The sequence below is a fragment of the Pholcus phalangioides genome, unplaced genomic scaffold, assembly GCF_987345545.1.
Source record: "Pholcus phalangioides strain wild (caught in Gottingen) unplaced genomic scaffold, Ppha-v1.0 ptg000022l_1, whole genome shotgun sequence".
Taxonomy (NCBI): Eukaryota; Metazoa; Arthropoda; class Arachnida; order Araneae; family Pholcidae; genus Pholcus; species Pholcus phalangioides.
The window spans coordinates 17,658,119-17,730,207 of NW_028301615.1; the positions used below are offsets into that span (position 1 = coordinate 17,658,119).

General features: G+C 39.0%; 2 protein-coding genes across 2 annotated transcripts; both read left to right on the plus strand.

Moving 5' to 3' along the window:
* The first annotated feature begins 19,872 nt into the window (after positions 1–19,872).
* LOC149069555 (paired mesoderm homeobox protein 2A-like) lies at positions 19,873–50,833 on the plus strand. The gene is made up of 2 exons (XM_089250073.1): positions 19,873–20,598; positions 50,613–50,833. The coding sequence occupies exons 1-2, from the start codon at positions 20,205–20,207 to the stop codon at positions 50,831–50,833; spliced, it is 615 nt and encodes a 204-aa protein (XP_089106199.1). The 5' UTR covers positions 19,873–20,204.
* Positions 50,834–68,508: 17,675 nt separating this feature from the next.
* LOC149069556 (E3 SUMO-protein ligase PIAS2-like) lies at positions 68,509–70,377 on the plus strand. The gene has a single exon (XM_089249978.1). It carries the CDS (start codon positions 68,605–68,607, stop codon positions 70,216–70,218), a length of 1,614 nt encoding a protein of 537 aa, XP_089106104.1. The 5' UTR covers positions 68,509–68,604; the 3' UTR covers positions 70,219–70,377.
* Positions 70,378–72,089: the final 1,712 nt, after the last annotated feature.

A 72,089-nucleotide genomic window follows, 5' to 3' on the forward strand; every position in this document is an offset into this window, starting at 1 on the left:
GCGGTTGCCAAATCCGAAAACATTTGCATCGGCAGCTGTGCGAAACGGGATCCGATACTTTCTTACTTCCCGGTCTGATGCAGGTCGTACAAGGACTGCCAGAACGGATGCATACGGTCTCGTCTCCTTCCCCAGGTTACATTTGCGCATGCATGGCATGACCCCCACAAAAAGGGAGGGGGGCTGATAGGGCTTTAGCCCTGAGGCGCGGGACAGTTCTCATGATTTTTTGCTTTTTCACGCTATAAATTAACTACAGAAGAGGCCCGTGAAAAGTCTGACCGGGGGAGGGGGCTGCAAAAGATCCCAGCTGGGGCCCCGCTCGAGGATGTTGGGGCCATGATGCATGGTGTTCTTTTTCTTCCGATAAATTTCAACAGGAATGTCGTTTTAACGAGTTTGCGTTTCATGTTAGACTATGCACTTTGATCACAATTGTTTGTATTGGTGTGTACTATCACCTCCTAAAGTTCCTTCTGAATCACCCTGTATTTAGACGTATTTTTTTTTTATATTTCTATGGAAGGAAAAAAAAACCCATTATTTCATTTGTTACCGACGAAATCATGTTGAAAAACATTTGTCGGACTTATTTGGTAATTCAAGCTGATGATTTTACATGGTCATAAAAGGGAGAAAAAGAAGTGCCACATCTGTATCTTATTGCTGTATGATCAAGAAATTCTATACGGATAAGCCCCCCCCCCCCTCCCCTCGAATTTGATCGTGGGAATCTCACTCGCGTTTGATGTCATCATCCTCGTTGAGGGGAGGCGGGGAGATCCAAATGCGTGTACAGTTATGATGCGAACTACCCCCCCCCCCATACTGTGCACGTGGGAACACCAGTGGCACGTGGCGGCTGATCGTGCCAACTGATACGTCAACTGAACGACGTCGTCTTGGGACAACATGCGCATTATTTTTGTATTCTGAGGATTAGAGCTCATAATGAGTTATGTTATCGTCGGATCATACGGTTATGCCCTCCTTCCTCTTCTGCGTAAGTTGGTATGCACTTGAATGTACAGGGTGCTCCACAAAAGCCTCCCTGACTTTAAAATGAAATAACTCGGAAACGGTGATCGATAGAAGGATGGGAACAAGTGGTATATTTATTTTGAAAGCCTTTAAAAATCTGATGAAAGAGTTTTAAAATTAGTTGTAAATGTTGCCGACAGGCGACGTTACACGCTAAAGCTCCTGTACGGAGTCCAAGAAATAAACTATAAACTGTCTCTCACAAGCAGTCGTTGCAACTTACAATCATATTACAATCGATTCAAAATGCGCACCTTTCGCAGCGCAAACGATCACTACTGAACTGCGTTCGCCAATACACATCTAGATTCGTGATTCGCGCATCAAGATTCAATTTTACTCCTCCGAATTTCGTGAAGGAGTGAAAATACTATTTGAAAGTTTGCGTGATTTTTTTTAAGCAGCGTTATTTCCCTGTTTTTCATAAAAAAATGCCCCTTAATATTTTGGGCAGGAGTAAAATTACTCTTCAAATTACTATTTTTTTTCCGGATAACCCTGCTACTGAAGGGTACGTCACTGAACAATTTGTCGCTTGAGTTGGAGGATCGACGAAGCACTTCGTGGCTCATGCAAGATGGGGTCCCAACCACACCGTAACGCAACGGTTTTTTGCCTCTCTTGAGGGACACTTCGGAAATACAGTCATTGCTTTTTTAACTATTCCACATTTTCCCCAACAGGTATGGATTTACAAGATATACAGAAGACTGGATGTTGTGAAGTTATCTTCACATCATCCAGTCTTCTGTATATCTTGTAATAACAAGTGGAGAGCGACATTCATGTCATAGGTATGGATTTGTCTCCATACTAACCCGATCTCTCCCGCTGCGACAACTTTCTATGGTGTATATCGAAGGACACTGTTTCCCGCATCAATGGGCGAGCTTCAAGATTTTATCTGTCAGGAATTTGCGTCCATTTCCGTTGAGACACTAAAGAGGGTGACTGAGAATTGCATTCTTCGTTTGTGTCATTTCTGCGCTGCGGAAGGTGAGCATTTGTCATGTGAATGCATGTGATTGCAATTGCTCGCGAAGGGCATTTTATAGCCTATTTCTCGGACTGCGTTCTGCGATTTTGGTGTGCGGCGCCGCCTGTCGGCAACATTTGTAACTGCATCCGATTTTTACGGCTTTCAAAATAAACATGCCACTTGTTTTGTTCTTGTATCGATCACCATTTCCGAGTTATTTCATTTTAAAATCATAGGGTGCCGCTTTGTTGAACACCCTGTACTCGTTTACAGCGAAATCCTCTCAGTTACTAGTACTACTTGACCGTACATGCACCTCGTACACATTCCTCTCAGTTACTGCAACCTGGAGCCGACTTTTCTCATGGTCCGACTGTATGAGGGAGGGTCTCGGGTACAGAGAAGACCCCCATGACAATGAAATCTATGGCCATAATTTTCAAGAAAAATACATAAGCAGGCCTAAATATAAATTGGTGGTCTAGCAAAATACTATGTTTCTCAACGTCGGACCAGGAACAAGAAGCGCACATAATTCCCCCCCCCCCCCATAGAGTGCTGGGGGAATAAAATCTATCAAAAATTCGCTTAAAATTATTTTTCTCATAGTGATGTGCACATTTATTTTTTTCAGACGCCATGTCCAAAGTGGCCGTTATTCAGAAATCGTTGTTCAGAGATTACCTGTCTATGGGACGCGTTCGGTTCCGACAAAATGTGGCCGTTGGAGGAGGTTTTACTGCATATAGTTCTGTGGGATTCCCCCAACCCCCGTCCCGACGGGACTCACACGAATGACGGATCAAACGCTTTGACAACGTCTGTACACGTGAATGGAGGCTCCACAAAGTGGAGTTCGAGGCATGAACGGGAACGAGCCGAATCATAATTATGATTCCTTATCGTGATCATGATCTTGGAGGGCACGGCACCAACAGCAAGTGTGAAACGTGCGAGAAGTCTTTTTCCACGGATTCGACGACGTTCGTTCCCACAATATGCTTGGATTTCCCGTCCATTGCTTACATCAACAATTGATTTGAATGCGTAATTTCTGTTAACGTGGTGCCCATTATTAAGTGGTCATGGGCGCGATGGCTCAAGTAACATTAGAAAATAGGTAAAAATAACGCGGATATAAATTTTTATTTATATAATTTTATTACGAAAAATAAGTTTTCAACGCGGTAGGAAACAATGGATTCACAACAGTTGCTTGCAGAAATAATCGATTTACAATAAGGCTCTATCGAAAAAAAAAGAACAGCAACGCGTCAAGGGAAAAATCGATTCAAAAAATATTGCTTTATTAAACAACCTATTTTCAACAATGGAAGATATTTAGCAATTTTCAAACAATGGCTGAGAAAGAGAAATATTCTTAATGGTTTTTGGGCTATTGTAGGAAAGAATTTTTTAATGAGAAAATAATAAATTAGCAATAAAAATAAAAGAATAGATACGAATAAATTTTAAAAAAACTTGAAATTCTGGTGCAAATGAATAAAACACGCGTTCAAACAATGATTTTCAAACAATTCATTTTCATTAATGATCTCCGAAACGATAAATTCTCAGCAACCATGTAGATAAAATGTGATTGTGTTTGATAACAGAACAGCATAAAATCCAAGAATGGCCGCTGAAACAGTGAACTATCAACAATGGTGGTCGAAACGACGAACTTTCAACAATGGTCGTTGAAACGATGGTCCTTCAACAGTGATCACTGATGCAATAGTTTCAACAATGAACCTGTACAAGACAAAAAGATATCAACAATGAACCTGTACAAGACAAAAATATATCAACAATGAACCTGTACAAGACAAAAATATATCAACAATGAACATGTACAAGACAAAAAGATATCAACAATAAACCTGTACAAGACAAAAAGATATCAACAATGAACCTGTACAAGACAAAAAGATATCAACAATGAACCCGTACAAGACAAAAAGATATCAACAATGAACATGTACAAAAAAAAATTAACAATGAACATGAGTTAGACAAAACAACTATCAACAAGGACCATTCAAACAATAAATTATCAGCAGTGATCTCCTAAACAAAGAATTTAAAAACAATTATCATCAAAATAATAAATTTCATAACAATCATCTCCAAAACAATGAATTATCCAACAATTATTTCTTAAACAATAAATTTTTAACAATGATTTATGCGACGATGATTTTTGCAACAACGATCGCTTAAACAATAAATATTTAATAATGATTTATGGGACAATTATTTTTCAACAACGATAGCTGAAGAAGGAAATTTCTACAAATTGACCAACTTTTAAACAATGGTCTAGAAAAAGAATGGTTAGAAAGCCTTGGTAAGCATGAACTGAAATGCTCAAATGATTTTTGTGCGGAACGATTTTTCAGTTACAATGGCCTTTCTGAAAAATTGTTCTTTTCACGCATCATGAATACCAGTAATTAATATTAAAACAATTATAATAATAATTGTAAATAAAAATAACAATTATAATATAATAATTAATAATAATATTAAGTATTTCAAGTAAACATCGTAAAATCATCAGTCGTGTTTCGCTGAGACTGAGTCGGGAAATACCGAAAATACATCTAAGACCGGGATTACACTATAAAAGCTTTATCAAAGAAATTTAATAAAACTTTTATAAACTTAAAAGATGTAACCAATAAGCTAATTGGTTGCGTTTGCTCGAATATAACCGATCAGCTTATTGGTTGTATTATGTATCTGTACACATCCTTTTCCATATGGAGCAAAATATCAGTGAAATGAAAAAGTATGCATTCAAAAATGCTGACGTTTGCCTAAAAAATGAAAAATATGCATAAAAAGAAAAGTATACTCGAAAAATTAAAAAACAAATATGCGTATTAAAAGCACTGAAGAACCCACGAGAAAAGAAAAATATGCATTCTAAGTAAAAAATGAAGAACACGAACTCACTTAGAAATGCAAAAATATGCATTTAAAAATCACGTGATCCAAAAAGCCTCATAATTTGGGGGAAAATCCACCCTCCGGCAACTGTCGATGGTAAGAACTTTGAGCACTTGTTGTGAAACTTAACGTGTACACGTAATGTCCTTGTGCAAAGCATCGCTAAATAAAGAGGTTTTCCACCCATTATTGGTTTGTCATTTTCCTGCATCTTCTTTTACCCCCCAGCTGATCAGGTTAGGGTTTCCGGTCACACATTCCTATGCGATTCTGTATTCCTATGAATTCCTAATTCTGATTCCTATGTGATTCTTTTATTTTTTGTGTTTTTTTACCTCCCCTAAAAGTTTGTACGTTGAGTTTTGAGTCACCCTGTGTAGCCGTACTTTGTGCTGCAATGTCGCTAAAAGATGTGCTTTCTAAAATACCAAAAAAGTGAGAAAAGGAATTAGTGTGATAGGTTTTTTTTCGACCATTTATTTGCCACGTACTGTATATTTGAATGTACGCGGGACCATAGAGGGCCAAGTTTATATTTCAAGAATGTTTTTTTTAATGAAAAGTGCCTTTTTCATTATTTTAATTAATATATTTGTTCATCTTCTCAACAAATTCAGTATAAAGAATTTGCCATTTTTTTAAATAATAAGTCATTGTTCATATACATATATATATACCACGTTGACAACAATGGATATCGAAGCTATAATAATGGAAAATATCCACTAGATTTATTCCGAATGAATTCAATTTATCCGGTCAATTCCATGTAAGAAAATAATGCGATATCCGGAACATTGTTGGAAATTATCCACGATGGACATGCCGTTCCAACCATACATACCATTTGACGTATTGTTTCGATTTACAAGAATCCTTTACATAAAATGGCTATTACGGAATGTATTCCGTCGGAATAAATGGCCTCTCACGATACCATCTAAAATGCCATCTTGGAATTTGCATATTCTCGTTATGGATTTTTTTTTTTTTTTTGAATCCTAACATGCGCTTTTGCCAAGTTCATCACACTTATGGTGGAAATAACAAAAGAGAGTGAACGGTCATTGGGTAAAGAGAGAGAAGGGACAACACTGGGGTGAGCGATGTCGGCCGTCACGTAAATTCGATTGTCCGAAGACGTTTGGCGACAGTTGCACAAACTGTCCTTCTTCTGACAAATCGTCCACTTCCACTGATGGGGGGCCCTCCCTATTTTCTTTATTTAACTTTTATTTCTTCGGTCCTCTTTCTCCTCTCTGTCCGTGGACATGGTGACTGTCCTCCTATAATTTCCCCAACTTTTATCCGAACTTTCTTGTTTTTTTCTCGGTGGACATCAGAGAAAGGACGGCGGCCATTTGACCTTCCATAATCGAGGCTCAACACCCTCTTTTCTCTTCTAGGATCATTCTTTTTTTCTTTTACAGAGGAGAGGGGGGGGGGGAATACTCCATTTTAGGAAATAGCCAATGCCATTAAATGCGAAAACTCGTATGGGTCCTTTTTTCAAAGGGGAAATAAATAAATGGGAAGTAGAAAATATAGTTCCCCTCTCTCTCTCTCTATTTTTCTTATGGGAATAGCTTTTCGCATCCCGAGTAAATCTTCTAGATGTGATGAGATGATGATCATCGTAAGATAGATATGTACAGTCGAACCTTGATTTAAAGAATAGATAAAACCAACATTTTTATTCGTTAAATTGAGGAAAATTGAAATATTTGGGTTAAGATTGACTCAAATACACGCACAGGGACCTCAAAAGTAGAAAAAAATTGTAAACGAAGAATTTATCAATTTTTCGACCAGAGTTTGTTATATCGGGGTCTGACATCCTGTATTACTTAAGGGAGGGTTTTTTTTTTGGCTCCCCCTTTATACCATCGATTCTCAACCTTTTTTGACTCGCGGAGCCCTTTCTGGAAAATAATGTCTATGGCGAAGCCCGTAAACATATTTTTTATTTATTCATCAAAGTCACTGATTTACTTTTATTATTCAAAAACATTTATAATTATTATTTTTTTTTTTCAAATTTACAGTTTTTTATATTTTCCTCGAGTGGCCGCGGAGCTCCAAGGGCTCCGTGGAGCACCGGTTGAGTACCGCTGCTTTAGACCATATTTTTGGCTTGTACCGTTTAAAACCAGGGTTTCCTTTATCCAGGAGCGGGATTAATTCCTTCAGTTTTTTTTTTTGTTCAATTTGGACATCATCACACGTGTTATGCTCAAGAATTTCTTTTGCATAGCGTCAGACACGCGTCGTCGCTCATTCGCATAACGCCGAGGGTTAATTCTAGAATTTACGAAATGACAGAAAATAATCGAAATATCCATTAGTGGAAAATCCCTCTTATAATCCAGCTATTTTCAGCAAGCAGCTCAAATTACTACTCACTACATCGCCAATATCTCATATCATATCATATCATATCATATCATATCATATCATATCATATCATATCATATCATATCATATCATATCATATCATATCATATAGGTTGCAATAGGCTGTACAGGGTGTCCTGTAAGTGCTATCCCGGCCTTTATCTCATCAACCGTCCGTCGTAGAGGTATGATTCCAATTTAAAAAATCCTCAACAGGCGTTCAAAAATTACCCTGTACCAGTTTTGAGAGTGAAAATACAAGGTGTAACAAAATAAGAAATCGAAATTTTCATACGGTTCTCCCTGTGCTCTAACTTATAATTAAAAAGTTGTTGGCCTGCCTCTCCTAATGCCAAAAACAAAAATCCATATTTCTAAGTGCAAAATTCACAGAGATATTCGAATTCGAAAAACGGAGGAAATTCGAGAAAGAACAGCGTTAAATGCGGGTAAAACGGTTTTACCGTTTAGTGTGGCGGTCATATTTTTTTCCCTCACTTGAAAAAGCATCATTTCTTCACATCTATATTTTTTCCACAGCTCTCTGTGTTCTCCCTCCCGAGCTCTGTCATTGCTCCCCTCTTCACTTGATTTTATGCTGTGGCCCTTTTCCATAGAATATCCCAGCACCACAAGGGGAGAGGGGCACATGGCCCACAGGTTGAAAACCACTGACCTGGGGCAATTATGCTACGCCGATATGCGAAATAAAGTTCCCGGTTCCATTTTTTGGGTAGTTGAACATCGGCTGTTTTTTCTTTAAAAAAAATAATACACCCCCCGGATAAGCTGGCTTCATCGCTATTTCCTGAGATATATAAAAGCGCTGCAAAAAAACTTCCATTGAATTCCTCAGCTGATTTTTATTACCAACACGGCTGGATGTTGTTTTTTTTCCACATGAATAGAAATTTCAAAAGCATCTTTCTCACCCCTCACCAACGCAGCTTCTTAAATCATGTGTAGCTCAGCGTTTCTCAACCTTTCTGAACCCAAGGACTAGTAACATGTCTGAAACAATTCGACGGACCGCTCCTGTCCCGTATTATAGGACATTCCGGTATTTTTAATAGTTCCGAATTACTTTATTCACTTGTCCCATTTTTTTCAACGATGCTTTCTTAAATTTGTAATGTTTACTTTAAAATCGTGAGTAAACGGCGTTTCCATAACTTATTATGATAATTTATAGCTGTAAATACAAATATTCATGGAAATAATACATATTATATGTCAGGTTTTACGTTTTTTCCCGCAATTTTTCAGTGATTTCAAGTAAAATAGGGGAATTTGTGGAGTTATGGCAATATTTTTGATGGCAATTAGCGGCATAGCGTATTTTACCGTATTTAAGAAATCAGTTTCCCCTTACATTTTTCAATGAAAAATGGTTATCTAGTCATTTGAATGTTTTTTTTTTCGTCAAATAAATTTTTGTTAACTGCGATTTGTAGCGCGCGCAGCCCTTTATTTCCCCCACTCTTTACACATTTTTGCAGTATCCAACAAACTTGTAAATTGCATCTTTTGACTACAATTAGTAACGTCCTGTGTACGTAGGATCGCAATATCCGGCATTTTCCTTGTGAATGTATGATGAACCTAAGTACGAAGGTACAATTTTTATGAGGACCCATATGGGTATTATTAATATCAATTACAACACATGAATAATTTTTCATTCAGCTAGAATTGAATTATCTAGTCTGTCTGTGTGGACCACCTATGCCATCGTCGCAGACTAGATGTGGTCCGCGGACCATAGGTTGGGAAACGCTGATGTAGTTTCTTCAAGAATTTAGCGATATATTTCGCGGACCATTGTCTTAGATAGTTCACGTAAATTATCTACAAATGTGTTTTTTTTCATTTTCTGTAAAATGATCTGGTAGGCACTTACCGAGCTTTACAACTGGATGACTGATTTCAAGTGCAGTTATTCTAGAATGCAAAATTGTTTCATTTAGGAATTTCAATCTCCAAATTTCGATGATCACAGCGTGATAATGAAATCTTAATGATCTTTCTTGCTTTTTTTTCAACTTGTTTTCTCAGTTTTCAAAATATATATCAATGAAACTTTCCCAATGTATTTTAAACAGCCACGGCTGTGAAATAAACCAAAAACTAAGCATTATTTTTTGAAACTTTTTGATTTACATGATTATGAATTGAAAAAAAAGCAAGAATTTCTAACAAAAAAGAAAATGTGTATTTTTTCACGCATAAAATTATGTCTCAGAAAGTTTTCTCAGTATTTAAAAAAAAATTTAGTTCATATTGCTCAAAACAATGTCACAGCAATAATCTATGTGAAGAACATATTGATGCGAGCAGTTGTTTTTAGTGATCAACGTCTAGCAGAAGTAGGATTACTACTAGTAGGACTATTGAAAATATACTATTTTTACATATGTAATTGGTAATATATAAATTGTTCTTGAAATGACATTTATCTTATTAGTTTTATACCCTATTCGAACCAACGCCGCCTGCGCTTCATTCAAAATTACCTTTTCTTAAAAAAAAAGTACCCCGATAGTGGGATTCGCTTCAAGTATGTATCTTAAAAATGGATTTTTGAAATTTTTGTTCGTAAACTCGAGATTTCACGTAGGTAATTTCGGAGGTACTTGAAGCGTCAACCAATTAAAATACGACTCCGATTCTATCAATCCAATAATTTTTTTTACGTTGATTTCAAGAAATATTATATTTATCATCGGAAAAAGAAATCGTATAACGAGTTATTTTTTCCCCCGTATTCTTTATATGTGCAAAAAAACAATATTATCTAGCTGCGTAAAAATATCTGTAGAAATATTCCCACGAGCGTCACTCGCACGAGTGAGAAGAATGCTCGTACGAATAACAGAGAAGAATATTGATCTCATCCAAATCATTGTTTACTTCAAACATAAAAGAAACAAAGAAGATGCTCGTTTCCCCCAACTCCCAATTGGATTCTGCGGAGCATCGCGAACCTACTTCTCATTGGTCGAGTGATTTCCCTAGACCCCGCCCACCGTCGTCATGGCAACGGGATGCTGCATCTGGTATGCGAATAGATGCTCTGACGTAGGTGAGACATTAAAACAACACGTGAGGAGATTTTTTAAGAGCGAGAGAGCCCCGAAAATCGTTTTGCGCATCATTATCGACATGATTTTATTTCATCATTGTTGTTAAAAATGTGATCGCTTGTTTTTATTTCAACAATATCACGTTAGTTTCGAAAAAGGAAGGTCTACGTATTACGTATTCAGTCATTATTATTAAGATTTTTGAAACTACACTCGATAAGAGCGAAGTCATATCTGTTTAAAGTCGTTTTCTCTTCACTCCAGGTTCTTCAATAGCATTTTAGTATAAAAAATTTTCCTTAAATCGATTTTTTTTTTTAACTTTTGGTCGAAATTTTTGGGTATGATATGAATTTAAACAAAATTTCATTTATCGTTCCAGAGAGGAATTAAAAATGCGGAATACATAATTCAAGGTGAATATCTTTCTCGAGGGCTATAAGGGCTGTTTCATGACGCGCCGTAGTCAGCACCAGCTGACGTCATTGCTCAAACAGAAGAGAGTGCGCGCTATTTGCTCTTAATTGCGAGTTTGCAATCGCTGTAATGACCATTTTGCTGAATTCTTTCGGAAATTATCTTTTCGATTGTCATTAGTAGTTCTATATTTATTTTGGCTTTGCTTCGTTCAACCATTTAAACATTTAAAAGAATAAATTTTGCATTTGCTTATGAGGTAACTTCAAATCCAATCAAATTTATTATCATTACACAAGTACAAAAAAATGAGAAGAATATAGAGAAAAAAAATTTACCAAGTGGTCAAGTGAAAAAAAATGACCCATTCTGGTAAATACTAGTAAAAATATTAGTATGGGAAACAAAATTTTGAGCTTGTAGTACTGGATAAATATATAAGATTCATGGCAAAAACGCGACTAGATGCAGCACGTAAATAAATTCAAAAATGTTATTTAGGAGTTATATGAACAAACAGAAAAACATTAAAAAAAAATTTCTCTATACCATCAAGTGAGAATATGAATTGTTTGACACATTATTTAAAGGATGATAAATTAATATTGTGTGTGATTTCTGGTGGTAATGTATTGTAGAATTTTGGGATAAGATAAGTAAAATGTTTCTTATAGTGTTTTATGAGGTAACGGAAGTGAATACATATTATTTAGTCTATTTGAGGATCGAGATGTATTTAAAGGCGAGGAGAATTGACCTTTGAAAAGTAGGAAAATTGATTTATAGAAATATAACTGACGTAATGTAAGTATACCGAGATGTTGATGAAGTTGTATTGATGGGGTGTAGTAAAATCATTTATGATAATTCTAATTATTCTCTTATGGAGACTGATTATAGGGGAAAGGGTTGAAAGATAGAATCCCTAACAGTTAGACCATATATTACGAGTGAGTGAAACAAGGAGTAATAAAGAGTTAGTAAAAAAGGCTTATTTAAGTAAGGTTTGAGATGATATGAAATTTATTAGTTGGCAAGCCGTAGTCTTTTTTTGCAAATACTTAACATGACTCTTCCATTTAGGATTGTGATCAATGTATATGCCAAGGTATTTAATTGTAGTAACTTGTTCAAGACATGAAAAATTACAATCAGTACTAATAGTAAAATTTGATTATGAAAAATTAAATTAGGGTTAAAATGAATGTTAGTTTGGGAAGAGAAATTTATAAACTTAGTTTTTGATATGTGTTTATCTGCAGGTCGTTAGAAACAAACCACTTTCGAATTCTAATTAAATCAGTATTGATTTAGTTAGTTAGAGATTGGAAATCGTCAGCTGAGTAAAGTAGTACTGTGCCATCGGCGAATGTTATTATATTGTCATATAAAAATGTTTAAGTTGCGTAAATCATTTATGAATATTAAAAATAACAGTGAGAATATTTTTCTCGGATGCATTTCAGTCGAATCACGTAAGTTAGTTCATTTTCATCAGGCTGATTGAAAGCTAACTCGAGTCACATAAACTTCAATTATCTTCTGCACTTTCTAATAACTTTTGATTATCTTGGCTTTTATCCCATTTGAATTAGGTGTAGTTTTTGGAAAACATGGACGTCTTTATTACCAATACAACTGCAATATAACAAAATGGGAAGCAAGTATAAAAAAAAGTCCTAATATAAAATGTTTGAAGTTATTAATCATTTTAAATGCTAACTAATATCAAAAGACATCACTACTTGCCAACTATTTCTTAGATTTAATCCATTTTTTAGCTTACAGATTATAAAAATATTATAAAAATATCCCACGCGCATACGTGAGACAACACCATGAACGAGAGATCGCTCATTTGAAACAATAAAATAAGCGACTAAAATTTAAAGGAAGAACATGTTTCGTATGAGGGTGTAATCTGCTAAAAAAAAAGGTGTTTGAACAAGGGGGGCCTAAAACTAATGAAGGCTTTGACAGATTCGTAAATTATATTTTTTTTATTAATAATGAATTTTCATCAATTCTTGAAATATTCATTTCATTTATTCTGGGATTACTTCTTTCATTAATTCTGAGATTATTTCTTTCGTTATTTCTCTGAGATCTCTTCCATTAATTCTGAATTTTTACACAGGTACAGTAAAACTTCGATTAACCATCACTCGTTTAACCGTCAGTTTCCGTTATCCATCATCGTCTAAAGAAATATACGGAAAAAGTAGCCCCAGGGTTTAAGGTCCAAAAAGATCAGATCACTGCTATGGTCTGTGCAAATGCCACAGACAGTCATAGATTACCCCTGCTTGTAATTGGTAAATCCAAAAAGAAAAACTCTGTGCTTTCAAACAGTTTTAAATATAAACGCATTGCCTGTGAACTATTATTGAGCTTCTAAAATTTCTTCAACTGCTCATATACGTGTGCATTGATATAAACTATTTCCTGTACTCTTTTTACAACTGATAAGCGTTTCAAAAAAATTTATTACATCATAACGTAATGGCGTGATTTCTGTTATTATTAAATTATCTAGATCAGTGTTTCTTAACCTTTTTTTGCCCGTGGCCCCCTTGGAACCATATTTTTTTCTCGTGCCCCCCCCCCCCCGTCTTACCCAGAGTTTACGACCCTCATCTAGAATCAAGATCCTTTATACGTATTAAATTGATTTTTTCAGTGAATTTATACTGAACGAAAATTTTGCAAATAAGATTGGCCTTCAGACCACTGGCCTAGAATTTATTGAGCTCCCCGCTAGTCCGAGTTCTATTCAGGGTTGTCTCAACATCATCGGCTCCCTAGGCAAAGTGATGCTATGGTAGTCTCATAGTTAGCTGGAAATAAGCAGCCTACATATTTCCTACTTATTTTCAAAATTTATTGTACTATATACAAAATATCATAAGGTAGGATCCACTTATGGACATGAGACCTCCGGGCATGACCCCTCACAAGAGTGGGACTGACAGAACTGCAGCCCGGGGCCTGATATGGTTTTCATAATTTTTTGTTTTTCACACTATAATTTAATATAGAGAAGGGGGCTGTGCAAAATGTAGCTGAGGGCCTGCAAAAAAAAACCCCATCCTAGGGATCCTGCTGCAAAATGTAAGCGTGAGGCACAGGTGGGTCCATACCCTAAGACGGCCCTGGGTTTTATGGGTGGTTTTGTTAGATTCTGTAAGTGAACAGTCACCTTAATTTTTCTTCTCAGCTCTCTGCAGCCCTCCAAACCACCTGTCATGGCGCCTTTCTCCATTTTCTTCTGTGGCCCCCCTGAAGTATCCCAGTACCACTGGGGGACATATGGCCACCGGTTGAGAACCACTGATCTAGATAACCACTGATACTTAAAATTATACCCTTATTGTGCATAACATTGAAATTATATCTGTAGTGATATCGGCGAGTGAACTCGGTGTTCAAACGTCAGTAGAAATTTCGTTTGAGCGTAAATTTTTCAAAAATTTCGAAGTGTAAGCTTAAGATTTGAAAGAAAAAAAAATTATCCATAAAATGGAAAAAAATCCAATTCTCGTTGTTTCTCGTGTCATCGTTCTCGAAACCGTATCAACACTTGAAAAAACAATAACATACATAATTCGTGCGAGAATGGACCGAGCGGGAACAAAAAAAACTACTGAATTATTTTATAGAGAATAATTTTGCTCCCTCGTTATTCGTAAGTTCAACTCATACAAATATTGTGCATACGTCTATACTCACCCGTGTTTTAATTGAACGGGGTTATTGTTCAGTATGTGCAACTCGGATCACCGATCTGAGTATTCTCATTGACGAGTGGCTTAGGTTTTCTGAACATTGTTCAGCGGTGGTAAAAAAAGAAAGAAAACGAATAGACAGAATGCTCAGTTTCACATTCTCAAAAATGTCGCTACGCGTTCTCCTAAAACGATCCTTTTCCGGGGATTAGTTCGTCCGGGATTGGAGTATGTCGTCAGGTTTTCGGAGAACGTACTTACTGAGGGACTGGTAGCGGTAGCGCAGGTCGATAAGATGCTCGCATAAAGTACCAAAGGATGTTTAGAGGTGTCGCGAGTTCGATACCCGGTTCTTCCTTGTCAGAAAACTTTCCTGACACACAGGTACAACAAAAAACGGCGGCTTGACAGCAGCAAAAATTGCTACCGCAGGGAGTCCCCCATCGAGAGGTAAGCGCACCAACCTCTCGATGCGTTTAAAAAACAAGCCTGCCGTTCGGAATCAGCAATAAATTGTAGGTCCCGGTCTAATTAGCCCCCCTCGTGTGCAGAAAATGACCGTGGTGTGACAAAAAATGATCAATGACCGTACTTACTGAAGGACATTGACTTGGTCGGGGTAGGGGGTGCTCTTGATGGCACACGAGGTTTAACCTATGAAGAGAGACTTGATCTTTTGAAAATGTTTTCATTGTAAGAGTACAGATGTCGGGGGGATGTGATCGAAGTGTTTAAAATTTTAAATGGGATGGATAAAATGGACCATGAAGTATTAGAGTCAGTTATACATCGTCAGTCACTGTTTCGACCAGGGGACAATAGCATCGATCGGTAATGGACCAGGTTGTGGTGTCACAGGAGTTTTTCCTCTAATAAGGGTTGTGAATAAATGGAATAGCTTACCACCGGGGGGGGGCAATGAATTTTCATACAATTGACACGTTAAAAAAAATATGATAAGCATGTTTGGATAAATCGAGAAGCTATCCAAACTTAGATGAAGCAACTATTATCTCTCATTTATGAGACCATAATCATTTAATGGGCATTATATTTATATCTTATCATAACTATTATAATTATTGGGTCTTAATTGCTTTTATTGGGTTGCTGCATTTTTGATATACATATATATTTGATATCCAAATCTTATGTGGCTTTTTTTTTTCAGCCACCTCGTTGGGCATTTTGTCTGTTGTGCCCTTTGTATTTGCATAATAAGTACGTCCATGTTTTGTGTTTTTTCAATATTCTTATTAGGCATTACAGTAATTCATCTTTCCTAATTTCTTCACTTCTTCGTGTTCAGTAGTTCAACAGCTTTTACTCACACGATATTCAAAATGGCACGGCTATTATATTAAAAAAATATTGGAAATATTGAAAATTGGAATTTCCAATAAGTCGAACAAATGATAATTCGAGGTTTTTTTTTGCCGGTGATTGCACGTCCGGCTTTGACTGCATTTGGGCCATATTTTGGCGTGTGCAACACATGTCCGGCTGTACAGGGTTAAAGAAATTGGAGGGATTTGTGTGAAAGCGCGTATACACACAAACTCGCATGAAAGAGAAAGGTGCGTTTGCGAAGTACAGTCGGACCTCGCTTGCTTGGTGGTCGAGTGGTCATAGTGACGGATTCGCGGGTTCGAACCCCACCGTCTCCACAGCGGTGGTCGGCTGAAGTTGGTTTTTTGTGGCTCCCAACTTTGAGGTGCGAATGCGAGCCGAGAGATTTCCCCGTTAAAATGTCTCACCACAGAGAGCAACAGGCTTACAACGATACAGTTATACAGTTATTCAATCATTACACTTTGGTTACAAAAATTGATGGTAGATCAATATATGACACTATGACAAGTATTACACGGAGACAAACGACGTTAGGTTCACAACACAGACACGCACATTCAACATGTACTAATTCGTTAGAAGTTCCACAGAGGAATATGGACGAGACGCATGTGTGGTTTAGTAGTAGTAGTCAGACCTTAGTATAACGTCACCCTTGAGGACCGGATATAAAACTTTTCTCAAACAAAGCACACATTAGAAACTTAACCATTTATGGTTCAATCCACATAAAAACGTGTATTGAATTGATTTTTTGTTTTCATAAATGGATGCCAGTTGGTTCTATTAGCATATTTTGATTGAAATAATACAGCAATTTGATTAATTGGAGTAGTTTTTTTAATTAGCTAAGTTGAATAACTAAGGATTTGAAATAAATGTACAGTTTGCCTTTATTTTACTACTAGCTATAATACCCGGCGCTACCCAGGCTCTCTTCAATTGCTGGGAGGATTGATAAAATGACAAACCATTATAAAGGCTTGAACTATCATACATAATACCGGTGTCATTAAAGAAGTGACAAACTATTGTAAAGGCATATGCTCGTCTAAAACGTATTGCTAGGGAGTCACGGTAACCAAAGTAAACATTCGGAAAGTGATTGTTGAGGCCCAGATACCATTGTTGCCAGATAGTTTTTCGCCCATTTCGAGCATTTTCCCAGTTCTGAAGAACTTTTAAAGTAGTCTATCTAAAGTAGATTGGTATATATGCAAAATTTTTTGCATATATACCAAAATATATATATATATATATATATATATATATATATATATATATATATATATATATATATATATATATATATATATATATAAATATATATATATATATGCAAAATTTTTTGCATATTTTGGTCACACACAGAAAATAAATTTTATATATATAGATTATCTATAAGCAGATAAAATCTTGCTTAGAAAAGCAGTAAGTTATGAACTTATTAGTGCATTAAATTTATCCTGTAGATAATTATATATATATCAATCATATAATACATCATTACATTTATTACGATCATCATCAACGTTGATAAATCGATTATAATTATTTTCACTATTTTTATCAATTGTAAAATACATCAAAGTTTTATATACAGGGTGCATAGAAAACAAAGGGTACGACATTTTACTGGCGAACCGTTGATCCCAGTTGCATACTTCCAATAAGAAAAAGTTTCGAAACAACGGTACTCCCATAAGTCATTCATGTTTCAAAGGGGTTGCATAGTTATGAAATAAAAAAAAAAAACTTTTCATACAGTCCCCGTGTGCACCAAAACCCAATTAGAAAGTTGTAGCCCTGTCTCTCCTGATGCCAACTAAAAACATTTCTCGTTTATAAGTGCAATATTCACTGAAATATTTAAATTCGAGGAGGAAAATCGGGGAAAAAAAATTTAAAAGAGGGGAAACCAGTAGTTTTTTTTATCTTGTATAGTATTTCCTATTATATATATAATCCAATTTGGTGAGATTTTATAAATCTGTGAAAGCGTAAAATTTCAGCAGCTCTCAAAAAATACCTAAAAGTATTGTGCTTATGTAGCCGTATTTTGTACTGAAATGACAGTAAAAGTTGTACACGGACCAAGGAGTCTAACATGTGCGCGAGTCAGTGGGACTCGATCAAGCCCACGGGCAGAGCGAAGATGAGACTGTGTCGGGATCTCCGCCGGGTTGAACTCGCGGCGGGGCGCACCGACGGCCTGGGTCGCCCATAATTCGTTGGGGACCCGGCGCCAGAGCGTACACGTTGGGACCCGAAAGATGGTGAACTATGCCCGGGCAGGTCGAAGCTAGAGGAAACTCTGGTGGAGGACCGCAGCGGTTCTGACGTGCAAATCGATCGTCGAACCTAGGTATAGGGGCGAAAGACTAATCGAACCATCTAGTAGCTGGTTCCCTCCGAAGTTTCCCCCAGGATAGCTGGCGCTCGGAGGAAACACGCAGTCAGGTCTGTTAAAGCGAATGATTAGAGTAAAAGTTGTACTTTACAAAATACCAATTTCGTTTTAAAATTAAATTTGGCATAATGAGTTTTTCTTCTGACCACATATTTGCAATGTGTATTCAAATACACACGGGACCACCGACGGTTAACTTTAAGAATCGGTCAAAATCAACGAAAAAATTGGAACAATATTACAAATAAGACATATTTCTGACCAGACAAGTCACGAATGGAAAGACATATCCAATGATTAATTATTATATACATATTATCCACATCACCAAAATATCAACAATAGAAGCCGTAACACAAATCCACTCAACACACACACTAAATAAATACGACATACACTTCATTCCAGAGCCTTGATTCGATTTTTACTTTGGAAAATAAAACGAAAAGAAAATCACCGTTTTCTTCATGCAAATAACGTAAAGTGGTTTCAAAGGAGATAGGAAAGGGCTGTGGTTATATTATGTATAGATAGACTAAGACAGGAAAAAAAAAAACCTAGGAACTTCCAGAGAGTTTCCATTTACTCTGGGTTTTCCACGCCAATTACCGATTGAAAAACTCTACACGATTTGCTCGTAAAACGCAGATCAAAGACGGCAAAGGCAAAATAATACGTATATATATATACAAAAAAAAGACAAATAATATATATATTATAATATATATATATATATATATATATATATCAGTCGGTGTCTTCTAGGTGGACGGGGGGTGGGATGCCCAAGAGCGAAAGAGAAGTAACTAAGCACTTGAAAAAGAGCGGATCGTGGCAGTGAAAACAGCATCAGTAGGATACATATATATATAGAGAGATAGGAGTGGATTGGGCAATGTGTTGGGGGGGGGGGGTGCTCTCTCTCTCTCTCGCTCTACCCAGGGCCCCACGAGGAGGTGGGAGTTGCTCTTACTCTCTTCTAGTATGTGCAATGTTCGATATATCCCTACCACACACACGCATACACGCACCATGGTTGCATTCGTCTCTCTCCCTCTCCACCCAAACCATCTTTCCACGGCCCATTAGTCTGCTTACTGGATGCATGCGCGGCAGTCGCGGCGCAGCGCGCGCGCGTGGATAAACTGAGATGCGAAAAGCCTGACATTCCTCTCTTTCTCTCTCTCTCTCGCTCCCCCCCCCCCCCTTACCACCATATATCCTTAATTGAAGAAGGAACGGGACAGAAGAAGAACAAGAATAGATGGAGGATGGGATCGCAGAAAAGAGATGGAGAGAGATCCCGGCACACACACACACACAGGCGAGAAGGATCGTAATTCGATTATCAGACGGGTCCGCTGTTTTGAATGAGCGCGACTCCGTTGGTCCCGATTGACAGCCGCTCTTGCTCCAACAAGTTACTACGGTGCTCCCTACCACAACCACCACCACCACCCGGTGCTCCCTTTTTCAAGGGAAAAAAAAAAAGACTGGAACTGGAAAACAAAACAGGCAAAGAGAGAGACATACACATACACATACAACATTCTCCTAAGAAGAAGAAGAATGGGAAGAAGACCAAGGATAGATTCGTGTTCGAGTCCCTCTTCTCAGAAAGTGTTCCGCATTTACTCAAGTCAGAAGCATATAAGAGGAACTCGTGGTGTGGATTGTTGAACCCCCCAAATACCGTCCTTCGACTGGTGGTTTCGTCCTACCCCCCTAATCCAGTGCTCAAAATCAACCTGATAATCTGTAAGAAATTCCCCCGGAGAGGTCTACCATCCGTCCAGTTGAGCTGACCGCAACTGGTTCGCTTTGTTTTGGATTGGCTCGGCTTAGCCATGTCGAGTTATTCGAGGTTAGGAGAGGACGGTTTGCACATGGATTACACGTATCTCAACCAAGCGTCTTTCGATAGTAACTGTTCGCTCTCGCCGATGGAACTGCAGCCGAGTTGCCAGTTGCCTTGTTCGTACGGTGATCTGGGCCCGTGTTCGGGCCAGATGCCCCAGGCTTATAGGTACGCGGCGTCGTCGCCGATGGCCAGGTCCTTCTCGGCGCCGCCGTCGGCCGCCGCGGCGATATCGGCGGCTGGGTCTTGCGGGATGATGGCGGCCGGTCGGCCTGTACGTCATCCCCTGCATGGTGACCATCACCATTCGGCGTCCGGAATAACGGGCCATCCTGTCTCTCATCATAGTCCTGCCTTCGGAACGGGTCTCCAGAACTTGCAAAGTAAGTCTCTATCTAATTAATTAGGCTAATTAGGCTAATCTAATTAATTGGCTGTTATTAAAGCATGGCATTACATAACCATTATTTACACGGACATTTGTATGATGATGCAATCATATGAACATGACAGAAATTTGTCCAATACATTAGGAATTTTTATAATAATTTGGCAATATGTCCATAGAGCCAATTGCCAGCTTGCGAAACGGCTGACCAGTTTGTGAATTCTCGACTCAGTTCAATGACTGAACGATAGAATAATATAATATTCGAAAAATTTCAGTAATTTTAACAATAATTTTTGCATACATACAATTGTAATTAGTATACTTTTATTGCATATTTTTATAACAATACTCCAATAATATTCTTATGATACGAGAAAATAATTTTCTTAGAATTTAGGGAAAATTTTTGTGACAAATTTGATCTCAAGCAGTAAGTTATGAACTTATTAGTGCATTTTAAATTTACCCTGTAGATAATTATTACATTTACTATAATCATTATCAACGTTGATAAATCGATTATAATTATTTTCGCTATTTTTATCAATTGTAAAATACATCAAAATTTTATATACAGGGTGCTTAACAAACATGACAAGGGGGAATGACAATTTACTGGCGAACCGTTGATCCTAGATACAGTATATTCTTCCAGTTAGAAAAAGTTTCCAAATAACGTGTAGTACTCACATATGTCAATGATGTTTAACAAGGGGTTGTATAGTTATCAAAATAAAATAAAAAATAAACTTTCTATTTATAAAGTCCCCGAGTGCCCCAAAACCCAATTAGAAAGATGTAGCCCTGTCTCTCCTGATGAAAAGTAAAAATATTTCCCGTTTCTAAGTGCAATATTAACTGAGATATTTAAATTCGAGGAGGAAAATCAGGAAATTTTTTTTTTTTTAAAAGAGGGGAAACCGTTCTCTTTTCTTCCAAACTTTCCTCCGTTTTTCGAATTCGGATACCTCAGTAAATATTGCACTTACAAAAATAGAATTTTTTTCCGTTAGCATCAGGCGAGACAGGGCAACAACATTCTAATTGGGTTTTGGGGCACACGGGGACTGTATAAATAGAAAATTATTTTTTTTGTTATTTTGATAACTATACAACCCCTTGAAACATGAATGACATATGCGAGTACTACACGTTATTTGGAAACTTTTTCTAACCGGAAGAATACATCTAGGATCAACGGTTCGCCAGTAAAATGCCATACCCCGGTATACGTGTATAGCTTCATAACATCGAGGACCACGGTTCGTAGAATAGGTATCGAATATAAATTTAAAAGTTGAGTAAAATGATAATTATATATATATTAACTTGATTAATATTATTTTTTTTTATATCTGACTTTTAATGAAATACATTATATTGGAAGGCAATATCGATCCAAGTTATTACACCTCAACTTAATATCGTATAAATCAATGTGACTAATATATTAATTATCATAATTCATTTTTTCTGAGTATACAGATCATTCATATTTTACATTTCATAATTTAAAATTTTTTGGCAGAGTTATTACATATAGGCCCTATTAGTTTTATTCGTTCATAAATTATGATTCAGTAAGAAGTTATAATAGATATATGAAAAAATTAATAGTAATATTTTAATGCTAATAATATGATAACGTTGTAAAAAAAATTTAGGAACGGATAATCAATAGTTTCAAATAATTAAAAATTTGTGGATTGTTGAATTTTTTGGATAATTTCATCATAATGAAATTTAGATCAATTTTTATCTGAAAAATTCTTAATTGAGTAGAAGTCAACTTTTAACAATTTGTATGGTAATTACATCAAAGGTTGATTGGTCTATAATATAATAATAAAATTTCGGTTATCATTAATAATAACTATAATCAAGAACTCATGCATGCGTTATTTGAACGAAATACAACTTTTCTGTTATTAAAATTTCTTTAAATGGATCAAAATTGCCGAAATTTCACGTATTTTGCTGTCGTACCTGTTTCATTCAACTTCATTTTGTGTCATTTTCGCACAGATCCCGGTGTAAAATTATTTCTTAAAGTTTTAAATTTCGGGGAATACCTGAATATGTGAGAGTAGAAATTGTCTTAGCTTTAAGTCTTTTCAAATCGCATATTTTTGGGATTGCATAGAAATTACCAGAAAGAGAAAATTCCAGTTTCAAGAATTATATATATAAATGTCCTCTTTCTCCTTATTAGTTTTCTTCAAAACATTAAAGGTAAAAATAATGTCCATAAAAAACATAAGAAATTAGCTTTGAACAAATTTTGCCACTCGCGGCTCCCTTGCCCATTTTATGGTTCATATGCGGCTCCCTTGCTCAATTCATGGTTCATCTGAAGCTCCCCAGAATAGTTTGATAGATATTTTCCTATATATATATAAGAACCACTTCAAAGCATAAACAGGCTCGCAAATCAATATCTTCAGCTCACTGAGACGCCCCTAGGAGCCGCGACGCACACTTTCACAAACACTGGCTTAGAATAATGATTTAGACAAAGAAGAAAATATTAAAATGAACAGAATTGAAAACATTACTTGATTTTTAAAAAAATAAATTTTCAAATTTTAAACTTTCTCACCGGCACTAACAAGACATCGAGGCTTCTCTTAAAAGCAGACAACTCCAGATATTTTTTTAAAACTGGTTTTTCAATGGAACACATTTTCCTCATCCCTTATATTTTGCCCTACTGAAAATATAGGAAGAAAGCCTGCCTACTTTTCATAAAAAAAAAAGATATGACATTTTACAGGGGGTTTAGTGATTTGAGCATTGCTGGTTGAAAGGTTGCGTTCACCCTAGTTGAATGTTACCTATCTCTCCTATCTTGTATGGAGAAAACAATAACATGATAACAATTTTTTTGTTTTGTTTTTAACAGTACCAATATCTGTAATTTCTTAGGAAAATGAATTTTCCTGTTTTTTTCTTCTTCGTAAGTAAAGCCCAGAAGTTCAAACAAAATGCCATAAATGCCTTTTTCTACCCATTTTCAAACACTTTCGTGAAAATACTTTCTTTGAATTTTTCGGCCGTAAACGCATGTTTCGACATTGTTTTATGTTTATTCGTGAACTTTTTTAGAATCATATTTTATATATAATTTGGATATTTTAGGCATTAAGAACTTCATAATAATTGGTTTTTTTTTAATTTTATAATCCTTATTACTTATTCTTATCAGAAAATCGCACCCCTCGCAGCCTCATTTGAATGCAAATAGGCGTAAGTGCGTAAGAGATAAACATCTGAAATAACTGTGTTGTCAGGCATAGATGTGACAAAGATTTTTAATCTCTGCTGTAAATAGTTTTCAGTTAGTAATCAACATACCATCAAACTCACATCGATATATATATTGTAAGAATTAATTAAAACATAATTACGATTATTCATTATTCTTTTATTTCTGCAAGCATTATTTTACATGCCAACTATTCATAATTACATACTTAGTATCTCTCTTTCTGCATGTGTGTGTGATTAAATAGCTTCCAATATAAGTGCTTGAAAGATCACAAGCCACTTCTTTTGCATAATAGTACAACTTGGCTTCACTAATAATGCAATTACTATAAACTAATATGGAACAAAAAACGGATCAGCCATTTTTTAGACGCTTATTATAGTAGTTTTAGTTTTTTTAAAAATTAATTATGTGTATGCTTTTTTTGGTGCCCATTTTAAGCATATTTATTGCTTTTTACTTGCCTATTTTTACAATTTTTAGCGACTAACTTCTGGCCCCTTTTCATGTGTCTAGGAGAAACCTCGTCTTTATAAAATTTGTCTTCATTCTCCATAACTTGAGCAATAAAATGCTTGTGGTACTTTTTACCCGTGTACTGTATTTGAACAACAGCAACAAAGTTTCTAGCACAGTTAGGCTGGTGTAGTATTGTTCCAACTCAGGAACTTCTGTAAAAATACTCGCTCCAAAACCAAGTAGAACTCTACTAATTTTTCAAAATACGCTATCATCTTCGTTTGAACAGTGGAAGATAAACGTCTATTTTCGCTTACAGCAACAATAGTTCGAATATCACGCGTGATATTCGAACCCCAACGATTGTCAACACCCCAACGACAATGGGGAAAACAGCCGTTCTCGGCATAACTAAAACTGAGCAGAATGTCTAAATTTACTAATTTTTTTTTATACAAAAAATTCACTAAATAAAATTGCGAATATTATATAAATGTATTGGTATACATATAAACAAACATGAAACACCAGGGGAAAACGACGAAATTTCTTTCGGCAGTATTTTGGAGCAAAATTTCAATTTTCTCAACGTCTGATAGTTTTCACGCTTCAGAAAATGCTCTCGCGTACGTTATAAAACTGTGTTATTAACTTCTTAAAAACTTCTAAAATTCCGAAAAGCGAAATATATGCATAATCAGTTTATTCCAACGAAAGAAATGGAAATCATGACGATAATTTCGGTTCAATTAAAAAAGGTCAATTTGAAACACGGTTTGGTTACAGATCGATTCCTTATTTACCATCGTTTGTTAATTTCTCATCATTCCAACTACAGAAATAATCCATTTGCAGTACGATAAAGAAATGCATTAAAAAAAAATGATATTAAAAAACAATAAAATCCTCATCATCATCACCATCAAACATCTTCAATCTACCGCTGGATGAAGGTCTCCTCTAAATTTCTCTATTTTACTCTGTCTGATGCTTTTGCCATCCAGTTGACCCCAGCCTTTGGAGCAAGATGGAACTCATCGATCCATCTTGCGTAGGGACGCCTTCTCGGACGTTTAACACGACGGGGGGCATTAATCCCAGAATACTTGTAGTCCATCTGTTGTCCTGTCTTCTCGCAATATGCCCAGCACATTTCCATTTCAAACGCTTAATTCGTTCCATAATATCATATACCTTTGTGTGGCTTTTTATTCAAGTGATTCGTTTCTCCTTGTGATGCCTAACGTACATCTTTTTCATACATACTCCTTTGTGTTGTCTGTAGCCTTTGTATCATCGTGTTGCTTGTGAGTGTCCATGTTTCAGCTCCATAAATCAGTGCTGGTAGCACGCGCACACTGGTTAAACACTTTTCTTTTCAGGCATAATGGCACGTGCTCTTCAGAATTACACAGTTTTTGCCGAAAGTGCTCCATCCGATCTTTTATTTATTTTATTTATACAATATTGTTTGGCCGAGGCCTATACAAGAGGATGCGGAATTATATATGGCAAAAGTGTCGATTGATGGTACGAGAAAATTCAGAGATCGTAGGGCAATCTACAATATTTGATGGTAGGTTGTTCCAGTCGATAATAGTTCTTGGGAAAAAGCTAAATTTGTGACAATCTAAAGAGGCAAAGATGGGCTGTAATTTTTTGGAATGATTGAGTCTAACAGACAAATGTGAAGGTTGGATTAGAATATTGGATGTGTCAATATTAAAAACTCCATGGAGGAGTTTGTAAACAAAAGTTAAACGAGAGATAAGTCGAAGAGAGGAGAGCGGTTGGATATTGAGTTGTCGCTTGAGTTCCGTTATAACTTGATTCTTCTGATTCTTGATTGTTATTCTTGATTCTTCTGTTGATTTCATTAATGATTCCGTTGTCCATGGTAATTTCTCGTCCCAGGTATACATAGCTTTCTACTCCGTTCATCTTTGCGTTTTTCAGTAGAACCTTCTTCAAAGCAAAGGAGTTGAACGTAACTTTAGTCTTTTGCAGATTCATTTTCAAACCCACCTGAAAACTTTCCTTCGCCAGTTCTTGTATCATTTCTTCCACTTCGTCTGGATTACTGCTGATAATAGTAATGTCGTAGGCAAAACGCAAATAGTTCAGAAATTCTCCATTTATTTTAATTACTTTCGCATCCCGATCCGGGTTTCTGAATACTTCTTCTATAAAAGCGGCAAAGAGTTTTGGTGAGATAGTATCACTCTGTCGGACACTTTTCCCCAATTTTAATCTTTGCTTTTCCATTATTCAAAAGAATGGTTGCAGTTGCTTTGTCATATATTTTCTTAATGATATTGATGTATGTCTTCTCTACCACAGTTACATGAAATACAATAAAATAAACGAACAAAAATTAGGCAATATATATAATATGAATATAAAAATTTAAAAAAATTGAATAAAATTGGCCATAGTATAAATGATAATAAAGTGATAATAATAAAAAAAAACATGATCTAATTTTTTATATTCAAAGTAATTTAGTGAAATTTATATCAAAATTAATTGTGTGAAAAATGGCGTAATGACCATAAAAAATATCAGTATTCGGTGAAAGATTTTCTCTGTCATATCGGCTTCATTGGAGGAAGCAATCTATAGAATTATACCATTCACGTATGATGATAAATAATGTAATCATTTGGGCTCGGATTTTTATGACCTAAAAACCGACAGAATATGCTCCATGAAAAATGTATTTATGCCCTAAAAAAAATTGAAAATATGCCGTGTAAAAATATATTCTTTGATAAATACGCTGACCAGATTTTCTCGAGAAAAATATAGGAAATTAAAGGAAATAGCCAATCATTGTCGAAAATTATGTCAAAGATACACATATAAAATCACCAGTAGTTGCTAATACCACCGAAAAATGGTCAATCATTGCCAAAAGCGATGTCAAAGGTAAGTAAAATTGCCAGTTATTGCCAAACTCTCTAATTGCGTGAGATGAATCTAGAGAAGAGGAAGCTTAAGAAAAAAAAACCTTTTCATTGTTACGTTGAATTATGCTCCAAAATATGAAAATATGCCTTAAAATTACTGAAAATCGTTAAAAACATTTCTATCGCGTAAAAGTAGTGAAATATGTAAAGTGCACAAAAAATATGCAGTCATAGAAATCCTAGTCCTAGTAATCATATACAATAAAAGACCTACATAACGATACTCAAGGAGCCGGACAAACGTATCGTTATAGAGGAGATATCGTTTTCGATGGTATACATTAATACACTATGAAAAGTGCATCAGGGCTAGAGAGCAATATCGTTGTGTATAGGCTATAATTATAATTCTTATAGAGGGCATTGTTACATAGGATTCTTAGTGTATTTTGTAGTTGATTCATAACGTGACTTATGTCTTCATTTCCCTCACTTTTGACTAACATTGCCAATGGAAGAAGAAAAAAAAGAGACCCAAACTTCAAAGATATAGATGTTCCTGGAATGTATCTTTACTGCAATAAAGATATTACAGCAGAGAAGCTGATTATCAAGGTTTCACAGAGGGAGTATTGGAAATGGTATTTCATCATTTGTACTATGTAAATAGGCAATGGTTTGCTGATGTGTTGTTGTTGGCAATGGTTTACGAATTGATTCTTAACATGATTTATGTCATCATTTTCTTTACTTTACCCTAAAATTGCCAGTAGAAAAAAGGGAACCCCAAACATCAAAGATTTAAATGCCTCTGGCATGTAGCTTTGCTGCAATAAACCTATTACTGCAGCGAAGCCCACCATTAGGGTTTTAATGATGTCAGAAAGATAATCTCATGTTCTTATTGCAGTTTATCAATCATAAAAAGAAACCCTTCGACGTCACTCGGCTCTACGGGGTAACATGAATCACCATCATTTTCTAAGTGCATTGAACATATCTCAGCATCAGACAAGGCTCGTCAGACTAGTCTGGTTTGCGATTCAAAAACAGTCTGCAAAAAAAAAAAAAAAAAAAAAAATTAAATGAGTCCCCGGGAGCAAAAATTTGAAGGAATATTGCGGTTGGGTGAAAAAAGAGCACCACTTGGAATTGTCGAAAAAGGCAACCAATAAGAAACCATATAACAGGGTTAACGTTTTGGAGAAATCTCTCAACACCAACCTCCTATACTGCTTCTACTTTTACAACATACCATGTGTGTTTCATTGAGAAATCACCGTTATGACATATCTGCGATGCCGGTAAGAGGGTTAACAATTCCACTCGGATCGTTATTACACCAGGCAATACTTGTAAGATGTTCTCAGCCGAATCCACGATGTCCTATCTCATGTTCTTATTGTAGTTTATCAATCATAGAAAAATGCTTTTCAACGCCACTCGGATCCCCATGCTGACATGAATCACCACTGATTTTTTAAGTACCGTGAATATCTCTCATAGCCAGTGTTTGGACAAGATCTTCAGACCAGTCTGGCTTGTTTGCGATTGAAAACAGTCTGATCCACTTCAATAAAAAAAAAACGAATCCCGGGTGCAAAACTCTGAAGAAATATTGAGGTGGGCGAATAGAGAGCCACTTGGCATTATCCAAAAGCACTTATTCGTGAACCAGCCTTCTCTTCAAGAAATCGGATTAGGATGGCTGTCTGAATGACCGAAGATGATTTCTAACGAGCATAAGTGTATCCTGGCTTTCTTATAAATTCTTTAATTCCGTCAGACCATCAAATATATCTTTCCACCAGTCTTTAAGTATTATTTGATCAAATTTCTCCTTTTTATTGCAACCGGCAATGCCCGTTAGTATGTATTAAATCCAATCCCCATGGTATCCTAAGGACCATCCCACTCTCTCATCGTAGTTTATCAATCATACTCACAGCCACAACACCATAAAAATCGACCCTTCAACATCACTCGGTTCCACGTGGTGACGTGAATCACCACCAATTCTTTAAGTACCGTGAACATCTCTCAGAGTCAGTGTTTGGACAAGGACCTTCAGACCAGTCTGGTTTGTTTGCGATTCGAAAACAGTCTGATCCCACCAGTTAAAAAAAATTGAATCCCGGAGCAAAAAATCGGAAGGAACATCGAGGTTGGGTGAAAAGGGAGCGCCACTTGGAATTATCCAAAAAGGAGACCAACCATATAACTGGGTTAAGGTTTCGGAAAAATCTCTCCACACACACAACCTCCAATACTACAACATACCACATAGACACAAGCCAAGGCAAGTAAAGTCACTCCCTCGACTAACAGAAAATTCTGGAGGCACCTCCCTCTGTCTGTCTCACTCACTCTTTCTATCTCTCTCTCTCTCTCTCTGTAGTTCCCAAAACGTTGGCCCGCTCCAACGAAATTAAATAATTTAATACGGAAAATCTTGATTGTGAATAATCTCATTGTGAGGATGCGGGAGGCACTGCAGAGTCCTGTGTGTGTGTGTGAGAGAGAGAGAGTGTGTGGCAGTGCTCTCTCTCTCTCCCCTAGACCCTCTCACTCCCTCTGAGGTTCCCACAACAGCAGCAAAGCCAGAGGAATGTCTATTTATATCTCCGTTAACCTGATTTTCGAGAAGGTTTTTGCCGCTCGCGCAACTTTCCTCTGGATTCGAGTTTTGGGAGGCAGTAACCTCCTTAAGAAAAGGAGGAAAAAAAAGGAGGGGGAAAAGGAAGAGTAAGGGAAAAAAAAGGGAGAGGAGAGAGAGAGATTCATATTTTGTTGGCCGATATTCATCATTTCTGTTGTTTAGAATCAATTCCGGGCCAGTGGCTAGGATTGGGCTTAACCGAGTTAAGGGCCGGGCACGGACGAATTACGGCGGCGGAGGCTTTGGTATTTTCCCCTCTCTCCTCTCTCCCTCTTTCTCTCTCTCTCTCTCTCTCTTTACCACTACCACGTACAACTAGTGCCGGGGTCCTAAATTTGATCAAGGGGCCCGAACGTAGGATAAATCTCAAGTATTTCTGTTCGAGACCTCACATCGCAGAGAGGCACCAATGCCAAAAGACGACTTCTCTCTCTCTCTCTCTTCTCCGTGTGTTCGTATATTGCGTCTTCTAAAACATCTTTCTGGATATTACTGAGCAGGAATAGGTCACATTACCTGTGCGAGACCAGGGACGAGTGTTTAAACATGTGCTTGCACCATTATGCAAATACGACAACCCCCCTACCTTAGACAATCTCCCAAGGTCTTTTTCAGTGACGGTTCGCAAGGAGAGTCAGATTCCACTCCTGGAAAATCTTCAATATCTGCCGGAGCTTGGATCAGAAATTTTTAAGATTCATAGGGATAGTCAGCATCATTTGTTTGCAAGTGTGTGTGTGTGTGTGTAATGCAGTCTCAGATAACCATGGATGCTACTGTGCGTCAAATTACTCATGGGATACCCATCGCTCAGGTAAGTTTCGCCATTCTGGTGACTAATCTTGCGCAGACAGAAACGCTTTTCCGAGCCCGATTTTTGAACTTCAGTGGACATTTAAGATTTCACTTGCTTATTTCATAGAAATTTTTGTGATAATTCTGAATTATATGATCGTTGTACATGCGCGTGTGTACCATAATGCAAATATGGCGACCCTTCACCATAAAGAGTCTCCCAAGATCATTTTCAGCGACGTTCAACAAGGAAAGTCGGATTTTCTCCTGGAAAATCTTGGATATCCGATAGAAATTGGTTCAGAAATTCTTAAGATCCATAGGGATAGTCAGCATAATTTGTGCGCAAGTGTGTGTGCGTAATGCAGTCGCAGATAACCATTTATGCTATTGTACCTCAGATGACTCATTGGATAACCATAGCTGAGTTAAGATTCGCCATATTGGTGTTAATCTTGGGTTTTGGGCAGACAAGAAACGCCTTTCTGAGTTCGAATCTTTGAACGTCAGTGGACTTTTGGGTGTTTACTTGATTATTATAGAGATTTTTTTGATCTGAACGAGAACATTGCCATTTACGAGCCATTAGTTGATTGCTGTCACCGTCCATCGCACGATACCGTTCTGCATATATACGCTCCAAAGAAGAAATATTCCATCTGCTTCTACAACGTAGTAATAGCGTACTCGTCCGGTATGCAAGAGGGAGTGGGTTCGGGTTTCTCGTAGAAAAAGAGGGTGAATGTTTTTTTTTCCTTTCCAAAAATCAGTATCTCTACATAAACAGCTAGTTTCAATATGACTTACAACGGATATCCCCGCAGTATTTCGAAATACGAAGTTACATATCTTACGTCCCTCTGTAGGTTGTACTAGACGTTTCATTGGACTTGATCAATTGAATAACAACAGGGATTTCCTACCACAAAGTCTTGCCCTAGGCCAGGGGTTTTTTTTCAGCCGCGACCCAAAATATCACCACCAAGATCAGCTTCGCGATCCATGGGAACTGTTTGTTTTTCAAAATGAGTGAGACCAGTAACGCAATAAGTACATTTATAACAGGCTGTAAACGGATTCGAATGACTTATCTAGTTAAGCCCCTGCACATCGGGTTTGAGTCGAGACTTATAATTCAAGAATCCTTTATCCAAAAATGAATTTTCATGACCCATCTCGGAGGCCCTCACAAATCAAGCTTGGGTTGTGAATTAGGCTGTAAGTAGATTTTTACGATGCATTTTTTAATAAAATTTTCGTCGTAATCCATAGCTCAAGAATGCTCGGCTGTAAGCGGGTTTTTACGGCCCATCTCGGATGCCATTGCGAACCTATGTCGAGTCGTGATCCATTGCTCAAGAATCTCTGGCTACAAGAGGGTTTGTACGACCCTTTTTGGAAGCCATTGTGAATCAGTTTTAGTCGTGACCCATAGCTCAAGAATCCCTGTCTTTATAAGGGTTTGTACGGCCCATTTTGGAAGACCCTACGACCCAAGTTTGAGTCGCGACCCATAGGTTAAGAACCCCTGCTCTAGGCTGTTTCTGGCACGTAATAAAAAATCACTTCAAGTAAGACTTTTACCGACAACTGCGTAAAACTAGTAACCACCTCCCATCCTAAGCCAATCATCACCCTGTACCAATGAATAGGTTTTAGCAGGTGGTCGAAGACCTTTGCCATGCTGGAAAATGTGCGTGTTGTGAACCTAACACGAAGTTCGCTTCTGTACAATACTTGTACAGTGCTGCCATCTGCCATCAGTTTTTCAAACTATGAATGAAGTGCAATGCTTGAATAATTGTACCGTTGTAGGCCTGTTGCTTTCTGCGGCGAGACTTTATAACGGTGATATCTGCTCGCGTTCAAGCCCTAAAACTATTACCAGCTATACCATCTAGATGCATATCACATTACATCGAAGCTAGAAACCACCTGATCGTTTAGACTGCACTTGACGATTGACTTTGAATTCTAAATGTCGCTATAAAGCAGCGATTTACAGCAATTGCCATCTCATTCGAGAGTTATTCTGTGCACCGAAGAATTATGATCACATAGGACCATTTCGCGAGCCTCCATTACCTGGATCTGAATTGAAAAGAAAATTCCAATAAAAAAATTTACGTTATAGTAAAATAAAATAAAAAATTAAAATTTTTAAAAAATTTTAACAAATTTTAAAATCATTGATAAGTTAAACAAAAATTCAAGTAGTAGAATGTTATCAATAACAGAATATGATTGAGAGGTGAAGACTTCACGGCCGTTTCTTTGGGTAAAAATGACCGATAACAATGTAAATCTTTTTATGCCAGATTCGTAAGTTAGCGAATTTTTGACTTCCCCGGTGTAGGTCAGCCATCTTGTCATTTCATACTAATACAAAGGCCACAACAGACAAAATGTCCAACGAGGTGGCTGGTGCACGCACGAAGATTTAGATATGCTCTATTTGAAGTCGAATCCAAGAAGTCGTTCATCGCGTTTCACGTTTACTGTAGAATTTCGCGGGAGCACGTTATAATCGCGGTCTAATTCCATAGCGGATGAAAAATATCCCGCGATTTTGTACAGAAAAATTCAAAAACCCTCGGTGGCTGGAGGGTTAATGTACAGATTGGAATTAAAATTCGGCTTGCCGATCTGGCAGTTAAGAAACGGCTGCCATATCGACATTAAACGATGCATTTCAATAGTAGAAATCGGACTGAAATAATACAAAAATGCATTTATACTTTTAAAATTCATATGAAGGGTGGTTATAAATAAACTGACGCTACTCAGGCGTATGTAGTGCCCATTCTGATGGAGGTATTTTGATTAAACTTAGTATATAATATGTATATGGACCATTTCGCGGGACAATTCTGAAACTATTGTCCTTTAATTATCCCGAATAATTTTTTATCCCGAACAAAATCTCCTTTTTTTATGCCGAAATCATTTTTTCCCAGTGACTATGCAATTAGTCTTTTTATTGATTGTGAGATAATTTCTATCAGAAATTACGAAATTATTTTTCTTATAAGCTACTTTATCACTAGTTTTGAAATTATTTGATTCAAAAATTCAAAAATTATTTCTTTCAGTAATTCTGAATTTTCATCAATTTGTTAGGAATTATCTCTTTCATTAATTCTAGTATAATTTTTTTCATTTATTCTAGAATTATCTTTTTCATTTATCCTAGAATTATCTCTTTCATTTATCCTAGAATCATTTCTTTCATTTATCCTTGAATTATTTCTTTCAATCAATTCTAGAGATAATCGTTTTTCAATGTTTTCAAAATTTTTTCGAAATGATCGTCGGGCTACGACAAAAAGCTCCGAGGGCCGAAAGTGGCCCGCGGGTAATGCGTTGAAGACGATGGCATAGGTGGTTCGCAGGCAGACTTGATAGTTTAATTCTAACTGAATGAAAAACTATTCAGTTGCTGTAATTGATATTAATAATATTCACATGAGGTTCGAATAAAAATTATAGGTACCGTCTCACTTGGATTCGTCATACCTCATCTTTTAAAATGCGGGAAATTGGGATCCCTGGTCGGTGGGAGGGAGCGATATCACTAATTGTAGACAATAACTGCAATTAACGGCAAATTTGCTTATTACTGCTAGAATTGCTGTGTTATAATTGAATAGGGTGTGAAATAAAGGACTGTTACACACGGATCGCTGTTAACAAAAATGCATTTCTCAAAAAAAAATCAATAGACCCTGGTGACTATATTTTATTGAGAAAATACAGGACATCGCCAATTATCACTAAAAACGTTGCCATAAGTTGGCGAAATCACCAAGTGTTCTTCAAATTGCTAAAAATACAATGAACCTGACAAACATGTGAGATGAATATTTACATTATGTAGCCCTAATTATTATAATATAATTTATAAGTTATGAAAATGTTGTTCATTCTCATGATTTTATTAAATATTAAAAATAAGCATCATTAAACAAATGCATAAATAAAGTCGGAACAACCAAAAATACAGGAACGTCCCGTAATACGGGACGCAAGTGGCCCGTCGAATTGTTTCAGACATTTTACTGCCCCTTGGGTTCAGAAAAGTTGAGAAACGCTGTGCCGCATAAAGTGCAGTTTGAAATGATTCCTCGTTGCTTATCCGATTTCCCCAAATCGGCAATCCTTCTATTACTTTACTAAGAGATCCCATCTACATTTACAGCAGAAAATGTGCGCGCTTAGTCACAACACAATACGGAATAGTATTATTCAATTCGAAAGCAAGGCATTTTTTGTTGAAATCAAAATGATCCACCAAGCATCATCTCTATTCATCCGCCCATGCTACGATCGAATTCAAGTTTGTCTGGAGCAACAACGCCCTCTCGCTAGGGCTCTCGACCACCCCCATCAATTCTAAGTCATCTGTGACTTTCTGACAGCTCCGTCGACTCCTTGATCGAGTATATCGATAAAATACGTTAATAGTATGGGTCGTAGGACACTTCCTTGCAGGACTCCACTCTGAATGTTCATCCAATCAGAAAATCACCCCCTTTCACCATAACCCACTACGAATTACCCAGTAGCCACGAATACATCCACTTCAACAAACTGCTCTTCTTCCATTCTCATGTACACGCTTCACGAGTCTATTATCCATGATCGAGGATGTCGAGTAATTTTTACAATCGAAGTGGGTAACGTGAACATTTTTGCTCTTACCAACCTTGCCTTATTCATGTAATAGTTGCAGTTTCTCTTCCTAAAACCCATGTTAGTGTTTTTCGGCACTGCATGATTATATACAGCGATACCATTGCTGAATACAGCGTTGTTTGTAGTGAATCTGCTATTGTGTGAAACGTTGTTTGTAGCGATTGATGCTATTGAAAAAAAAGTGTTGTTTGTGATTGCTGTTGTAGAGCCGCTGTGCGGTCGTGTGGGCATCGTCCTTACTCTCATCGTGAGGATTCAGGTTCGAAGTTCGTCAATAAACTATGCTTTATTCAATAGCAGAACCACTACAACGCAATTCCATAGCAGAACCTACTACGCAATTCAATAGCAGAACCTCTACAACGCAATCCAATAGCAGAACCTACAACGCAATGAAATAGCAGAAACTCTACAACGCAATACATAGCAGAAACTCTACAACGCAATCCAATAGCAGAACCTACAACGCCATGCAATAGCAGAAACTCTACAACGCAATCCAACAAACAAAACATTGTCGAATAACGTACCTGTTCTCGACCGGTGCACTTCCCAGGGACTCTGCAGCCGTTAGAGGAAAATGAAATCAATCAGTGAATTTTATAAATAAATTTAAGAAAAAGAAGCCTAAAGGGGTTTCGCCATATATTAATTATGTTCAGCAATAGCATCGGTTTTATTCAGCAATAGCATCGAAATGCTGAATAGAGCATTCATGGACAGAGTTGCTGAATATATAACTAACTCTTCATAGCGCTTCCTTTGGTCGCTGTGCCACGTGGTCGTATGGGCATCGCGCTGGACTCTTATTATGAGAGAGGATTCAGATTCAAATCCCGTTTGTGTCACCGTGGTGGTCGACTGAAGTTGGTTTTTTTTGCGGTTTTCCAACTTCAAGGTGTGGATGCGCGTGAGCCCGTCTCCCATTTGAAAAAGTCTCGCAGCAGAGAGCAGGCAGACCTTCCAGATGATACTTACACGACGTGAAAATTGAAGCATTTGCCATCTTTACTTCAAAATATGAAAACAAGTGGCAGCACCAGCAAGAACCCGAAACAATCACAACTCTGACAACACAAATACGCCATGGTCACGAATATGCACACAAGACGTTCCTGCGTGTACCGATTCGTTAGAAATTCCGCAGGGGAATGTGAACGAGTTGCATGTCAAGTAGTTGTTGTTGAATAATGGGATGTAGGAGAGGGAAAACGAACCATGGCCCGTTTTTATTGACGTCGGGGCCCGGTACGGGACCGCAGTTGAGAAATACTGTTTTAGATGAAAAGTCACTAGCACACCTTTTTCAAGTAAGCAGCACCACGTAGCATCAGAAGAGGAATACTTATAAATGCCCATACTCGAACCTAATGTGAATGCTTGAACGCAACTTTAATGGGGTGCTTCATTTAAGACATTCGTTAGAATCGTTCAAGCACATTAAACGCAAACATCCACCATTATTTAGTGCTTATAAGAGCACCACAGTATTCACGAGTGACCTCTTTTTTTTTGGATATAATTTCACAGACAAATACAAACATAAAAGCCACAACAGACAAATACCCCAACGGGGTGATTGAAAAAAAGATGCTCATAGAAAATATGAATGTCAAATGTAACCAAAATACGACAACCCAATATAAAGCCCCGTTTACAAGTGCAAGATTGGGGGGGGGGGTAGCTTTGGTGATTATTACCGGCATGGAAACTCGTGGGGAGAAAAAAGGTGGGACGGAGATCCATCAAAAGAGTCCCATCTTTGTTGCGGAATAATGGTGGGTGACTTCGACTTCTTCCCCCATAATCGTTTGTGCCGCGAAAATTGCTGTTAGATCCTTCGTCGGCCATCTTGAGTCAACCCACGTGACCAGTGACGACCTCCGAAAAGAAGGTGGGAGGGGGATACCGGCATAACCTAAATTATCTAAATGACATGTAAACCGATTGTAGTGAAAATCCGTCACCGGGAACTTCCCGGGATATTTCATTACACATGTAAACGGGGGCTAAGAGCATTCATCAGAATCAGACATCATCAAGAAAAAAACAACCCCCCCCCCCAGATAATTAATACTATACACTATAATGTGTACCGCCCATTCAAATATTATGGTTGTCTTATCTAAGTACGGATAGCTTCTCAATTTATCCTGCTATGTTTATCATACGTCTTTTTTTTTAAACGTGCCAATTGTATTAGAATTGCCTCCCCCCCCCCCTGGAGGTAAGTTATTCCATTTGAAGGGTCGGGGGGGGGGGAGGAGAAACGGTTTCAGTCCAAAAAAAAATCTAAATTAATATTTTTGCGGTTTTGTACAGCTGAGTATCGTCTCTTTCAACCACGTAAAACATCAGAGGCAAAAATGCTTTCAGTCCGCTGCAATAAAGGAAGGAAGATACGGCATAAGGGGGAGGGGAACAATGACTTTAGTGCGCACATGGAAAAACGCGCCAGCATATGCGCGGGCGCAGAAAGCAATATTTGAGTGTGTGCGTATTTGTTTTGCTTCACTGATGTGTAGTTCGTGCATTGTGCTTACGAATTTGAAGTTAGTTCGTGTATAAAAAAGTATCACTGAGTATAGATTTATGTTGTGTCCTAAACAAACGTCCTATGTCGAGATTCCGGGGGAATGGGTGGAAGTTCTGGTAAAAAAAACCCCCCACTCAGAGTGATTGACTGTAAACCAGAGATTTTTAAAGCTGCCTATCAAAGAATTGGAAGTTTTCTACAAGATAGCAATCTCTCTCTAGTACAATGAAATACAATCTTTAAGAGCTTTCACAACAACTCTTGACGAGGGATGGACGTGAGAGCGATGAGCAGCTCGATGACGTATGCTCGGAATATATATACGACAGTGATGACCAAAGAGATAATAAACTTTTTATTTCTTTCACCGAATATTTTTCTACCCTAAAAACAACCAATAATTTTTTATGTACTTCTTAACTTAATTCCTCTGTGATCAAATATCATAATTATTCAAATTTTAAGAAATAAGTCTGTGTGTGTCGTTATCAGAATCCTGCTCAAACTACATGTTTGGGGGGGGGGGTGGTGAAGCCAAGAAATAATTTTATACAACTATTTTTTTTATTTGCTTTTTAAAACTAGTTTGTTTTTAGGTTTTACATAACATATACCATAATGTAAAATTAAAATAAAGTTTCTAATATTAAAATTAAACAAGATTTTTAAAGATAAACTTTGTTTTTTCGTCGCCTGAAAAATTTTGTTTAAAGGAAAGGAATCATTTTTCCTCCCAACCCTTCATTTATTAACAAACCTATTAGAGAAAACTCCTCCCTGCGGCACTGCAACCTGGAATTGCCCCTTACCAAACGATACTTGTGTCCCCTTGTCGAAGCAGTTCATTGACGGTGTAGTAATAAATCACGGTCCATCCTATCCATCCCGTTGAAAATTTTAAACACTTCGCTCATATCCCCTGACAACTGTGTTCTTCAAATGTAAACATACAAAAATGAAGTCTTTCTTCATAACTCAAGCCCTATGTGCCAACAAGGATAAGCGCAGCTCTTCGCTGCACCCCGTCAACCAAATCTATGCCCCTCTGTAGGTATGGTCTCCAAAACCCTAGGCATACTTCAGTGCAGGACGAACTAAGCCTAAGAAAAGCGGAAGAATGACTTTAGGAGAACGCGAAGATACTTTTTTTAAGAATGAAACCGAGCGTTCTATTCTATTCTATACACCGCTGAACAATGTTCAGAAAACCTAAGCCGCTCGTCAATGAGAATTCCCAAAACAGTGACCTTACTTGCATCTGGGATAGTAATACCATTCAACTTATAAGTGGAACGGGGGTTGTTCGAATCAACACTACAGGTGGTCGTGCTCTATCCCTTAACCCACACTGCAATCATATTCAAGTTCGTCTGGAGCATCTCCCTATACGAAGGTGTCTCGCTCCTGGATGATGGTGGGGGGGGGGGGGGGGGATGAGAAAAATGGTGGGGGTGGCACGAGAAGAAAATAATTATATTTCTAAGAGAGCCATAAGTGAAATAAGGTTAAGAAACACTGGTTTAGAGCAGGGCTTTAATATGCGTGGGGCCCTTCTCAGGGGCCCCTACTGTCAGTTAACGGTCGAATTAGAACGAAGCATTATATTTACGAGACCCTTCCATTTCCTTTAGCTTAATCTTAATGAGCGACGTGTTTCAGTTGCGTAGTCAGATCAATGGCGTAGATAATTCCTTTAATTAAACCAATTGCATTCATTGACTTAATGAAAATCTTTCTTAATAACTCAGAAGAAGTAAGAAAAGATCATCTTAAACTAATGAAATTTCACACTAAACAATATTATTATTTATACAACAAACATTGTTTCTTCTCCAATTATACTGAAATTAATTGTAAATGATGCTCTCTCTCTCTCGCTCTCTTTCTCTTTCTCCTTCACACAGTGTCGTCACCACCATCGTATCAAATGTAACGATATAGATACGGACACATATATCTAACAATAATTAATATTTCGTTTTACTAGTATATGCTCACTATTAATTAATCAATTAGAGGCGATGCTAATCACTGCTGACGCCTCAGCGCGAAACTATTCGGCTGCAATTAATTATCCGCGGCGTGTACCGAGTCGTAGCGAGAATTTTCTCATGATGATTATGATGATGAGGCGCATTCATTAATTTTTCGTTCCGCGCTTGCACGTGATGAGAAACATGCACGACGCATTTGCATTGCATCGCTATACATTCAATCGTAGGAAACGCTAATTAATTTCAATTCGAAACCTCGTATAGCAGCATCGCACGAATATTAAGACGGCAAAATGATTTGACAGCTAAATATTCTCAATTCTTATTTTGAAAATTAAATATTTGGCCATAAAGTGACTTTGATTCTCTATAGTAACTACACTCTACGGAGTTTCTGAAACGTTTGCGTTTGCAGCCCCTTCGAAAACGGGATAAGAATCTCGTATGTCTTGTGGCACACTCTTGTGAAATCTCCAGATATTTTACATGCAATGGAAAGTTTCAGTAATTGCTGTCCTAATTATTACTACTTATTTACATGCCAGGCCATTTTATAAGAGTTTCTAACGCAGAGAGGTGGGTCACTTTTGAAGAAAGGGCATCCAACATTGTGGTGCTGTATCAAGTATTGCTAAGAGATTCTGCTGCTGAATGAATCGTTCAGTTACTCCTTCGTTGGATGAAACATTATTCAGATTTTCATTGCTGAATGAGGTATTGTTTAGACACTCTGTCGTTGAAAGAAGCATTGTTTAGAGATGCCGTTGCTGAAAGAATCTTTGTTTAGAGATGCCAAGTATTGTTTATACATTCCTTCGCTGAAAGAAACATTGCTAAGTAATCCCGTTGCTGAATCAAGCGTCGTTTAGAGATTCCGTTACTGAAAGAAGCATTGCTTAGGAATCCCCGTCGCTGAATGAAACATTGTTTAGAGATGCTATTGCTGAATGAAGTATTGTTTAGAGATGCTATTGCTGAATGAAGTATTGTTTATACACTCCATCACTGAAAGAAACATTTTTTAGGAATCCCGTTGCTGAATGAAGCATAGTTTAAAGATTTCGTTGTTGAATGAAGCGTAGTTTAAAGATTTCGTTGCTGAAAGAAGCATTGCTTAGGGATCCTGTCGCTGAATGAAACATTGTTTAAGAATCCCGTTGCTGAATGAAGCGTAGTTTAAAGATTCCGTTGCTGAAAGAAGCATTGCTTAGGGATCCCGTCGCTGAATGAAACATTGTTTAGAAATACCATTGCTGAATGAAGCATTGTTTAGAGATGCTATTGCTGAATGAAGTATTGTTTATACACTCCGTCGCTGAATGGAACATGTTTAGAGATTCCATTGCTGAATAAAGTATTATTTAGAGATTCCGTTGTTGAAAGAAACATATTTTAGAGATTCCGTTGTTGAAAGAAACATATTTTAGAGATTCCGTTGTTGAAAGAAACATATTTTAGAGACCCCAATGCTGAATAAAGTATTGTTTATAGTTTCCGTCGCTGAAAGAACCCATAGCTTAGGAATTACGTCGCTGAAAGAACCCATAGCTTAGGAATTACGTCGCTGAATGAAACAGTGTTTAGATATTCCATTGCTGTTTTGAAGTATTGTTTAGATATTAAATCGCTGAATGAAGCAGTGTTTAGATATTAAATCGCTGAATGAAGCAGTGTTTAGATATTCCATTGCTGAGTGAAGTATTTCTTATTCAGATTCCAGCAGTGTTTAGATATTCCATTGCTGAGTGAAGTATTTCTTATTCAGATTCCAGCAGTGTTTAGATATTCCATTGCTGAGTGAAGTATTTCTTATTCAGATTCCAGCATTGTTTATAGACTACGTAGCTGAGTAGAGCAGCGTTTTTCAATCGCCTGGCTCTGACCTCAGTCAGACCGGGCCGTCAGTGATTATCAGTCTCATTTCCCCCGCTTACATCCCGTGTGTAGGACAAGGTCGAAAGTAAAGTATCCTGTCCGCGGACTTCGAAAGGTTGACAACCACTAATCTAGAAGGTTATGATAAGTTGGGATGTCATTAAGAATCAAGTACACAGCCACATCAAAGCGATGATATTCAAACTGCGTACCAATACGATTCAAGATGACACGGAACGCGAAAAAAACATCTACTACGAAATATTTTAGGAATAAACAGCGTTCGCCAATACGCATATAGATGCGTGATTAACGCATTCAGTTTCACTCCACATTTCGTTGAGAAGTCGAAATACCCCATTCAAATTATAGATAATTATTTTTCAGATAATAGTTAATGAAGCGCAATTCAGATTAAATTTTAGATAATAGTTATTTCTCACTAATACAAAAAAAAAAATATGCCTTAAAATTTTGGGGAGGAGTGAAATTACTCTTAGGAAATTATATTTTCGAATAATACTGGGATTAAATTGCATTTCAGGTTTTGAATTGGCAGAGTGATTCATAATCGCGGCATTTAAAAACATGCGTGGCACTTGAAAAGACACGATTATGAATTGTGGGGGTGCCGTTAAACTATGCGAAGCAATTAAAAGACAATAATCGTATAACTAAATTATTTTATATATTTTTATTGGGTACGGAAAACGATTTTGTCGCCCTCTAACAATATTTTTGCGTGTTCGTAATAACTCTAGTTACAAGATTTACATTTTGATACATAATATTTATAAACTTATAGAATTTCAAGTTACTGCTTTGACTAAAATGTGTTAAACTAAGATTGAAGTCTTTGTTATACGTAATCTGTAGATTTTTATCTGAATTGTAGCAATATAGAGATGCTTTCTTTCGTTCAAACCAAGCACAACTCAGGTCTATCGCCGTCTATGGGCAATTTACTATCTAGTAAGTTGCGCAGGAAGTGTATGCGTGTACCTAACAGTCAGAGTGCGTATCTAGTGTTGTGACTGATTTTTCAGTATTGCTAGATTGTTTCAGACGAGAGGTGTGAAAGTCACACTTGTATCGTTTGCAGGTCTGTTGCTCTCTGTGGCGAGACAATTTTTAAAGGCGGAGGGGAGGGGGGGGGGGAGAGATCGGCTCGCATTCGCACCTCGAAGTCGGGAACTACAGAAAACCTAGTTCAGCCGACCATCACTGTGGCTTTCGAACGATGCGAAGTGAGTGGTCACAGTCCCTCACTGTGACCAGTCGACCTCCACAACGGCTGTAGCTCGATACTGCTGGACCCTTTGCATCTGCCGAAATGCGGCCCTACAACGAGTACCGTCTTAATTATACACATTGTCCCATCAAGACCGCCCAAACTTTTCACAGCCAGATTCCTCGCTCGGAATACATAAAAAATGCCCAAAGAACTGTACCTGCACGACCCATAGTTTTCGAAAAAAAATGCTGAAGAAAAGCATGACGTCATATCCGGTGCAAGAAAATACGATTCAAACGACGGCTTGACGTCATTCCACGGTACGCGCATGCATGCCTCGATATGCGCGGTAGATATTTTGAACATGTTTCCAATAAAGCTTTTTTTTCCTTTTTTTTTGAAAACTCTATGGTGCAGAGTTTGGGCGGTCTTGATGGGACACCCCGTATAATTTCATGGCTCTAGTGGAGCAACATCGTACCAATCAATCTATATCTATACATATAAAATTGATTTTCTGTGTGTGTTCTCTATACAAATCTACAATTTTAGATCGATAGTCGCCAAATTTTTATATACCAAACAGGGCCCGGATTGAACTATAAGCTGCTTTAAAGGTTCGTCAGAGCAGGGCAAATGCCCGAAACGGGCAAAAAACTGTCGGGTAGCAATGGTTCCTGGCCCTCAACAATCACTTTCGGAAGTTTAGTGTTCCCTAACAATTCGTTTCCGACGTACCTATGTACCCTCGTAGTTTAGTAATTGACAAAAAGCCAAGCAGTGCCAAGTATTATAACTAGTCTATATATATATAAAATTGATTTTCTGTGTGTGTGTGGAAGAGAGATTAAATAGGGCTCGACTTGAACAATACGTTACTTCAAAAGTTCGTCACAGCAGGACAAATGCCCGAAATCGGCAAACAACGGCCGGGAAACAATGGTTAATAGGCCCTCAACAATGGCTTTTAGAATGTTTACTTTAGTTATCGAGGTTTTTTTTAACAATGCGTCTCAGACATATTTATTCCTTTACAATGGTTTGTCACTACCTCGATTCTCCCATTACAGAGAAACCCCGGGCAGCGCAGGGAATTACAGCTAGTCTCCTGCAAAACAAATCGTGATAGCCCAACAAAAAAAAAACACTACAAAACATTATCTTCGGAAACTGAAAAAAATCGAATCAAAAACGAAAAAAATCGAATCAAAAACGAAAAAAATCACTGAAAAGTATAGAAAAATTTTCGTACAAACAGAAAAGAAAAGCATATTTTTATAGGATTATCATTAAAATGATTTCTCACGGGATTTCCAAGTAAAATTCGAGTCTTTCTTGCATTTTAATACGTTTAAGACGTTCTATCATCTCTGCTCGCATCCAATTATAAAATATATAACGCTCGTAAAAAAAAGAACAACTTCAATAATAGCTCATGAAATTTGAAGAGAATTCGAGATTATTTCCATCAAAAAAAAAAAATTTAGAATTTCTCTTTATTCTCCGCCAAATGATTATTACACAATGGCTGATAATAATAACAACGTATGATCTCTCACGAAATGATTTTAATAGTCGCGATAATGTCTTCATGAATATATAATTAGATTATCGACAACTTTTTGCGAGAGAAATCGACGTTCATCTTTTCTTTTTTTTTTCTGTCGTAATGGATTCAAATGTTTCCCCGACAGTTCCTGCTGTCGACGGCGATGTTCCTCGAACGACCCACGGCGAAACCCACGGATTCCCACCGTGAATAACCGCTGGTTTCCATGGGCGACGATGAGTACGAAATCGCCCTTCTCTCTCACTCCCGTGAGTCGGATCCATGGCTCGCGGTGCCGCCGTCGTGGTACGGGGTCTTCACGGCTGACCGAAAACACGTTTCCCAAGGAGGGATACTGCACTAAATCGAATATATAAAATGTACATTGATTATCCGATTCCAATGGTCCCCCCTAAACTGTGGATCGAGATCCCCACGGGGAGGGTTGGGCCCGCGTAAAGGAGCTGGTCGCGAAAGATTTTTTTTTTTTCAAAATTTAAATTTCTGGAAATAAATTTCGTTTATTCTTTCGCAACGTAAATAAATATATGTCAAATTTAAAACACACGTTAACTCTTAGCTGTGCTATTTGTTATCCATGTACTCACTCACTAGTTAAAGGTAAAGGACACAAAACACTAATAAATTAAAAACTACAGGGTGTCTGGGAAAGAAAACTCGGCCATTTAAATTGAAAACCTTGAAAATATTATAAATGAAAACCATTCTTATTTTTGTGTTCGTGCAAACAACCCTGCATATAACGGTAGAAATCTTCAATCATTACACTTCGAAAAATAGATGGCAACACTGTAACAAGCATTATACTGAAAAACCAACTTCACGCCAGGTTCCCAACACGTACGCTTCCACACATTCCAATATGTACCAATTCGTTAGAAATTCCGCGGAGGAATTTGCGCGAGGTGCATATGCGGTTTAGTAGTGGTAGTAGAGAGCGCTGTAAAATTTTAATTGAAATGTTTGACGGAATCAATTTCTATTTTGATGATACAATACAATTGATAAATACAATTTCAGATTGAAAGAAAAAGTTTTTGAGTTGAAAGTTTATTAAAAGTTCATTATGCACATGCGAATAATATCCGTGCAGCACCATCTATCGATTAAATTTTGACTGAAACTTGAAAAAAAGTGGGGGGGGGGGTCGCTGACAAAATTCTTGTCGGAAGGAGGGTCGCGCTTCAAAAAGTTTGTGAATCACTGTCCTATATACTGTCATATTATTCATCGTAATTTCCAAAAAAAAAAAAATGGAATGATTGAACATTTTGTAACCAATTACAGTACCAATTACTAGTTTAAAAACAATATTACATTAATGAATTGCAGTATTAACTTTTCGCATTTGTGTAATCATTTATTTTTAGTTTATAATCAATCGAATTTTTCGTCATTTTTTCGCGTGTTTTTCCTTTCTTACAAAGTCCCGTCAGTTTCGAAATATAGAGGTTTGACTGTATAAAGTTTGTGTTGAAATGTGTGCAGTGTTTTTATTCTTGAACTTTTTTCTGTGGTAAATTTTTAAAACGGAACAGTGTGTTAAGAGGTGCATAGCAAGCATTTATTAAGTACTCGCCTGTACTTAATAAATGCAGAAAATATGGAAATAAGAGCTGGTTTAGATATAAAAAAAAAGAATGTTAGATGGTATGGGTATGGGTAGCCGCTATTATGATCCCTATCCGTGTAGCGCTGCTTTTGCGATTTCTTTCCTACAGTGAAGGTGTGTTTAAGGCGGAGGGTTCTCAGCCTTTTTTAGCCACGACCCAAAATAAACAAGATCAGCTTCGCGACCCATGGAACTGGTTTTTGTGTGTGTGTGTGTTAGAGAAACGAGTGACGCAATCAGTGCATTTATAATATTACTGTAAGGGGATCGGGACGACCCATCTAGGAGGCCCTTGCGATTCAAGTTTGGGGTGTGACCCACAGCTCGATAAACCCTGGCTATAACTGTATATGTAAGATCCTTCTCGGAAGCTCCTTCTAATCAAGTTTTGGTCGTGACCTATAGCTAAAAAAATCTCTAGCTGTAAAAGAATTTGCACTACCCATCTCGGAAGTCCTGCGAGTGAATGAAGCTTGGGTCGTGACCCATAGCTCAAGAATCCCTAGCTGTAAGAGGATTTGTACGACCCATCTCAGACGCCCTCACGAATCAAGTTGGGTTGGGATCCATAACTCAAGAGCCCTGGCCGTTAATGGACTTGGACGACCATTTCGGAAGTTCTGTGACCCAATTTTGTGTCGCGACCTATAGCTTAGAACCCCTGGTATAAGGTAAAGGGGGAAAAAAGACCTTTATTTCAGTTTATGGTAAGATTCTTTTAACCGACCGCATTCCCCATTTTTCGGCTAGAAGTGTTTCACGAGGATCTAAGGAACGTATATCAAAAAAAAGTATCGCAATTCTCTCGTAATACACATCAGACAGTTTTTTTACAACTCCTTATAATTTTTGATTTATAAAAGGGATTTTTAGCTTAAATGGGTAAAAACCTGTTTTAGAACAATTGAAAGAAAAATTCATGATTTAACATTTTGAAGCCTGTAATGTGTGGAAAGCAAAACAAAGTTGTCCCGGTCCACCAAACAGGACATATGGTCATCGTACTTACAACCGGGACATTTTTCTGATATAGTTATCAATCGATTAATTGATATCACGAACCCAAAGTCCCGGTGTGATCACACAAAGCGGCGTGGGTGGTTCAACGATCGAACCACCTTGGAAATACGGCTTCACTGTAACAACAGTCTTACTGCAGTAGAACTCACGCATGTTCGTGCATTCATCAAACGAAAAAGGGTCACATTTTGCACATGTAACCTGTCAATGTGCAAATTTTTTTCTTTTTGTTTCTCTGAATATATTCCCTCTTTCAATTTATTTATGTGTACAGTAAAAACTGTGGACGCCGCAACAACAAACGCGGTTTATTGCGAACCAAATTTTCGGTCTCTTGAAGTTCGTTATAATGGGATATGATGTAAGTAGCCATAGTAGAGTAAGTGAAATGTACACTCGTGTGCAAAATAAAGAGAATTAACACATTATGTCGAATTTCTGGAAAAACTAATGGACAGATTTTAATGAAATTTGGTACCATACAAAAGTCATAGTACGCACGCATGACTGTCAGTAAATCTCATCGTTGCAGGAATGTCCAAAATCCACGTTGCGAGATCGAACCGAAAATGAGTCTAATATGGGGTATGGTCCCCTCTCACAGTCAGACAGGTCGCACGGCGCGACAGCATACTGGACACCAGGCAGTTGAGGAGTCCCCGAGACATTCGGTCCCACTCCTGCAGCAACGCAGTTTTAAGTTCCGGGGTGGTCCCTCAGGGGAAGGATGACGAGATGCAATTGCCCTCCCAAGAGCTTCCCAGACATGTTTTATACGATTAGGGTCAGGAGATCTGGCTGGGCAGTCAATACGCTAAATATTCTTAATTTCCAGATAATAGTTGACCAGGCGAGACTGATGTGGACGAGCGTTGTCGTCCATGAACAGGAACCGAGAGCCAACTGTGTCCCTGACAAGTCGAACATAGGGCTCCAAGATCTCCTCTCTATACCTCCTAGCAGTCAGGGACCCTCTGCCAAGCACATGGAGAGATGTGCGGCCGTCCAACATGATGCCTCAAATAGACACAATGTGCAAATTCTCTTAATTTTTCACACGAATGTATTAAATGAAAATGCTTCATGTAATATAAATACAGTATTACGAAAAAAATCTGTAATTATGGGGGATTTTTCGGATTAACCGGATTTTTCCCTTAGATAATTTAATTTTGCGCATTAACGTGGTAGCAGTTGTGTCGGATAACTGAGCTTCAGATAATCGAAGGTCTCATTATATTTGTACGTATTTCTAACGAACGGTGGAATGTTTTATGCATTCCTGTACATTTATAAAATTAAGTATGATTTTAAAACGAAATTTTGTTAACATTTCTTGCAAGCAAATGTCTCCAAAACAATGGTTTTTTTGCGCAATGGCCCTCAAAAATGAGTCCTCGATTTCATTTCTGGTAATAATTTTAACAATTTCAAGTAATTATTTTCAACCATGCACTTTAAAAACGCTTTCAAACAATGCATAAGGAAACAACAACATAACGTGCCGAATTTCGCAACAAATTTAAATAATCAAGGAAGCATTTTATTTTCTGGATATTATGCTGAGATGAACTCGGAAAGAAAAGTCACCTTGTCTCCGCCGGAACTCGAACCCAGGCCCTCTTGCATACCAGGCAAGCATGCTACCATCTACACCACTGGAGAAACGACCCTGCCGTCCTTATTTCACGTACTGTGGCGTGAAGTCGAGACATTAGTAGCCTCTCTTAACTTGGAAATATTTTATTTTCCGGGTACTATCCAGAAAATAAAATGTTTCCTTGATATCTTGGGCTGAGAAAAAGCCATCTATTCTAAATTTAAATAATGCTTTCCAGTGGTAGATTTTTATATTTGTGAATAATGCTTTTAAATGCAATGAATTTCTATTATGCTTTTGAATGATACATTTTAATAATGTTTTTAACAATGCATTTTAATAATGTTTTTAACAATGCATTTTAATAATGTTTTTAACAATGCATTTTAATAATGTTTTTAACAATGCATTTTAATAATGTTTTTAACAATGCATTTTAATAATGTTTTTAACAATGCATTTTAATAATGTTTTTAACAATGCATTTTAATAATGTTTTTAACAATGCATTTTAATAATGTTTTTAACAATGCATTTTAATAATGTTTTTAACAATGCATTTTAATAATGTTTTTCAACAATGGATTTGAATGTTTCCTTCAACAATGCAGTTCAATATAATAATTTTTTCTACAATTAATTTTGATAAGGACTTCCAACGAAAATTTTTATTAATGCATTTCAACACAATATATATTAATTATGTGTTCCACAATGCATTTCAACGACGATTTCCAACAATGCATTTCAATAGTACCTTTCAATAATGCATTTCAATAGTACCTTTCAATACTGCATTTCAATAGTACCTTTCAATAATGCATTTAAATAGTACCTTTCAATAATGCATTTCAATAATACCTTTCAATAATGCATTTCAATAGTACCTTTCAATAATGCATTTAAATAGTACCTTTCAATAATGCATTTCAATAGTACCTTTCAATAATGCATTTCAATAGTACCTTTGAACAATGCATTTTAATGATGTTCTTCGATAATGCATTTTAATGATGTTCTTCGACAATGCATTTTAATGATGTTCTTCGACAATGCATTTTAATGATGTTCTTCGACAATGCATTTAAATTTTTTAAACAATACACTTAAATAATGCTTTTCGGATCATTTTTTTAAGTAAGATCATTTTTTAAGGGAAAAACGATTCTGACTAATGCTTCAGTGAACAAAAGATTTTTACTCTTTAAGCCGCACAGTAGAAATCACTAAACCCCCCCCCCCCCCACTCAAAATGCCATACCTTTTTGAAGTAGGCTTTCTTCCGATTTTCAGCCAGTGCAAAGTAGGGGGGGGGGATGGATAGGGAGAAATATTTGCACTTTACAAGATATCGGGGCTTGCCAATGCTAAAATAAGAGACTTTCAAGGAGGCGAGATATCTCGTCAATGCCGCTGAAAGGGTTAAATAACGCTTAAGAAAAAAGTATTTTTTCGTTACGTCGCTTATATATAGGAAACTTATTTATTTTTCATTTTTTTTCTACAGTGCACATCAACTAGAAAATCACTAAAACGTACCGGATAGAAATGAAATTCTGGTGAATTAGAATCCCCTAAAAAAGATGCGAAGGATGCCGTTAGCATATGTATCTGTTCCGACTAATTTCTGAACCAAATAAATAGCTTAATCCTCGGATTTTTCCTTCCAGTGGCATCATAAGTCGTTCGCTGAATCTGTTATACAACGGTGGCGATAGATTTTCCCGCATTGTAATAATAATTAGTACATGATATTTGTTTTGTGCATTATTTTGTGCAGCGGGAATCCCGTACAAGGTGTATCCCGGCCACGAGGGTGTGTTGACGGAGAAGAGGAAACAGCGTCGCATCAGGACGACGTTCACGAGCGCCCAACTCAAGGAACTCGAGAGAGCTTTCCAAGAAACACATTATCCAGACATCTACACCAGGGAAGAGATCGCCATGAAGACTGATCTCACCGAGGCCAGGGTTCAGGCGAGTCTCTGTTTTTACTCTTAAAAATTCATTGTACACACACTTATTATCATCAATTTTGTTTATTACTTTAGGTGCTGAATATATATATTCGCGAAGTTTCTTTTAATTTCTCTCACTCGAGTATAATGAAGGCAATGTAGTACCTACAACAAGTTTTCGTTATGGTCATCACTCAATACGTTTCTCACCCACTTTTGAATTTAGGATGTACCGCTTGGTACTAATTGAAATGTACCTATTCAAAGCCATTAGGAGTCAGCGGACAAAATACCGCAAAAATTAATGCAAATTAGAAAATGGGAAAATTAATTTCTTTTGTGAAAAGTTTCAATAATAACATCTAGGGGCAAATATGGTGCTGCAAAAGCGACGAAACAGTACATGAAAACTATAATGAAACAAATGTGACTAATGTAATCTATTTTCGGGGGGGGGGGGGTCCTCAACGTTCTTATAGTCACGACCACCATATGTGCCGCTTATCAGAAAAAAAGATCATCCTAGTTTTAATTCTTACATATCCTTTAACTAAATTCAGCCTAATGTTCATTTTAAAGGGAAAGGGATTGAAAAAGGATCTCTCATCAACCTTCTTCTAGCCGCGAGCCCCACGAACCCTGAGCTTGGGCACGGATCCTGCAGTTGGGTGATCATCTCTCCCGAGAGCCGACTCATAAGGGGAAAAACAGGTCTGTGTAAAATACGGGACGATCCAACACAATAAATCGACTCTCCCGACACATCACCCTGGCATGGATCCACGCCTGCCCTGGGCTAGAGTTCGGTGAGCTTTTTCTCATGGGGACTTTAAACATGGCTGTCTCAACAACATGGGACCCTAGGCAAAGTGATGTTCTTCTGTCAAAGGTGGTCGCCTCAAGCTCGTTAGAGGAAAATATCGCATCTATGTTTTCCCGGGGACAGTGATAGTAACCTTCACGGTGGTAGACGAGCATCCTGCCACCACACCGCTCGGGCACTCCATACTTAACAGGAATTAACAGCTTACATATTTTCATATTTATTATTACATTCAGGAATCATAGCACCAGATCTCATTATGCGCTTCTCAGGGCCGTAGTGTGCCTTCTCGTTGCCCCGAGTCAGACATTTCCTTGCAGCCCCTATTGAAAGGCTTCTTATTGGGCAAAAAAAATTTAAACTTTTGTGGAGGGGCTCCCAATCGGTCTCGGGGCCCTCTATGAATACGAGGCCCCCAGGTTATATGCACAGCTCTACTGAACTGCGAAAGTTGTCGCAATCCCTCCCCCCCCCCCCCCCACACACACACAAATATCCCAGGACCACAAAGGAGCCACGTGGCTTCCAGTTAAGAAGAGAACCACTGTCCTCTAGAACACTTTGATTAAAAACGACTGGCGCAGTAGGCCGTTTCTAAAAAACGGGGGGGGGGGAGTCCCCCTGGAAGAGTTGGAAAAGAGCAGGGGCGACTTGACGAGCGACATCTTGGGCACAAAGAGACAGATAAAGCCGGACGAAAAAAGAAATGCCATGTCACTGCACAGAAAAATACGATTCGTAGCGAAATATCTGACAGGCGATTTACCAAAAGCCACCATTGCTCTAAATACGGCAGTACATGAACAAACTCTTTTTCCCCTCGCAATTGTCCGATGCAAATTCTCTTTTGGTTGCTTCAATGTTCGATTCCCTTCACATCTTATTTCGTTTTTCCGCGTTCGCTTCTTTCTCCCCTCTCTTCCCGATTCACTTCTTTTGTGTATATCTTGGATTCTCCCCTTTCCCCCCCCCCCCGTCCTCCAAGGAAAAAATCCCTTTTTTTTCTCTTGAAAATAGGGAAAAATATCGATTTTTTCCCCCTTTCCCCGAAATTCTCCGCCGAAAAAAAAAATCGTAGAATTCAGAAGAAAATTCCTTTTTCCTTTTACTCTGCTTTCTTTAGCGGGGGAAAAATATAAGGATAGCGTTTTTCTCTTAAAAGAGGAACGGTAATGATGAAAAATAGTGGATAAGTAATGATAATAGTGGGAGAAGAAAAAAGAGAGTTTTTTTTGGTTTACTAAACACATGATATCACTGTCATTATTCTAAGAAGCAACCGATTATAATACTGAAATACTGTATGCACAAGTATGACTGTCTTAGCAAGTTTCGGGGTGGCCTAGACCAAGGGTGTTAAAACTTATAGTGAATAGTGTGCTGGCTTCTTCGTTGATTTGAAAACGTGTCGCCGGGCCACTCAGTTGATTGATGTGGAGCAGCGCCGCAGGTTATTCAAGTGTTCCGTGAATATGCCGCGGGTCGCTGATCCGAAACTGTGCCGCAGATCACTCAAAAGCTCTGCAAACAAGATCTACCACGGGTCAGTCAAGGGATCTGGGAATGTATAGTGGAACGCTCAAATGATCTTGAACAGTGCCGTGTAGGTAGGTGACTCAAGTGATCCGTGAATGTGTCCCGGGTCACTTAAGTGCTCTGGTAATGTGCTGCGATGATCTCTAAATATGCCGCGGGGTTACTTAGGAATCATTCAAGTATTACGTCAGCATCGGGGGGGGGGGTTTCGGATTTGCTGACTTTTGATGACAAGGGGGAAGGGGTTTGAAAGTTGCTTACGTCATCAACCACCCCTTTTTGAAGATATGAAATATTCTAAGCTGCTGACGGGGGGAGGGGAAGGGGGGCAAAAACGGCTGAAAATCTGCTTACGTAATATTTGAATGGCCCCTTAAAGGATCTGGAACTGTGTCACAGGTCACTTGAGCGATCCAGAAATGTGATAGCAGGTCACTTGAGCGATCCAGAAATGTGATAGCAGGTCACTTGAATGATCCGGGACTGTGTATCAGGCTACTTGAGTGATCTGGAACTGTGTCACGGGTCACTTGAGTGATATGGACCTGTGTCGCAGTGATCTGTGCATCCGCCGTGGATCACTCAAGTGATGTAGAACTGTATCACGGACCCCTCAAGTGATTTGGAACTGCTTCGCGTGTCACTTAAATGATCTGGAAATATGCCACTTATTTTTACAGCATTAGATTTGAGGTGGCGACTACATCAGATGTCTCTGAGGGCCGCGAGGTGAGCATGAATGCCCTTTGTGGCCCTCGATTCCATGTATTTTTGCTAGTGAAAAATTGGAATCGAAAAAGGACTGCATAATTACGGACTGGATGTACAGAAATGCACACTAACATGAATGTAGAATATGTGCGCACTCGACAAAAAGTGATGGAAATTCGGAATTATTGAAATAAATAATTCCAGAATACTGAGGAAGATTCCGATTTCGTGGAAGGAATTATTTTAAAATTTTAGGAAGTTGTGGATTCAAGCCGAAGCGGATTTATGGTTTTTCCCGCTCCTGTGGGTTACACAAATTTTTTCCGGCCTAGGGAATACAACGCTTAGCCCCAGCCCCTGTAAATGCGCCTCTGTCTCTAAGTCGCTCTTTCGGTCGCTCCCACGTTTGAAAACATTCTTGATCATCTATTGGTCACTCTTTTGGTCGTTCACTGACCTGGTTCCTCGCACTCCAGGACACTAATTTGATATCTCCCACGCTCACACACTCTCTAGGTCAATTTTTTGACCGCTCACTGATCTGGCCGTACCCTAAGTCACGTTTTTTTTTATTATTCACATGCTTGCACGTTGCTTTAATAACTCACATGCTTGAACAGGCTCTGCGCTCTTTGGGTCGCTCATCAACCTGGTCCCTCGCTCTCTAGATTAATCTTTAGGTCACTCACATGCTTGCACACTGTTTCGGTCATTCATATGCTTGCACATCGTTTTTTCCCCTCACATGCTTGCACATACTGTAGGTCACTCACTCAAGTAGTCCCTCGCTCTCTAGGTAGAGGCGAAGGGTGTTTTTCAATGGTAAATGGGTGGGGTAGGAAGGAGCATTTATATAACTCCGGCCTATCCGGCTTTTTTATTATCCGGCCTGCCCTTCCACCAGATTAGGCCTTAATAACTACTGTACTTCCTGGATTAATCTATTGTTTCTTAAAAAATAATTACGTATCCACATTTTTCTCTTGCGATAGTCAGGGAGCCCTGACACACGATTCTAAGTTACGTATCCAAGTAAAGAATAGGAATTCTGGGGGAAAAAATTCATTTGGGACAATTCTTTATGGAGAATTTTCATCCGGGCATTCGTGTAACGCGAAGGACAGGACAGATGGCCCGAGGACACTCTTAACATGCCGCTTGGATTCACCCTTGTCATAAGCGCTTCGTTGTTCTCGTGTCAATCCGGATACGATGGATGTGCAAACATCGCGGCACTTGAAAATGTGATCAGACAATATAAGGAAGGCAGGGCTGCGATATGGTAACGCCTAACCCTGGTACGAACCCTCAAAACTAGCCTACCGTGGACAAATCTACTTTTACAAGGACTCTTCTCTGGGTTGGAGGAAAATAATCTCTCTTAGGGAATCATACTGTTGTCTATAATTCGCAATGACATTCCAAATATTTTCAAGCAAATAGATAAGATTGCCTCATAAAACTTTTATGGAATTCCCATGGGTTTCTTCAATGGAAATTTACGACATGGGCGAAAACAAGGTCCCTCCTTTGGACCATATTTTTCCTATTGTGTCGCCTTTGTCGTAACTACGGTTCCAAGGTTGTTTGATAGGTCCCCTTATTCAGGAGTGGGACTCTTACTACTTATTTAATGGATTTCCGTGTAAATTTGAAGCGTACAAAAAATAATTAATAGATAAGGTGGATTTCTGTACTCACACCAGGCAAAATACCCATCAGCCTCCCTATTATAGGTAGGATGTGGACTTGTATTTGTATTTGAATTGTATGGGTAGTTCTACTGGATTCTAAAGTTATGTCCGATGTATTTCACAAGAAATGCTTCCCTTGTGTGGGTGGTTTTTTTTTTGGTTTTTTTTGCGCCTGTCTCTCTGGTCCCTTTAATCGCCTGTCATGGCTCCCATTTACTTGTGTTCACCTGTGCCTCCCTCCCTTTAGTATATACCATGGCTGCAGGTGGAGGGGAGGGGGATGAACCACTGGGCTACCAAGAGGAATCACAAAGTTACAAAGGGGTCTGGGTGATTTAAATGAAATATTTTTAAGTGTGTGGTAATTGCAATGCGAGATTTTGCATGGGGGCTGCTTAAAGGAGATTTTCATGCTTTTGCTATGCAGAAGATATTTTCATGGTACTCACATGCAGAAAAAAAAAATATTTCCATTGAGCTCCTTGCTGAAAAGGGGATTCTCATGGAATCTCATGCAAAAAAGAAAAAGAAAAAAAGACTTTCATAGAATCCTATGCATAGAAGGAGTTTCTTATGGAACTCCCCCATGTAGAAAAAAAATATTTTCTCAGAACTTTCACATGCAGAAAAGATTTTAAGAAACTCACTTGGAAACTCAAAGTAGATTTTAATGGAACTCATGTGCAAAAAACAGTAGATTTCCATGTACCTACCTCCCATGAAGAAAATAAGATTCTCATACGATTCCCGTGAGATAAAGAAGATTTTTTTCATGGCACTACCTTCGAGAAAAGGTTTTTACTTTCTGGTGTATCAAAGGGGAAATTTTCCGGTTTCAAAGAGCTTTGGTGATTGCAATGAAAGATTTTCATGAAACTCCCTTGAAGAAAAGGTTGTTTTCATTGAACTCCTATTCAGAAAATTGCATTTTCATTGAACTCCCATAAAGAAAAAAAGATTTCCATTGAACTCCATGCAGAAAAGATTTTCATGGTACTGACTTGCACAAAAGGTGAGTTTTATGGAGCTCCATGCAGAAAGGGAGATTCTCGGGCAGAAAGAAACTATTTCACATGGTACTACCTTTTGAGACAAGATTTTCACTGTCTAGTGCAGTGTTTCATATAATGGGCAATATCGCCCCCCCCCCCGAGGGCGATAGAAGTTAAGGGTATAACATAGGATCCTATGGGGTTTTCTTGACTTGGAGAGCGACGAGAGGGAAAAAAAAATTATTGAAGAAGGGGGCGATGAAACAAATAGTTTGAGAAACTATGTTCTGGTGTATCAAAGGGGAAATTTACCAGATATGTTGAGCTCCGGTGATTGCAATGCAAGATTTTCATGAAACTTTTCCGTAAAGAGAAGAAGATTTTCATGGAACTTTTCCATAAAGAAAAGAAGATTTTCATGGAACTTTTCCATAAAGAGAAGAAGATTTTCATGGAACTTTTCCTTAAAGAGAAGAAGATTTTCATGGAACATTTCCATAAAGAGAAGAAAATTTTCATGGAACTTTTCCATAAAGAGAAGAATATTTTCATGGTACCACGGCAGAAAAGAGGATTTTCCATGAAGCTCCCATGCCTAAAAGAAGATTTTCATGGAACTCCCATTAAGAAAAAAATGATTTTCATAGAATCACATGCAGGAAAATAAAAAAAAAGAAGGAAGACTTTCATATTTAGAAAAGACGTCGCGGTACCCGCGTGCAGAAAAGTAGATATTCATGGAGCTCGATGCAGAAAATGAGATTTCCATGGAACTTCCATGCACAAAAGGAGTTTTCCCATAGTAGGCCTACTCATATGCAGAAAATGAGATTAACATGAGATTCTCGTACAGAAAGATTCCGCATGTTACTACCCTTCAGAGACACAAGATTTTCACTTTCTAGTGTATCAAAGGGGGAGATTCATCGGTTTCGAACAGCTCCGGTGATTGAAATGAAAGATTTTCATAGAACTCCCATGCAAAAAATGAGATTTTCAGAGAACTCATATGCGGGAAAAGAATTTTCATGGTACTCACATGCAGAAAAAAAAAGAATCTTTATGCAGGGCCCTAACTAAGATTTTTAGAATCGCACGGGGAAAACGTTATTTTGTCGCCCCCACAAATATAAAATTCGACAATTTTATAACGGGGTTCTTCGCTCCCACCTAAAATTGTCGTCCCACCTAAAATTGTCGTCCCACCGGCCCTAATGTCCCCGGGGCAGTTTCCATTCCCCGCAGTTCCGGTCCTGCTTCCATGTACCAAAGGGGTTTTCCCCGTTTCTAACAGCCAAGATGAAATTGATTGCGGTACTCGATTTCACAAGATTCTTCCAGTTTTCCAAGTCCCGGAAGTGTAAATGCGTTAAGACGACCCGATATAAGAGTAAAAAAAAATTGACAACGATATTTTCAAAAGCAAATATCACAAAAAAATACGAACGATATATAATTACGGACATCTTTCAGGGGGGGGGGGCAAAAAAGGTGATCTATATACGGCTTCATTTATGCGAGAAAGAGAGGAAAAATTTTCATAAGATGGGAAATCGTTATTAAATGCCAAGGTGTATGCGGTGCATCGTTGTTCATCTTCTCCTTTTTTTCATCATCATTATTATTATTTTTAGGAGAGATAGATAGAGAGATAGAGAGAGAGATGTGTTTGTGCAAAGAGGAAAACCAAAGGAGACATGTAATCAACACAAGATCAGAAGATGCGGTGGGAGGAGACTAAAAGGAAGGGGTGGGTGTGTCCAACGCGTTCTCCTCATCCAATAAGGACGAACGAATTCGATTTCCTACCACTCTCTCCCACCCACACATTTTTGATCTTCTCTATCTTTCTCTTTCTCTTTAACACACACCCACTCCGTTTCTCCCTGTTTGTTGTCCGATGTATCCCGGCATGCCCCGCGATGACGATGGCGACTACGCTATCGACCAGCTTGTATGTTTTTTTTTTGCATTTACAAAAAAAAAAGGATTGTGGGTGGCTTATCTGCGAAGAAAACAAAAAATCTACATTCCGCGAAGTTATATGAGCGAATGAAAAAAAAAAAAAAAGAGAAAGAAATTCCCATGGGCCCTTGCTGTTTCTTTTTCCGAACCCCGCAGCGATGGTGAAAAGATTGAGATATGTACACAGTACTCCTTTTTTTTTGTTTTGAGGGGGGATTATTATGTTGTTGTGTGCTGTTGTGTAACAAAAAAGAAACAAACGCGCTCACGAGATTGCTTAATATGTCTGAAATATATGTGCCTTTCTTTCGCCCTCTCAAGAAAAGGGTGGGTCAGAGAATATGCGATGAAATTATCTTTTAAGGAAATGGGAAATTTTTGAATAAATATCGTTATTTAATTTTATAGAAATGTGCGGTTCGAAGATTAACCGATGACCTTCAATGATTAACCACTCTATGTCTTTGCATTTTTTTTTTTTTTTTTTTTGCATTTTTCGCTATTTTTACTTAATATAATAACATATTTTCGCAATTTTAAGACATATTTTGCATATTTCATAATTTTCGATATAAAAAGTAAATTTTTCTTCCCCCCCCCCCCCCCCTTGCTATTCCAATCCTGCTTCAGACTGGTTTTATTTGCGGTTCCTGCCTTTGACGAGAGCTACTAGGGTTAATATGCACTGGAAATGGAACGTGTCGTTGCCGATTGGTGAAAAATGTTGAAATTCAGGTTTTTCCAACCAATCGGCAATGGTATTGAATTTTTTGGACGTAGAAGTACTAGCCAAGGGCGTACCCAGGATGTGAACTGTGGGGGGGGGGGGGAAGAACTAACCGATACTAAATTGATAGGTCTGTGCTGTGTATCAATTATTAGACTTTAATTACGAGGGAAGCAGCTGCTCCCCTCGTTGGGTACGCCCTTGGTACTAGCCCTTCAAGGACACTGGTGTGTGTGGCTGTAAATAGATTAATCAGCTCAATCGGTGTCGGTGATGGGAACTCGTGGGAAAAATTGGGAAATGGGAGGAATTTCCCAACGTTTATGGGAAGTTTTGAGAGTTTTTATATCAAATGAAAAGAATTGTTCATTTTAATTTTGTGCGATGCTTTTCTAAAGCCACATACCGTACTTGGCTAGGTATTTTCACCTATAGATGGCAGCACATTGATTCTGAATTTGTAGGGAAAAACTTACTGAAAAAAAGGGAAATTTTGGCTGGATGAGATAAGGCAGCAAAACGAAGAGTTTTTGTTCATATAATAAGTAATGGCTCAAAATAATATAGACTGCATCAACACTTTTAATTATCATATTACTTTACTAAAGCTAATGTTATTTGAGATAGGAATGAAGCATTTTTTAGGACATGTTTTTTTTGTTTAATAGAGCATATTTACAGTTTTTTAAGGGCATAAATGCATTTTTTGCACCTCGTTGAGTGGACTCTTTCTGTCTTTCGCTTCGCTTCTCACGGTATAGAGCAAAGCAATACGATTGTTTCCGTCGTTGGTATCTATTATGCACTCCCGTACTGTGTCTTCGCAACACCACCTATAGAACAAGGCCTCCACACGAAGCGTGTGACGTCACTAAAGAAGGCCATTGTCACCTATTGCCATTGGATGCACTGAAAAAAGAGATAAATATATCGCATGCGTCAGCCTGCTGTATCCAATGACAAGAGGTGAAATGGAATTCTTCAGTAACGTCGCGAGCTTCGTGCGGAGGCCTTCTATCTCTAGGAGGTGCTGGTCTTCGTCGCCGCACGTGCACGTAGTGCGGCCACTGGACTTATCCAGTTGCCGAGATTTCTTGGAAGAAATCCGAGATTTTGTTTGGAAGAAAGTGTATGTGTACCTAATAGGTTTGAGTGAGTATTTAGTGTTGTGTGCAAATTTTTTTTTAGTGCTGCCATTTACATTTCAAATTGTGAGTGGAGTATAATGATTGAATATTTGTACCGTTGTAGGTCTGTTGCTCGCTGTAGTATACTGTAGTACTAATTTAAAACAACCTTCTGCAAATACACGTAATTTTCATCCCATTGACGTCTTTATTTTATTCAAACTTGAAATTTGAGTTCTTGGTTGTCCGATCCGCATTAGTTCCGACAATCGGGGTTCGGAAAATAATCTTTTTCGCTTGCATAATAACGCTTGCAATAATCAAAATGTCTCCTCTCCAAGGTCCAATTCGAACAACGCTTTCAACTTGATTGAAGTTCAATGATAACTCATACGGCATCGACACCACACACATCATCTTAATCAATTTTTTTTCTTTAATCCACTCCTCTCGCATCGGGTGTCATAAACCTATCGGCAGATGGTGTTGCTTGCAGAGAGGACGAGTATGGTCACGCGCCGCATCTCACTCAGTCACTCACTCGCTCATTATACAGGTTTGCCTATATTTGAGAGAGAGAGAGACTCCACTCCTCAATGAGCGAATTTCCAAGAGTCCGGGATCGGAAAATAAAAAAATTGCTTCCCCCACTCTTTCATGGGATACTGGGGGGGGGGGGGGGGTACCAGGAACTCTGTATTTGTAAAGTGGTTCGCACTAATCGCTTGATCGACCAAGAGAGAGAAAGAGCCATAAAACCATAGCGTCGCGTGTGTGGTGTGACGCTTATTATATTCTGTCACGACCCCACTCCAAAAAGTCACCAACTCGCACTCTTGGAACAATTAGGGGAAATTTTTTCTTGCAAATTCATCAGAAATTTCTGATGAAAGGGGATTACATTATGAAAGTTTGATAAAAAATCTTTTACAAAACTTGAAGAAAACGACAAACGAGCCTATTGGTTACATTTGCTCATATTTGAATTGGAAGATATTATTGCAGCAGTGAGTTGCGTGTACTACAAAGTGAATATCATTATTGTTGCCAGTCATTTGGAAACTATTTTTACTGTCAGTTATTTGGAAACTATTTTTGATATAGTTACATGAAACTATTTTTGATACCGTTACTTGAAATTACTGTTGATACCGTTACTTGAAATTACTGTTGATACCGTTACTTGAAATTACTGTTGATACCGTTACTTGAAATTATTGTTGCCATTGCCGCAGTTACATAAAACCATTGTTGCATTTGCCGCAGAAACATGAAATTGCTGCTCCAACAGTGAAACTATTGTGGCAGGAGTTACGTTAAACCGTTTTTGCATGAATCATTGTTGCCGCAACTACATGAAACTATTTTTGCCGAAGTTACATGAGACTATTGTTGCATTTGTCACAGTAACGTGAAATCACTGTTCCAATAGTTACATGAAACTATTGTGTCCAGAGTTACAGGAGACCTCTGTTGCCGGAGTTAAATGAAATCATTGTTGCCATAGTAACGTGCCATTATTGACTATATGAAAAAATCATGATTGCTGTCAGTCATTCAAAAACTATTGTTTGAGCAGCTACATGAAACCATTGTTGCCACAGTTTCGTGTAAGAAGTGTGGTTTCGGTTTGCAATTATTGCATTCAATAATTTATAGGTCATTGTTAACACCATTTATTTAAAAACATTGCTGCCGCAGTCACATCAATGTTGGTTTTTGATGGTAAAGTTACATGAAACCATTTTTACCGCAGTTACGTGTGAGAAGTGTGGTTGATGAACCATTATTGCGGTCAGTTATTTCAAAACAACTGTCACCAGCAGTTACGTTAAATCATTGTTGCTCCCCCCCCACAAGGCAATGGTAATCAGATTTGGGGCTATGATTTTCGAGAGCAAACATGTAAGTTAGAGTAAGAGTAAAACTGAGCAAAGGACTTAAGAACTTTATCCGAGGACAAACGATGCTATGTAATAGAAATGTTTAAAACAACTAGCGGCCATTTTTTTTTTTGTGGGGGGGGGGGGGCTGGGTTTTACTACTATTCTCGTGGTTCCATTGCTCTGGTAGTCATTTATCCGTAGCTCCTTTTTGCCCCAACAGACATATATAGCCACGAAGTATAAGACTTATAAGGATAATCAGGTTGATCCGGTTATTGCTAATCGACATTTAGGTGTACCAGGACCGTCTTAACGCAGCTACCCCCCCCCCCCCCCCGGGTCCCTCGAGTACATTTGGATCCTCGTAATAATGAAATTTGTCCCCGATTATTTTCGAACGTATATATGAAAATTGGTAGGTAGTAAGTAGGGCTGGAGAAATCTCAAAAATCCACAAGCTTCGGTCGGGGATGAAACTCAAAATATTAGATGCCCGAATCAATATTTCACACGCCCGAAAAATGTTATACCTGGATTTACTTACTTTAAAAAAAAATCGAAATTTTGGAAGAAATACGGAAATTCAAAACGAAAATGTGGTCACTAAAATTATTTAAACCACAAATTATAATTTTCCCCGCTGTTTGCGTCGGGAAAAGAAGACACCAAGTCAGGGCCGTCTTAAGAGCATCATGGGCTCCTGGGCAAAATGATTTTTCTCTGGAGCTCCCCGTGCCTGATCGAAAATGCGTGCTTACCAAATTAAAGCGCTTAATCTCGAAAATCTGAACCAGATCTCATTATCATGAAAGGCCCCCTCCTCTGCACTTGAGGTTCCCCAGGCCGTAACGGGATGGCGGGGGGGGGGGGTCCATGCGTTAAGATGGCACTGCCAATATCTCAACATTTATCCAAGACTATTTAGATTATTTTACTGGAAAAGAAATGGATATTGATGCGTAACGTCTAGACATTAGAGATGGATTTATCAATAATGCAGTTAAAATGTGCTAGGTGTGACGGTTAGGAACATCTCAAGAACATCATGGAGTCCCCAGGCAGAATGATTTTTCTGAGGTACCTACTTGGTCATAAATTGGTGCCTCCTATTTACAAGCTTACGCTCGAAAATTTTAACCAGATTTCATTTGAGGAATCTCTGCACTAGACATGTCTATATCTCGTGGACCAGAGCACATGGAGGGAATGCTGGGGATGAGGCAGTTGATCTCTGTTAGCTAAAACAGCCACCGAAATCAGGAAAAGATCCCTCCATCCTTCTTTCGAAGTCTTGGGCGGTAAAGAAGTTGCGAAATGATATGTCACAGAAATGGCAATCACGATGGTCAAAAGACAAGAAAACAGGTCGTAAGATCTATGAATTTCTTCCACAAGTTAAATGAAATGCTCTAGTTATGGCTGGTCCAGAGAGGCTATTTTTTAATTTTTTTAAGAAAGCATGGGTCTCTTCCCCTACAAATTCAAATGCCCCTGCGGGGAATCGAACTCACGCCCTTTCACTTTCCAGCTGAACGCCCTAGACCAGTGTTTCTCAACCGCCGGGCCGCGGCCCGGTACTCGGCCCTAACACTAGTCAAACCGGGCCGTGAGTGATTCGCAATTTCATTTTTCCCATTAATTTCTCGTTAGTTGTGTGCATGACCTGGCGTTTCACTTACGCAAAAGAGTTTTGCCGGGCCGGCGACCTTACAAATTTTGAGAACCACTGCCCTATAGTAGTGTTTCTCAACCTCCGGGCCCTGACATCAGTCAAACCGGGCCGTGAAAGAGGTTCACCGTTTCATTTTTACCCATTTATTACCACATTAGTCGTGTGTATGACCGGGCGTTTCACTGACATGAAGGAAATTAATCGGGCCGCGAGCTCCCAAAGGTTGAGAACCACTGCCCTAGACCACTACAGACTTGAGCTTGTCATTTCTGCATCTTCGTTCATCCTCCAGCTGATCAGGTTGGGGTTTCTGGTCACACATTCCTATGTGATTCCGTTTTGTTTTGTGTTTTCTACCTCTTTTGAAAGTTTGTACGTTTTGAATCATCATGTACATGCCCAACGCGGGCATATACACAAAAAGTACATGACTGGTCAAAATTTTTACATGCCCCGGGCATCGAGCAATAGATTTGTCCAGCCCTGGTGGGCAGGTACTTCGAGTTTGGTAGGGCCCACTACTAAACCACATATGCACTTTGTCCACATTCCTCAGCGAAACTTCTAACGAATTGATACATGTTGGAACGTGAGTGTCCGTGTTGTGAACCTAACGTCAAGTTTGTTTTGTGTAATGCTTGTTATGTGTTGGCTGGGACCAATTGTTTAAACTATGAGTGATATACTATAATGATTGAATAATTGTGCTATTGTAGGCTTGCTGCTCTCTGTGGTGAGACATTTTATCGGGGGAGGGAGATTGACTCGCATTCGTGCCTCGTAGTTGGGAACCACAGAAAACCAACTTCAGCCGACCACCATCTTTGGCGAAGGTGGGGTTTGAACCCGGGCCAGCGGCACCGAAATACACTATATTTTGCGATCAGGAAGATACGGAAATCATTGTACAAAATACATATAACGGGGGGAGGGTAATACAAACCACGGGTTGGGGGAGGAAGGCCCATCCGGGGCCAAACTCTGCCATTTATCTTCGCAGTAGTAGCCAGACACGTCCCCACCTCCGGAGTCAATTAAATTATAATGTTGATTCAAAGAGAGCAGGAAAGGGAAGGGGCAAGCCATGCACACAATGAACAAAACGCCATTCCCTCTCCCTTGATCAGTTTTGTTCAGGAAGTGGGGGCGGGGGGAGGGGAGAACAGATTAAAAAAAAAAGTGGGAGAGGGACCCCTCATCGTCCCTCTCCCACAAAACTCGAACGGCGTCCGGGACCCCGTGTCTGATCAGTGATTAAGACCAACATTACGCTTTCACGGACAAAATGTTCGCTTAAGGTCTGTCTCCTCTTATCCTATTCACCGAGAATTTCAAGCTCCAGTTTTGTGGGAGGGGGGGGGGAGAGTGAGGAGGATTCGACAGCTAATTCAATTACGATCAGTGGCTCGAACCCCTCCGAACACCCTGGTTCGTGTTCCGAAACCCCCTCCCGTCTGTCGCAATTGTACTTCATTGTCCGTGCTCTGATCCTATTTAAGGGTACAGGGATAGCTCCGTTTCTCTGGTTTTTGAGCTCGAGAGTTTATCCATGTGATTTCTGTATTATTACACTAGGCACCGCTTATTAGAATCACTTATAACGTTATCGCTTTCTTTAGGAACACGACGAGCCAATACCATAACATGTGGAAAAACTCGTTTATAAATATCAGGATTTCAGTTTATGCAATCAATGATTTTAGTTGATAGTTTTTTTTGCACATTTTGAAGTTAAGGTTGAATCAGACTCATTTTTCTCCTTTGCAAGTCAATCAGTCTTCAACTTTTCAGACATTGCGGGCCAAATTAAACTTTCCACGAAGCCCGCGGGCCACCACACACAAGTTATACCGTGATATACTCAGTTATTAAAGAGGGGTTCTCCCCCAAACTATATTTTGAACACTTTCATTCACTTTGAATTTATTTCTTTCATTAAATTTTTAAATTTTTATTTATTTTCAAACAAACTTCCTGTCATTAATTAATAAATAAATTAATTAATTATTTTTGATAAATTATTTCTCCTTTTTAATCTGAAATTTGTCCACGTAATTCTGAAAAAAAAAAATTACATTAATTTTAAATTTTTATTAATTCTGAAATTATTTCTTTCAAAAACACTTAATTTTTTTCATAAACTATTGTTCTTGACGATTCTGAAATTATTCTCAATAATTCTAAAATTATTTCTATCAGTTGTTCTGCAATTATTTCTATTACCCAACATTAATTTCCCATTAATTCTGAATTTTCGCTCTTCATATTAGTTTAGTGAAGTGTTTCTCTTAACCTTTTTTTGCCCGTGGCCCCCCCCCCCCTCTATAGACCCTATTTTTTTTCTTTGTGGCTCCTCTGTTTTACCCAGGGTATTCAACCCTCATAAAGAAGCGAGATCCTTCCTACGTATTGAAATAACGGAAGTGAGGTGCGTTGCATCAGTCCAGGGTTTTGAGCTGTTTTACGTATTGAAAAAGGAATTTTTCAGTAAATTTATACTGAACAAAAGTTTTCTTAATAAGATTGCTTCTAGACCACTGGGCTATACTTTATTGCGCTGACCTCTAGTCCGAGTTCTATTCAGGGCTGTCGCAACATGATGGCAGTCCCATAATTAGCTAGAAGCAGCACAGCCCACATATTTAAGACTTATCTTCAAAATTCATTGCTCTGTACAAAACCTCATGAGGTGGGGTTCCTTATGGACATGAGACCCCTGGGCATAGCCCCTCACAAGAGTGGGACTGACAGAGCAACAGCCTGGGGCCCCCAAAATGGTTCTCATCATTTTTTGTTTTTTTACACTATAAATTTGATTTGCAGGGCCCATGTATGTGGAAAATCTAGCCAGAAGACCTGCGAAAGACTCTATCCTAGGGGCTCTGTTGCTAAAAATGGGAGGGATCAGGCCTTGGAGACTTAAGATGGTCCGGTTTTTATGGGTGCTGGATTCTGTAAGTAGTCGCACCCCTCCCCCCTCCCCCGCCACACTATATTTCACCTGAGACATATATGATCAACCCATGGCCCGCGACCTCAAACTCAATTTTGTAAAAAGGAATGAAGCAGTACATAACGTTTCCTTAATTGACCCAGGCACATTCTTAGACCACTTGAGTGATCTGAGGAACATTTACAGATCACTTAAGTGACCTGCGACACATTTACAGATCATTTAAGTGATCTGCGGTGCATTTACAGATCATTTAAGTGACCTGCGGCCCATTTCCAGATTACTTGATCGTCCCACGGCACATTTTCAAACAAATGAAGTGGTCCGTACACTTCATAAGGTTGAACACCCTTGACTAAAAAGCTTCATTTTTTTACACATATGTTTTTCGTCTCAGCTCTCTGTGACGCACAAAATCATCTCTGACGGCCCCCTTTCCACTTCATTTTCTCCCATGGCCCCTCCTTGAAATATCTTAGCACCACAAGGGGGGGGGGGAGCATGTGGCCCCCGGTCGAGAAACAGTGGTTTTTAGTGGATATATTCTCTTATAAAAACCACTTCAAAGCATAAATAGGCATACAAATCTCCAGCTCTCGGCAAACGCCCCCCCCCCCTTACAAAGGTTTTTCGACGACCCTAGGAGCCGCGAAGATCACTGTGAGAAACACTGTCGTAGGGAAAGAGCCTTTAGTTGTCAATAGCCCAAGTAATTTTTTTAGATTGATATTGTGTTCCAGAGAGAGAAATTTTCAAGCGTCCGAAAATGTCAAAAAAAGTATATTCCAGGGGGTTTTCAAACGTTTTCCACCCGAGGCACCCCTTTCTCCCTATTCAATCCTTATCCGCGAGCTCCGACGGCTCCCCATAGCTGTTTCACCTCTCCACGTCACCTCTAACAAAGGTTGGAGTCACACAAGGGTGCCGCTGTGGACAGTTTGAGAAGCCTTGGTATATGCAATTCGAAGGATGTACTCTATCATTAATTGAGTTCATAAGACTGGCTGGCACAAAAAATATAATTGAATCGATTTTTAAGAAACAAAATACAGTCAAACCTCGTTAGTGCGTCACCCGGTTAACACGTCTCTCCGCTTAACGGGTCACGTTTTGGAAGTCCCAATTGTCCTCAGGCAGGAATTGGCAGAGCCATGGCTCACTCCGTTTAACGAGTCACTCCGCTTACTAAGTCATATTTTTGCTCTCCCAAGAGTGACTCATTAACGAGGTTTGACTGTATTTGGAATTCTCGAATCACCACACCAACACAGCACACACATATACGAACTTATTTTAAAAATATTTTCAAACTTGGAGGGGAAAAAGGGGGGGGGGGTGTTCGAAACAGCTATTTTTCCGGGGTTTTTGAAATTTTCGTGCCGAAAGTAGCAATTTCGCCTAAATTTGGCGACTGTTTAGCGTTAATTAGCGACATCTGGGTATTAGCCGTATTTTTTTTTCTCGAGGAAATATGGTCAGCTTCAGCAGGCTTGAAGAGAGTCACGTGATATTTCCATGACGTCACACCAAAGAAAGCAATATAATCGCGTGCTAGCCGTTGCAAAGGCACAATAGGATTTTTTTTCTTCTTTCCCTCTTTCTGTTTTCTGATTAGGGAAGAATGCTGCTTTTTCGCGCTCAATGTTGTCGTCTTGTTTTAGAATCGGTTCGTGCGCGGGGGTATCCGAACTATAGGTCGCAAAATATTGCGTGTTAATTCCGCCCAAGATGTTGACGGAACTGCAGCTGAAGCATATGGTGCGAGACCTGCCGACATCCGACGTAAAGCAACTTCTGGACTTCGCCAATCGCAATAGTATCGGGCAGGACCGGGAACTCATCGCTCGGGCCTTGGACCTGCTCAAGCTGAGGCACCCTGTGGTCGAGAGAAAAATCGAGGAGCTGCACAGGAGGCGATTCCCCGCCAGATATTCAAGCGCTTCCTCCTCAGCTGGTGCCAACGTTGGACCGCCGCCCCCATCGACGACGGAAGCTCCTACCCCGCAGGAGCCTGTAACAACACCCACTACTACCACAGCTGCGGCTTCTACACCCGCTGTTACTGTTACTACTGTGCCGACCACGCCCATCTCTGTGCCTGCTCCACCAATTCCTGTGCCTGCTCCACCAATTTCTGGGCCTGCTCCACCAATTTCTGTGCTTGCTCCATCAATTTTTGTGCCCGCCCTACCAATATCCGAACCCGCTCCGCCGATTCCTGTGACACCTGCTGTCAGACCCACCGAGCCCACTGGTCCGGTCGCGAGCGACGCTCCAGACAGGAATGAGGGCGCGTGTCCTCCCAGGCCGAAACGCAAAGCCACCGGCGAGTTCAAGAAAATTCGCACCGTGACGTTCAAGGACCTGCCGTTCTACGACGTCCTGTCGACTCTGCTGGAGCCGAGGATGCTGGTGGCGCACGTGCGCAGGGAGGTCCAGGAGAACGAGTTCTACTTCGACCTGACGCCGATCCAAGTCCGCGAGATCCTGTCCAACAGGGCCATGGACGCGTACGGCGTGCAGGTGCTCCTCAGGTTCTGCGTGTTCGACCTGAAGGCCCAGAACGACGACCAGTACCCGCAGAAGGTGCACGTGAGGGTGAACGGCCAGTCGTGCAAGATGCCCGTGGAGGTCCCGCCGAAGCAGAACGTCCCCGAGCACCAGCGTCGACCGAGCCAGCCCGTCGACATCACCCACCTGTGCGACCTGTCGGTGAACGTGTACGGCGCCCCGTCGAGGAACCGGCTGCTCGTGTCCTGGATGACCGACAGGGTCAAGTTCCACAACTACACCGTGGCGGTGTTCCTCGTGCGCCGCCTCAACCCGACGATCCTCCTGACCAGGCTACAGTCCAGGGGCGTCCGCGACCCGAAGGTCTCGAGGGCCATCGTCGCCAAGAAGCTGCGCCTCACCGAGGAGTCGTCCGAGGTCGTCGCTATGACGGGGCTCATCGAGTCGCTGCAGTGCCCGATCGGGATGACGAGGATGCACGTGCCGTGCAGGGCCGAAACCTGCTCGCACGTGAAGTGCTTCGACGCGATGACCTACCTGCAGATGAACGAGGCGAGCCCTAGGTGGATGTGTCCGGCCTGCGGGCAGCCAGCGACCTTCGGCTCCCTGGCGATCGACGGGCTGTTCGTCGAGATCCTTGACGAGGCTCCGGAGGACTGCTCGCAGGTCATCCTCCAGTCCGACGGTACTTGGACCTGCGTCGTCGACGAGACTGAAGAGGTGGTGTGCGACGATTCCGGCGGGTCGTCGTCGGCGGCCTGGACGAGCCCGCGCGAGTCGACCAACGTGTACGTGATAGATGATGATGATGACGAAGGCGATGTCTGTTGAGCCCAAATTTTTCACTCGTAAGAAAAATCATGAATTTTTTTTTTTTTTTTGCGGCCTACGGGCCATTGTTCTGAACTGATTTGTATGTTAATGGTAGGTCCGTCCATTGTCCTGCTTACATGTATTTATGGAACGTTATTCGGTATTAAATGTATATGCGACGTATACATATATATAGCATGGACTTTCTTTGCTGAAAGAAGTACGTACATTGTAAGCCATGTTTGTATTTATATATGTGGGGGCTGTCTAAACAGAATTTAGTGCCCCGGGTAACAGTGCTAACGCATGCGCACTACGCGCGGGGGGGGGGGCGCCTCAAGTGCAGAGAGGGCCTCATGAGAAAGAGATCTGATTAAAAATTCTGAAAATAAGCATGAAAATTGGTAGGTAGGCATTTTTAGTTTGGTGGGGGGAGTCCTCAGAAAAATCACTTCGTAGGCATGACCACGATGCACTACTATGCTAAATCAAACTAGACCCAGGGCCTATTTGCAGGGGGGGGGGGGAGGAAGGAAGTTGCGGCTTATAGCTGAGAGTGGCAAATTTCAAGAATGAGTGGTCAAGAAAATTAGAAGAGCAGCAAACTTTTTGTGTAGCTCATCAAACAGTGGCTCTCAAAGTATGCGTCGTGGCGAATTAGGGGGGGGGGGTATTGTTTTATGTACCTATTTATGCTTTGAAGTGATTCTTTTATAAGGTAAAATTTCCACTAAACTCTTCCGGGGAGCCGCAAGTCAAAAAATATATACAGGGTGTTTCAAAAAGAATCATTCGATTTAAGAAAATCATAACCATTCAGCTTTTAATCCTTTTTGTTCGAATAATGTATAGGTAGAAAGAGGGAAATTTCGAGTTTCACGCAGTTGTCGACAGGTAGCGCTAACGCTCTTCCTTCGGCCGCCACTTCAGTGTTTGTGAAGATGGCGACTGCACAACAGAAATCGTTTTGTGTTCTAAGCTTCGAGAAGTGTGAGTCCGTAACAACTGTTCTTCGTGCTTTTCGTCGACAATACCCTGGTGTTGAACGTCCTACCACTCAGAGCATTCGGCGGTGGTATAAACAATTCCGAGACTGTGTAAAGGGAAAACCCCTGGCCGTCTCCGCATATCAGACAAAAATGTGGAGCGCATCCGACATAGTTTCGCACGGATTCCACTCGCAGTGGATGCAAACATGCTCGCAAATGTTTGGGACGAATTTGACTATCGTATGGACATACGCCGTGCATCCCAAGGTGGACATATTGAGCACCTTTAATTTGGTTTGTAAAAAAACTTTATGATTAGCCATGCAATATAAAATTAATCTTTTGATCATTGATCATTTTTGTCGCACCACGGTCATTTTCTGCACACGAGGGCTAATTACACCGGGACCTACAATTTATTGCCGATTCCGAACGGCAGGCTTGATTTTTTATACTCGTCGAAAGGTTGGTGCGCTAATCTTTCGATGGAGGGGACTCCCTGCGGTAGCAATTTTTTCTGCGGTCATGTCGCCATTTCTGTTGTACCCCTGTGTCAGGAAAGTTTTCTGACAAGGACGAACCGGGTATCGAACTCGCGACACCTCTAAACATCCTTTGGTACTTTGGGCAAGTATCTTATCGACCTGGGCTACCGCGCCCAAAATTAATCTTAAGTGTCTATGTTCAATATTTTTCGTAATGTACGCATTTCAAATCGGGTGATTCTTTTTGTAACACCCTGTATATAAGAACCATTGCCATAGAAAGTAAAGACATAGATCCTCTTCTGCCCGAAAGAGCAAGGACTAGGTCAGTGAGTGACCTACAGAAGAAGGAATCGGATCAGTGAGTGACCTACAGAAGAAGGAATCGGATCAGTGAGCCACCAAAAGCGACTTA

Coding starts and splice junctions, on each gene's coding strand:
- LOC149069556 (XM_089249978.1), top strand. CDS start 68,605: ATGTTGACGGAACTGCAGCTGAAGCATATGGTGCGAGACCTGCCGACA.
- LOC149069555 (XM_089250073.1), top strand. CDS start 20,205: ATGTCGAGTTATTCGAGGTTAGGAGAGGACGGTTTGCACATGGATTAC. Junction 20,599..50,612: donor GGGTCTCCAGAACTTGCAAA/GTAAGTCTCTAT, acceptor TATTTTGTGCAG/CGGGAATCCCGTACAAGGTG.